Here is a 63,169-nt window from a genome sequence, read left to right as displayed (position 1 = left end):
GCATCATTAGAGTGAAAATTGTTACATTTAGATAATCCTAAAACAGGACATTCAAAGCAATATGTAGCCATGAACAGGATGGGTATATAATTATCTGAATGATTGACGTGAGCGCGAAGAGCGAGCTGATTTTCTTAATTGAGAAATATTTTAGTTTACGACCTGAAAAGTGGACACTCTAAAGCACCTTTCGTAATCATGCACATTATTTTTATTTACTTGGCAGCCCTGTAGATCCACTACTGGGATTCCATACTGTAGCTATTTCACGTTCGACAGCTAGCATGTAAAACGTCTTCATTTTATAAAATAGTTGGAATTCAATTACCATTTCAAATAAATAATATTTATATTTCTTTACCATCATTTGGGATAGAGGTATCAAATTAAAGAGCACATGTTGAATATTTTAGACATGTGATTATTCTTTTTTGAAATTTGCACACTGCCTGCCCAATTTTTGGCTACCTTTCTTACAATTACTTTCACTCACTCATGCGTGAATGAAACAAAAGCTTTACAAAAATAGTTAATTTGTTATGACAAATCATTGAAAAATCTCACTTTTGTTGCATGTGAACCTCACCATGCTCACTGTATATTGTTATCAAGTTGGAAAATCATCTTTCAACTCTTCTCGCAGTATTATGCACATTTCATGAAGATTGTTTGCCTGCCATATGCCCTTTCAGGGACCTGGGAACGATTTTTTCAGTGGGGGTGCTGAAATCTCTCCTCAAAGGTGGGGGGGAGGAGGAGACACAATTGAATTTTCCATAATTACACACACACCTCTAAGGGCACCACACACACCCTCACACACACATATATATATACAGACATATACATGACAGTCACTTCTTTCTTCTTATAAAAGAACATAGATATATAATTAGATAACTCGAGCGCGAAGCGCGAGCTATTTTTTTTTTTTTTTTTTGGGGGGGGGGAAATTTCATGTATTTTGTTCTGAAAAATTGAACATTTTGAGCGATGTTTGTGGTCCTGAACAAGATGTATATGTAACAAATAATAACTGCGAATGTGACCAGTGCGAGCAGATATTTTTGTATACGCTCTGGTCTGATCGAAAGGGAAGTGTTACAAGGACTGTTTGCAGTTACCCATTAAGACGATACATATATCAACAATCAAATAATGCGAGCGCGAAGCGCGAGCTGAAAAATTTGACATTCCGACCTAAATACTGGACATTCTAAGCACTTTTCGCAATCATGAACAGGATAGGTATATAACTATACAATTGATGCGAGAAACAAAATTGAGATTTCAGACCAAAAAACGAGACATTCTAAGCACTTTTCTAATAATGAAGAGGATAGGTACATAACTATACAATTGATGCGAGCGCGAAGCGCGAGCGGAAATAGAAATGAGATTTCAGACCAAAAAACGAGACATTCTAAGCACTTTTCTAATAATGAAGAGGATAGGTACATAACTATACAATTGATGCGAGCGCGAAGCGCGAGCGGAAATAGAAATGAGATTTCAAACCTAAAAACGGGACATATTAAGCACTTTTGTAATCATGAACAGGATAGGTATATAACTATATACAATTGATGCTAGCGCAAAGCGCGAGCGGAAATAAAAATGAGATTTCAGACCTAAAAACAGGACATCTTAAGCACTTTTCTAATCATGACTAACAGGATAGGTATATACAATCGATGCGAGCGCAAAGCGCGAGCGGAAACAAAATTGAGATTTCAGACCTATAATTGTATTGGGACATTCTATTCATGTTTTGTAAATCAAGAAAATGATGGGTAATTTAATATATTATTACATTAATAATGTGAACGCGAAGCGCGAGCAGAAAATTTTTGATATTCTGATCTGAAACTCCACACTGAAGGTAATATGGTTTGAACAGATAAAGATAAATCAGACGAACATGAGAATAAAGATTTGATCAAAATCCTACAAGGAATATCAAAGTTATTGTATTTTAAAGATTAGCATTATTCCGGTGAAACAGTTTTAAGCATGTCTTCATTAATATTCAATGAGCAAACTGATGATGTCATATCCCCACTTGTTCTTTTGTATTTTATTATATAAAATTAGGTTTATTTAATATTTTCCCTTCAAGAACCAAAAACAGTTGAATTGACAACTGATTTAGTCTATTAGATATTCTTTGCTGCAACTTATTTCATTATAAGGGAGACATATCATTCACACTGGTATGAAAAAATGAAACAATTTTGATTCCATGTAATAACACAAGAAACAGGATAGTGGGGATGTGACATCTTCAACCCACATGGGCGGAAATCCCTGAGGGGACAGGGGTACGTGTCCCCCTACCAAAAATAGTAGGGGGACACAATATAAAATGTCCCCCTACTATTTTTGGTCTTTCATTGTGAAAAATACATCACTTCACAATCGAAATAATACCTTTTGGACTAAATGACCTTATACATTTTGGGTGAAAATTTTTTTTCTTCTTTTTTTTTGCTTGTCAAATTTTCCAGGCACTGGTCCCCCTACCTTTGGGGACAGATTTCCACACAAGTCAACCCACCTATTAAATATTCATGACGACATGCATATCACAATTTTCATAAAATATTGCTAAACTTTAGAATTAAATAACTTAACTATATGTTATCAGACTTTCATAAAATTGTATTTGATATAAATATTTCCAGCCTGGAGTAGCCCCAAAACAAGCTGCGTATCTGAATAAACATGCGTGCGCGTGTTTAAAGTTAGACCTAGTATCCAATCTGGGCATTGTTAATACATTTTGTTATTATAAAAATCAATAATGCGAGCGCGAAGCGCGAGCAGAAAATATTTGATCTAAAAATATTCCGATCTGAAAAAGGGTTAATTTAAACACTATTTTAAGTACTGTGTCGGAAAATTCTGAAGGGGGGGGGGGTCTTAAAACGTCGTTCTTTTTCATTACATTTCTGTCATTTATCAACTTACCACTAGATTTCCAGGAGGTGCTGCCTATGGAAAATAACACATGCAGCACCCCCAAATTTTGGTGGTGCTTCACCCCCAGCACCCCCGCTTCCCAGGGCCATGGGGCAGGGCGAAAAAGACTGTGAAATTTGATTTCTATTGTCTGACTTGTAATTGTTAATACAAAACACGGGCGGTCGGGCGCGCGCACACTTGATTCGACATAAAACCTGGAAGTATCTAGTCCAACCCATAGAGATATACATCTTTATACAACACATGGATAGATCCTTGACAGCTGATTGGATGAAAGCGTGTCACGTGACATTCAGAGGAATCAGCTATAGCACGCTAAGATATGCTAGCCGTGCTATAGTCGACTATTGCACGCTCGTGCTATAGTCGACTATAGCACGCTGAATTAAATGAGCCAGCACTGCAAGAACCCTGGGCACACTGAACCCATGGTCATGCCCCGTACACGTTAAGTGAATACGCGCATACGTAATCACGTTTTCGTATCTCTGACCGATGTACGTAGCACTGCGCATACACGTTGCTAAGCTGAACACAATGCGCGTACGTACGTTGCTAAGCAAATTATTCCCAGGGTAAGGCTGCGTACCTTCTGGATTTCCTTCTGGGTTTTATGGAATTCGTTCACAAATTGGACTTCATGGATCTATGACTTTATGGATCTATGTTGAAAATTCTTGACTCTCCTGGGATTACTGGAGTAAATCTACTGACGCTCAAAAGACAACATTGTAAGCAAAATAAGACCTTACGCGCGTGAGTCATAGACTAGACCTATAGATCTAGCCTATCTAGATCTAGTCTAAAGTAGCTATCGGTGTTGTATAAAACAAATATTCAATGTTGTATTCGTGCGACGTTCCGAATATTACATTCGTTGCAAGTTGAAACAGTTTATTCAACTCCGCTTCGCGTCGTTGAATAGACTGTTTCAACTTGCACACTCATGCAATATTCGGAACGATCGCACTCATCAACATTGAATATTTGTATACTACAGTATATGGTCCAACCACACCCATGTCCCTCCCTGCTATCGAGTAGTGTGTAATCACGTATCGCGCGCGACCACGTCTGTATCGGAGTGCCGAGCTTCATTGAGTCGCGTTATAGGAGGGATGTTACTGGAATATGTGAAAGACTATGTAAATGATTTGTGATTGTCGGATGTGAGAATTATGTACATTATAACTTATATAAACAAATACAAAGGGAACCTGATTTCGTGGGGGTGCTGCCTATGGAAAATAATACACGCAGCACCCCTAGGAAAATTTATGGGCAAAATTTCTGAAGCACCCCCAGCACCCCCGCTTCCCAGGTCCCTGTGCCCTTTCATTCTTATGTTTGCATTTTCCCCGAATTAATTCCCCATGCACATGGGGCGGGGCCATTGGAGTAGGGGAGGGGTGATCCCCTCCCCTACTTTGATTTTTCAAGCAGTAGAAAAATGGGATAAAAAAAGGAGAAAGGGGGGGAAAAGAAAATAGAATATATAAAGAGATAGTCTTGTCCATGTAACTTTTGTGAAAAAATATATCGTCACCTTGTGATAGGTCGTGTCCTGCCCCACCCCCTTCCCATCAACATAGGCCGATCCTCGTGCAGCCCCTGCATCAATACATAAAAAACACACACTTCCACAAAACTTACACTTTTAACCACATCCGCACGCTCTCTCTCCCATAAATCGCCCAATCATTACCCATACCCACACACAACATCAATACATATCACACACCCACATCTACGCTCTCCAACAAAACGTTCACCCATTGATCCATATACAACATCAACGTATGTTATTACACGCCTGCGCGCACACAATCATTACCCACAGACCATCGCAAATCAATACATTAAGCACACCCTCACACACTTCCACAATTCTTGCACAGCTATCCACACCCGCACCTACGCTCTCCAATAAAACATACGCCCGTAGATCGCCATCAACCTAACATGTACGTATTTATATTCTTCATGGCAAATGTATGAATTTGCATGAATTCGTGTTTACGAAAAGTGTAGAAATTTGTGAAATTGGAAGAAGCTCAATGTTTTTTTTATTGAAATGAATTTAGCTTGAACTCGCTTAACACACACGCACATAAAGCCCATCCGCACAGGCTTCATACATTCACAAATATTACACACCCGAACACACTCGCTCCCACAAAACACATGCGATCAATACCAAACTCATAGACCTTGATTTTCAAAACCCCTTCAAGACAACCACACTCACATTCTACCACAAACACACGCAAATCTACAAAAGAATGTGCACATGACCAATCTTATTCATGTCTTTCCCTTTTAAGTTCCGATACATTACATTTTTATTATAATTTTTTATTGTATTTGGAATTTCCGCTTTTTTCTCCCTCTTAGATTATTACTATTTGGAAAATCCGAATGCAATATTTGTTAGTTTTTGAAAGATATTTTGCTTCGTTTATGCGTTCTAATTATAAATAGCACCTTGAGCAATGGACATTGGTCTGAAAGAGAGCAAAGTCCCACATACATGTATAGAGATGTGCAACGTTTCACATATACCCGGTAGATATGCTCCAAGAAAAGAAAGGGGAGGCTGAACATTAGGGTTCAAAGTGAGTTGAAGTATAACTGCCCACAATGACACAGAATTTAGTCGAGGGGTTTTCCCATTTTCTCATACTGTAGTCTGTTTTTGTTTTGCTCGTTCCTATTAAGGATAAGATAATATTCTGATATTGTGAATTTTGGAATTATGGATTTAATTACAAAAAAATCTTATTTCATATTGGTTTCATGTTTTCTATACAAAGCTTTAATGTCATCATGCTCTTTTACCTCGCACACGTTTAGACTTTCTGTTTTACCCCCAAAGAACTAAGGAAATACGATATTGACAATGAACGAGCGCTCGAACGTCAACATTCGCTTAAGATCACGTTATTTATTCATTCACACGCTGCATACCAGTCACAGTAATGAGATTAACAAACAAAGTACCAATGACGATAATGATATCGATAATATTATTAATATTGATAATAACAAGTGAAATAAAATAATGATAACTACTCTCAAACTATGATGATAAGCAGAAGCATGAAACAACTTTTATTTAAAATAATCTTCCTCCGAGGCGCACAAAAAGGGAAAATATAGTTGGATGAGTGTCACATTGACGATAAATTGCGTTATTGTGTCGGACGATACTTGGGCTCTTTAGAAAAATCAGTGTAAACCAACTTTCTGACTACGTCTAGAATCATATTTTCTTCTTAGGTAAAAGTTCGCCACCACAGTATTAATAGCTACCAAAATGTCAATAAAATACGGGCGTCTAAGATTCCAAGGTCCCACTCGGCCCCGAGGTCTGCCGCTTGCCTTAGCAATAGGATAGTTTCCCTCTGACTTGGCTTTGATACTCTATTCCAAGATAGGAATTTAGAATTGGAACATGAGCTCCCTGGTAGATTATCATTAAAAAACGATTTCTGAAATACAAACATTCACAGTGTCTCATCTTGCAATGCTACAAAATAATACAGTGTAAAGTTTTAGTTTTCAATGAATATTTACTCGTCAAAGAGTGATTTGGTTTTTTTTTAAGAGCGTGAACATGATGTTCTAGTATTCTTCTATCATTCTTTTATTGCTTGGAATAGTGTTCTGTGAAAAAAAAAAGAAATGGATTAGTTCTCTCACTTTTCAAGACTTTGTTTACTCGTGAAAGAGTGATTATGCGATCATTTTATTCCCTTTAGATTGGGATTCCATTCCTGTAACTATAAATTCTATCTACTTGTATTCTTCCACCATGTGTTTACAGAGTGCCAGGACTCCTTCAAGTGTCTCCTCTCCGGTTGGGATGATCTGATCAGAGGGAAGGAGAAACCCGTATGATCCCATATCTCTCAGCTCTACCACATACGAGTACTTGGCTCCCAGTTTGGCGTAACCCCAATCCACACTGCATCCTGAGGCGGCGTCTGCGAGACAATCCAGAAAGAAAATAACGGAGGCGCCAAGGTTTACCTGTTCTGACCGTCGTCAGTGGGTCGTAGATTCAGACCTTGTCTCTGTGATTATTTTCTTCACAAAGAATTTATCCACATTGTGTTACACACAGCCCAGGTGAGGGAAATATATACCGAGCGGGAATGTATTGTATTCCATGAAACGCAGCTATGCACGTAACAACAGGTTCTCTAAATAATTAGAGGTCTCTGGTAGTGTTGAACATAGTAAAAGGACAACCCAGGCTTGAGAAACGGCTATATATTGGAATCATTTAGCAGGGGAGATCATTCATTTATAACTAGTGGTCTTTCATAGGGCTTTAGATCATTTATTTATCTATCTATCTATTAATTTTTTATGCATTTATTTACTTTTTTATACATCCGTCGATAGATTGACTGATATGTTTTATTTGTCATTTATATATCAAATTTTTTACATATTTAAGTACAAGAATGTATATATTGTATATACCAATCATGATAAAAGTGTTAACAATTTGTATACGAAAGATTAATCAAAATGACCAAAAAATATTGCCATATTGGCTAATAGTTGCAATGCACGAAATGCAGGTCGAGATAATGATGATGATTATTTTTTCACTGCCTTAGTTTTCTCCTAGCAATCCAGGATCAGAATAAAAATATTCATATTTCAATAATAATAACTATATGCTAACTTACAGAGGGTCAAGGCGGAGGGTCCATAGAGGTAGTCTGTATTGTACACACTCTCTAAGGCGGTGATAGCCTTCATTCCAGCGTCAAACTAAAAAAGAAAAATAGAAAAATATGATTAAAGATGTTAGTAAAAAGGGTACATGTAGTTTTTATCGATCAAGCCCATAACGTTGCATCCACGGAAATGCATTTTACATTAATTTCGCTATCACTGTATAATGCCCAAATATATATTTTTTATTTCGCACGGTCGTCCTTTCAAAGACCTTATCCGCGTGGTGGTAGGAATAGCTGTATCATTCTCGTTTTGTTATTTAACATCCTCGTCGTCATCGTTATAATTACAATTACTATCTTCAAGATGTTGTGGCATATCTTTATTTTACGTTATCGTTGACTTGCTACAGTCATCCTCATGGCCATGCAGCATCATCACTGTCTCCGTTCACAATCAACATCTCCACCATCTGACCCACCATCATCGTCACCAGTTCGGCCGATCAACAAAGATGAGCATGTATATATATTGTAAACTTGATGCTTCAGCTTGAAAGTAAGTCCCCTCTACTCTCTCTTTCTCTCTCTCTTTCACACACACACACACACACACCATCCCACACTTATCTTTCCCTCACACATACACACGCTCAACCCCCCCCCCGACGCATCTACCATGTCTACACAATATCTCTCGCACGCACACAACCTCTCTATGTTCTCTCCCCTCTCTTTCACACACGCCCTCACACACACACACCCTCAAACCCAGCCTCCCCTGACCAAGGAGCTTCGGAGTTCCTAGCCCTGACATACCTCTCTTTCTCTTTCGCACACACACACATAAAACTCTCGCACACCCTTACATGCACACCCCCAGCACCCTCCCCCTTCTCTCTCTCATGTCTCTCGCTCTCTCTTTCCAATTTTCTCTTTTCCTTACGTGATCCTCCACGTCCTCTGGGAGGCGTGTCCTGGCCGTGTACGACCAGGGAGCAAGCCAGAGCTGAGAGTAACTGTGGAAGTCGATGAAGCAAACGAACTCCTGGTTGGCGTTGAGAAGGAAAGATGTTGTGTCGGCTATCTCGCGTTCAGAGAATGCGTTCGGTCCTGGGTAGGTTTCTGTGCAGGGATTGGGGTTTGCACCCTCACCTATACATGCAGGAAACAAAATAAATAAAGGAACTATGCTACCGCTTAGGAAAATCGAATCAATGGAATATCGGTATACTACCGCTTAAAAGAACATTAAAAAATATATAAGCTTTAATAGTTTATTCTTTGTTCTTTTTGTTGATTGCCCCCCCCCCTACTACTGTTTTGGGGGTTTGTTAGAATACCATATGTGAGCTTTCATGTCAATTATTGATAATACTAAATATGTCAATCAAATAGAATGTAGGCCTATAAATTAGTAAACTGATTTGTACAGAATAGTTCAAATTTTCAATCTAGTGTTATAGTGTTCATATTACAAAAAAATAATTAATTATTATTGCTTCTTATGTGTTTGCAGACACTGTTTTTATCTGAAGATATATACAGAGATGAAATCTATTTCAGTAAAGCCAACAATTACATCTGCATTTGTGATATTATCACAAATACAGTTGTAATTGTTGGGTATTGAGTTCCCCCCACAAGATTAGGAACAGCTACATACCTCCCCATTCATATTCATAGTTCCTGTTAGGATCAACACCTCGGCATCCATTGCCCCTGTTAACCGATCGAGTCTTCCTCCACAATCGGTCCTAGGATATAAAATAGTTATGAATATGTTTCATCACATATCAGTCTTACTAGTTGTGATGAAATTTTGGTATATATCTCATGATTATCCCTCTCCGGAATTTTCCAAAACTATTTTTTCCGTATTTTTTATACAAAATCCATAACCTGGTCTTTGAACGCTAATAAGAATATATGCCCCAAATTGCCCATGAGTTTAGCTCGTTTGCTTCGTATCTCGTATACGTTCCTTAACGTTTTACATAATTCACTACATACGTAATTAAATGAAGTATCATAACCATTACTCCTAAACCTAAACACACATTCTGCCTATCATTCATACACAAACACACAATTTGCTTAATAATATTACAAATGGGCCTATATTTTCTGCAGTAACATGTGATTTTCGCATTTAAATAGTTTGATGGTGAAATTGATGTAACATAATTGAGTTAACTTGATCCACAAAATAATATTACAAAACATATTCATACAAGCTATATATCAGGTGAATTGTGAAGTAATTTGGTTATTCTTTTATACTTGTATTAAAGTTGAAAGAATGGTCTTTCCTTACAGAATTGCAAGAATGATCTATTACTTACAAAGTTCCAAGAATGATAATAGCCATCGACGTTGAGTGAGGGTACAATGTAAAAATCGAAAGTATCTAGGATTTCTGTCACATCGTTATCCACGCCGTACCTCTCCAGAAGCTGTACAGAGTAGACAAAATGTTTCATTATCAAAGTTATATTCTTATAATTTTATTAATAGCTTATAATAATGACTAATATTCACCTGGAATTCTATTATAAATTACACGTAATATTTGCAACTAATCTCAGAAGAATAATTTAAAATAAAAACAATGTTTTTGTAAATGTATACGATTACAAATCAGTATTGGAACCCCTGCCCCTAATTTCCACGTCCCTCTGACAGAGTGTAGAGCGTCGGTTGCCCCGGGCCCTTTTTTTTACAAGCATTCTACAGCCATAGTGTGCTCATGTGGGCCTTCATTACCAAGATATTAACTTTACCACTGGGAATGCAATGTAAAACAATGTTGAGTATAGAAAATCACCTTTTATTAAGTAAAAGTTGACTGAACTTGCGTGTATATAGTCGGGTACAGATGTACGCGCAAGTTTTCCCCTTTTCCCAACAATTTGGTAAACCTTTTAAAGTGTATGAGAGTTTTAGAAGATATAGCATCGTAAGTTGTATAATAGGAGGATTCTTACAGACTTGGTTATAAACATGACTGTAGCTGGTGAGATCCACTCACGTGCGTGGATGCCTCCTTGCCAGTAGACTGCTTTCTTTGTACCACCGCCTCCTGTACTGATCTAGAAAAATAAGGATAGGTGAGAAAGTGAAATATAAGAAGACACCACTGGAATGATCGAAGAAGAATAGAATGGATGCATGGGGAAAGAGAAAGAGACACGGGAGACGGAGACAGTCATAAGGGAAACAAAAAAACCAACTTAGAGTGGGAGAAAGCGACCGAGATGGAGTGAGTTGGGTAGATAAGAGAAGTGGTATAACATGCATAATTTAGAATGAAATAATGGGGCAGACGGGAGATAGAAGATTAAACATAGATTAGGTTCTGATGACGTACAAATTGAAGAAACAGAGAAGAAAACAAATGGGCGGAAAATTTCGATTGACTCTGGACGCAAATAGTATTCTTGTAAAGAGAATAAGAAAGAGAGGGAAGCTTAAAAAGGGTATATGTATAAGAAAGAACTATACAAAAGAAGTACTAAAAGTAAAAATACAAATGATGGAATATTCCCACAAGTACGTATGGCTAATGGGTTTTGTAACTCCTGAAATACACTTTCAATCTCCAATGACCCCAATGGTTCACTGTCCAAGGTTTGTAACGATTAGTTATTGAGTCATAATAATCATAGTTCTTTAAATCTTTAAACTAAACGAAATATATATAATTCAGAGAGAGCTTGGGGACGATTTCAAACCTTCAGAGCGTTGATAGCACGACCATGGTAAGATGTTGCGATCTGGAATTGCTGAGCAATAGAGCTGTATTCATCTGCAATATCAAAAACCCAAGCTTGGATCTATGTAATGAGTGAAAGAAAATAATAAATAATATTTCATTATTTTGTGGTTTAGGATTTAACAACACGCTAAAAAAAAACAATATAAGCATGACATCCGTAAAATGGTTGTCTCTATACATCATAACACTATGAAATCATGAACTAAAATAAATGACACGTCAAATATACCAATGTTCAAATTATTCCACAAAGCATCGTATCATACATTAATCACCTCTGATCACGCAGCCTTCTCTGTTAAGGGTAACTCGACACATTTTTTTTAGTTGCTCTCTGAAATAACTGCGTGAATATATTTAAGAACTTTAAGTAAATTTGGGCGGACACTGGGGTTAACACAAATTTCAATTCACTCTTTTTTTCTGCTTATAATATATATAATTTATGTGGATATCTATCTTTCGCTCGATTTACCAAGCCTCACCTCGGCATATGTGTGATAGAGGCTGTAGATGAAATCCGCACTGATCTCGACTTCATCTTCAGAGCGGAACTGTGAGTCGATGACGGACTGGACATCGTCGATCATGACAGAATATTTGATTTGTTTAGCATCCAACAATTCCTTGATGTCATCTTGGAAGCGAGGTTGGACAAGGATGTCGGTTGGCCGCTTGATGGTTCGGGGTTGAGACCAGAATGATATCTAAGGGAAGATGGGGGAAATGAATTTACCACCGCACCATAACTACTACTTTTTTAAATGAAGGGAAAAGACCCTCCTATAGTAAAAAATATGCAACCTGAACAATAGAGGTCGTTTTTGTAGTTCTCGTGGTCAGGTAATTTCGTTTCATATTTTCACTCTGTTAATCATGGTCACGCATAAGAAATGTAACATAAGCCGTTTAATAGCGCTTAATACATCTACAATCAATTTACATTATTCTATTATTGTAGTCGAATTCACAGCAGTGTTCATATTCATCTTAATGGCATGTAACCTTCATTTATAATTGGAAATTAAAAATTAATAAATGAAATTTTAAAAAAAGTTTTGAAAAGTCAGGCAGTAGACTGTGTGTATATACTATGAAAATAATTGTATCCATGGAATGTGTACAGTATTCAACAGACGGTACACAGTGTCCCCACATGGTATTCCACAGTGAAATCCTGTTCCTAATTCTTCTTACCCTTCCTTCAAGTTCATTTTTCAGGTTGTTAAGAAAGTCAAGCTGTAGTTCATCCCTTGGCTCCACACGAAGTGCCTGATATCTGGGAAAGTGAAGGACACAAAAATGATGAAAATGAAATGATTTTTTTTTTCATATTTCAATAGTTTTCTAAAAAGATTTCACGTTTGTGACTGGACCTCAAAGCCTCAACACAAAACTAAGTCAATGGGTGAGATGTGAGACCATTTGTTCATTCATCATGTTTATATTTTCAGTAATTTGGCAAAATAGACAATTTGACTATGTTGTAAATCTTTCCTTGGGACCTGCTGTATATACGAGGTATATAGTCGCCCGTCCGTTCTACTTTGATTGTTTACCAGTTACACCTATAGATCTTCCAGTATAAGCATTCGGAATATTAGTTTATAGTTACTTGTTCTAACAAAATAATCATAATAATAAAGCATTATCATCATCATCACCATCATCATCATTTTTAATCGTTTTTTACTATCAATGATGCACATAATTATGCATTGTTTTAAATGGTATTTTCAAACATTTTATTTACCGACATGGTCTTCTTTACCCCCGTAATCTTCATCATCAATAATACCATCACAATCGTCATCATGATTTTTTTTTTCTTATTATTGATGTTTTTATGTTTAATGTCTTTAAATTATTGGTTTTATTGTTTTATTTGGGATAGTTTTTGTTTCTGCTTATCATTTCCACCCTCACCGTCAATAATCCACTACCATCCCTATAATATTCGTCATCATCCTCACCATCAGAATTATCACCATCATCGTCATCTTTATTTTCATTTGTTTTCTTCTTACTGATGTATTCATGATTCATTGTCTTTGAATTATTACATTTCATTCATTTATTTTTACTGCAAAAAGCTGTACCTTCATGAACGTGATGAATATGAAAGAAAACAAAAATCCCTTCTCAATCAAAATAAAAACCAAAGTAATAAATTACTCACCCATCATATCGCACGGCTGCAGCAGCAGTAGCCAGAGCAAGAAGAATAAAAATCTTCATCTTTTAGAATCTATCGCCCCGATTCACAAAACCTAAAGAATCTTGTAACGTCCCTTTTCATTCTTTTTATACCTTCCCGTTCATCAAATTCCCACCATACACTAGATTAATTATCAAAAGAGGATTTAATCATGATACTTGTTTTCAATATAACCTCATAAGATGATCAGCAAATATCTCCTAGGGCCCAGTAATTCTCCAAGAATTCTATAATTAATAGAGAGGCATCGAATTGTTTGTTTCTATCTCGATTACAGAAACGAAAGATTTTTAATAGTCATTAAAATGGTATATATTCAGAGATGAAGCAACATTTCATTGTTAAAGCTTCATTGCATTTGAAATGCTTTAGATGGTTATTATAATGAAATATTGGTCCCCCTATAATTTGACTTCATTGATTTGATAAACTTAGTATACATGTATATTCCTTGAAGCATGCATGGGGTGGGCCTTTGTTCATGGTATTTGTATGAAGTACCCCCTCTTCCCCAAGTTTGCCAGATAGAACATCCCCCCTAATTCACGCCAGTTTATGTTTAGGTTGTTTATGATCAAAGTTATAATCATATTCAAAATTCGTTCATAAATAACTTATTATTATAATCATACTCTAGTCAAGCAACGCGGATGTAGTCTTTACAATAAGACAGAACGCATAAATCTGCCATTGCCAAGTACACCTCAACAAAAAGTTGATTTGAATAAAAAGAGAAAAATTAAAAAAGAATAACACTGAAAATCTCATCAAAATCGGGTGCGAAACAAAAAAGTTATGACATTTTAAAATTTCGCTTAATTTCACAAAACAGTTATATCACTTCCTGGTCGGTATGCAAATGAGGCAACTGATGACATCATCCACTTATTTCTATTTTATTAAATGTTATATGAAACATTCTAATTTTCTCCTTATTGTCATGTGAAGAGAGTTTTATTCCTCTTTGAATATGTGGAATTACCATTGTTTAAACATTTTGTGGTTCAGTCAAGTTGGTCCTTACGGTCAAATTTGTAAAAATTCTAACAATAAAAAAACAAAAGAAATAGTGAGTGAGGGACATCATCAACTATCTCATTTGCATGTCACTGAGTGGTGCATATAACTATTCTGTGAAAAAAAAATTAGCGAAATTTCAAAATGTCATAACTTTCTTATTTTACATCCGATTTTGATTAAATTTTCAGAAGAAATGGGAAAGTCACCGTCTTTGGTAAATACCGGTAGTTTGAAGTCACTTTGGCAATTAAATTATAATCACATAAATCATCGAAAGTTGTATTGATACATTGTAGCGTTCAAAAGATAATTACATAGAAAGTCCTACAGTACATACAGGGGCCGCGGAAGCAAGCTAAGGGGGGCTGAAGCCCCCCCCCCCCACACTTTTTTTTTCAAAACTATGTACCAAAACGTAAAAATGACCATACGATTGTGATTTTTTGCATGGTCAGCCCCCCCCCCCCCCACTTTGAAAACCGTTCCGCGGCCCCTTACATATAGCCAGATCTCTGCTAATTTTTCTGATAAATCATGTTATAAATGGAATTATTTTGAATTGGCTCAATTTTTATAAAATGAGTTCATTGTTTAAAGTCGATTTTATTTAGATAAATTTTGACCGGAATCATAGCATTTAGTGACCTTAATCATAATAATAGTCAGTTCTTGTATAGCGCATAACGTCTCTATGTGCTTCCAAAGGACATTGGATATTATTACACCGGCTGTAGCTCGAAGTAGTACCCTAGACTGATTTCAAAACACATCTTCGTTTTTGTAGATTTATGGGATCTCTTTTCAGTAGGCGTAATTTAAGATTTCAGTGCAAATTGATAACTAGTGTGTGATCAGAAGAGAGAGAAAGAAAAAAAATGCTTTACGCAGAAATTGTCGGGGGGTGCAAGACACATAGAAATTATCAAAGATACTCGAAAGCGAGTTAGCAAAGAGACCAAGCTAAAACATGGGGCGCTTTTGCATTTTCCCAAGTGAAATTGAAGGATTTTGTGCACAATTTTGTCAAAATTTTCAATAAAAATTGTAAGTTTTCCAAATTAATGGGGGCAACTCCCCCTCCCCCGATGCCTACGATCATGAAAGGTAAGGCAGCATTTATGCGCGTGTGTGGAAATGATTACATTTTGCCATCAAAATATATATCTCTTTCTTATTTGCACATCCCCCCTCAAACACACACATTTCTTTTTTCTTCTCTTTCTTTCCCTAAATCCTTTTAATCTATCTTTTAAGATCGTGTCTAAAGATCTGTGTCAGTTTACAATTTCCATAGGCTCCGCCCATGGAGGAGGAACTAGTATATAATTCATCCAAGCTCCACCTTCCCAGGGAACGTGCCCATCTTGAGTGTCTGCAATCCTTGGTGCTATCGACCAAGGGCGGAGGAATCAAGGGCTTTGTGGGAGTGGGAACACATAAAATTGATTACAAGATTTTGCAGACACGCAGAAAAAAAAGAGATACAAGTTTACCACTCCACAAAGAGAAACTGCATCCAAATATATCCAGAAAGAAACCCAGAAATATTCTTACTTTCCAAAGAAGCCCCCCCCCCCAATAGAAATAAATAAGAATACATAAATAATAAAAGAGGATAACCTCTAATAAAGGAGAGGCACAATGCAAAATTTTATGAACAAAGTGGGTGCAGATTGATATGAACCCTGACCCCCCCCCCCCTCCCTGGCCCATGCTTGATAATCAACTGCAACAAGAAAAGTTACCCTCATGTCTTGATTTGCTGCTTGGATTATATAAATTCCAATGAAATACTTAAATTAACATGTGACCAATTGGAGTGTTCCTGCACCCTCCCCTATTCTATAACACACTAAAATTTCAAAAACATCTTTAATTTCAAAAGGTGAGTAAATTGCTAACAGTTACCAACAAGACTTTGATCATTTCATGTACTTTCCTAACCTTTACGTTGGGAAAGTCTTAAAATAAATAAAAATCACAACTATAACTAATCAATATCATAAAACAATTTAGTTTTCATTAAGCTTTAAATAAGATACTCTCTTATATCAACATTCTCATACACAAATATACACCCATGTGGATCAACCCAGACAAAGAAACATTATAGTGAAATGGGGGGTGGTAAGAGACCACTCCATCTGCAAACACCCTTTTCTAAGTATATCTACCCCCGACAACTTGAGTTTGAAGGCAAATCAGAGAAATACATTGAAAGCCCCAAATGTGTGTTTTTAAGCCATTCATTTGCATTCAAAACAATTTTTATGCAGCAACTCCAAACACATACAGATCTTACCCCCAAGAAAAAAGATACTGAATAAAATATTAAAATATATATATATATATATATGTATTAATGTGTGAACATCAAAAGTACACAAACAATTGTCTAAGAAATTAGAATCATAGCCAAATGCTCAGATATACAAGCTTTTTTTATTGCAACTTTAGAATAATAACTAAGAAAATTAACTGAACAAATAAATAAAACTTTAATAACAACTTACATGTACACTATATAAGCACCAATACTATTTGCGTATAAGCTGCCATCGTATACAATTTATGCTGCAAACTACTAAGGAATATAATCCATGATTAGTACTGTGAAAATCGACATATGGTTAAGCAAGAATTATATTTACATTTCTTATTATTGAGACAAGAGGAACGTCCATGTATATCTTTGTTTAGTTTCCACACCACAATTCTCTTTTCCAAATTCAATGACTTATAGAATAACAATTTACATACATGTCATTGTAATTGCTCAAAGATTAATTTGCATGAATAGCTACTGATCATTAAGCTATCAAAAAACACCAACGATTAAGGAATTGATTTCCCATGAAGTTATCGGAACCGAAACCAGGTTACTTTACACATGAAAACTAAAATCATGTACTAATAGGCCTGTATCAGCAGACAACAGCTACAAATGTACAAAGTTGGGTGAGCAATGAACAATCTTTGATTTTGAGAAAAAATAAACCCACAATAATAAACACCAAAAATCTTGGCATTTATTATCACCCTGAGGGGTGTCTCTTTCCAATCATAATACATGCTACCTCATGATCCATGTGATTGCAAGTATTGAGAACAGAGATACACTACAAGTTGTGTAATACACTACAGGAGAAACCAAACCTCTATGGGTTAAAACAAAAAATAAACATCTCTAAAGGAAACAATTTAAACTCTTCTTTAGTTATGAAATCCTTTAACCAACCTTCATTGTCCACTATATGATTAATTAACATGTAATTATAAGTAGCAAAATATAAAAAAATAAATGAGTTTCTTGAGTAAACATTCACATCGTATAAAAAGAGTATATTTTTAGAAAAGAAATATTTACATAATGACCATTCATGATACATCGGAAGAATACAATGTAAAAAAGATGTACACAGAAAGTTGACATTTATATAATACATGTTTTATATTTGCATTCAATATACCAGAGCCTGCAATCACTAAAGTATTGTTAACTGTTTGCAAAATATTTTAGCAAGTATGCTTTAAAGACAATAGAACTGTACAATACAGATTTAAGTGCATGTAGAAGTAATCAAACATGATCTACAATTTTAATGAGATTGTATAAAAAGTTGAGATAACTTGATGACATCGTATCACCTAACTTTGATATTCCTCTGAATGATTATCACATCAATATTATAGATATGATTTTATGTGCAGAAGTGCATGCTTTAAGCAGATCAATGGTCAATAACAAAACAAAATAATTTTGTGGAAGAAGGAAACTACCAGACCAGACTGCGAATGCAGTTTTAGCTAAGCTTCTGTTAAAAAATATTGAAAATATTCCAACAGGAGTTAATATCACATACCAATGGCATTCACATTATAGTATATGAACAAAGTTACAATATGGTTTAAATGTAGTAAAAACCATTTGCAAATTCTGAAAAAAATCTGTAAAACTTGCACTTTTCTAAGAATACACGATAGAGTACTGAAGAGATGGCGTCACTCTTAGAGTATTCCGGTCAGGGCTTCCGGTTTTTGGTGCTATGTCTAGGTGGAGCATGCAAAAAATTTACAGCCACAATTTGGTGAGGGTGGGGTTGCATGAATACCTTATCAGCCCAATTGAAATCAGTATAAACTGGCTTGGTTTCAAACAGTTATGAACCGTAACATCATCAGCCCAGCCATTAAATATTTGTAACACCATTCATATAACTGTTTTCACAAAGTATTGCTAAATTTTACGATTCAATACCTTTTGATATTTATTATCAGATCTTGATTAAATTTCCAGTGTTTTGCTCTGTGAATTTTACTTCATTTATTTACATATCATTATATTCAGCCTGGACTTCCCATTAGTTTGAATTATGTCTGCCACTCTGCCAAGCAAGACAAGCACACAGTGCTTGGCCTGTAATAGGTTCCTATGCTGAAGTGCTAGTCTTTATTCATACAGTACAAGTTGCATTCTTTGACTCAATTCAACCCTATCTAGACCAGGCTTTTTTGGGTGTTATGTGACCAGGGGGGTTGAATCCCCCCCCCCTCCTTGAGATCTCGGCTGCCGATCGCCGTGAAAATTGGCATGATAAGAGTGTGGATGTAATCCGCAAAGCTGTATGGTTAATTTTTCCGAAATCATCAGCATAACTTTTAGCCTAATTATGCTTCAAAGAGGCTCGGCAATAAATTTGGTTAAGAAAAAGAAAAGAAAAACAAAGAAATACATATTAAAGCAATTCATAAAACAATAAAAAACATACGTAATTCATTTTCAAAACAGGATTTTTTATTTTATTTGTAATTGTTTGCAATGGTATAAAGAATATTTACACCAGAGCTTTTTATAGTGAATTAGAGCAAAAAGTATGATTTATGCATAAATTAGCATAATTAATTCATATTTTTTTTAATCTGATTTTGGAAAAAATTAACAATACAGCTTTGTAGATAACATCCCACATGCCAATTTTCACGGCGATCGGCGCCCGAGATCTCAAGGGGGGGGTGATCCCCCCCCCTTCCCCAGGCAGTTTTAGGGTTAAAAGCACAAAATAGGCTCTATGAACCTAATCTATAGTTTTAGACCTTTTGAGTGTATATGTGAGTCAGATTGCCCGCTGGTACCCCATTTCCTATAACCAAAATATATCTAGTTGCAATCAAATGTCCTCAAATCAAATATGCACAGTAGTCAGTACAAGAAAGACTTCTCAGTACTTCAGCATGGGCATATCTACCTGTTTCTACGAAGTGCAGAAATACACTAGAAAATTACAAATGATTCTGATCTTTCAATTGTAAAGTCATCTGAAATGATGGAGGAGTGGAAGATCAGCCTCACAATCTTACACCTGGCAGTGTGAATGGTGGCACATCACGACTGCTAGGTGTGGAAAACCTGCTTTATTGTCACAAAATATTATTCAATTTGAAGTCATCTTAATGGTGGATGGATTGAGGTTTAGCCTCAGAATCTAATACCTGGCAAAGTGAATGGCTATGTATCACTACTGCTAGGTGAGGCAAGCCTGATGTGTAGTCACAAAACATTCATTTCAAGACATCTTAATGGTGAATTGGGTAAAGTTTAGCCTAAAAAATCTAATACCTGGCAGTGTGAATGGTGGCACATCACTACTGCTAGGTGAGGAAAGCTTGCTGTATAGTCACAAAATATTATTCATTTTAAAGTTGTCTTAATGGTGGATGGGTCGAGGTTTAGCCTCAGAATCTAATACCTAGCAATGTGAATGGCTATGTATCACTACTGCTAAGTGAGGCAAGCCTGATGTGTAGTCACAAAACATCATTCATTTGAAGTCGTCTTAATGGTGGATGGGTTGAGATATAGCCTCGTGAATCTAATACCCGGCAGTGTGAATCGGGACGTATCACTACTGCTAGGTAAGGCAAGTCTGCTGTGTAGTTACAAAACCTCATTCATTTTAAAGTTGTCTTAATGGTGGATGGGTTGAGATATAGCCTCGTGAATCTAATACCTGGCAGTGTGAATCAAGACGTATCACTAACGCTAGGTAAGGCAAGCCTGCTGTGAAGTTACAAAACATTATTCATTTTAAAGTTGTCTTGATGTTTAGTCTCAGAATCTAATACCTGGTGGTGTGAAAGGTGATGTATCACTAAAGCTAGGTGAGGCTTGCCTGCTCCAAGGTGACGGAGGAGTAGTCACACTCTACAAACAATAAAAGGAAAAATCAAAGCATATTAATCATCCCAAGCTTTGAGAAAGTTGCAGTTCATGAAAAATTATAATTATATAATGGTGGGCCCCAAGTCTGCGCACCTAACAATTTGAGTTAAGATTTAACATGAATTTCTTCTTATTTCACAAAATCTTTCAGTTAATAATGTTCCTTATATTATCATGAGTAAGTGTACCAAATTTCTCATTAAAAAATGAAAGAAAATATAGGATTATCTTGAAAAAACCTCGGGTAGTCGTTTTCAGATTGAAAAAAAAATGGTATCCCATGTCTGCGCACTCATTCACTTTGCACACGATTCAGGGATTTTGATGAGAAAGGCTGTATTTTGAGGCCGTCACATGAAATGCCCTAAATTCATTATTTTTCCACCATTTTGAGTCGGATATTTTCATGAATACCTGTCTATGTATTGCATGTGTAAAGTTCGTGCTCGTTGCGTATTTTCTTTTACTAGAATCGCGCAGAAACGCGTATGCGCAGACAAGGGGGACTGCGCAGACTTGGAGGAACTTGCCATACTGTGTTATCTATGATGATGATAAAATAATATTACAGAAAAATTGTAACATTACTAGGGGATTTCATGAATACTTTCAAGTGCTTTATAAGTGATTTCTCACCACCAAGCATGATAAGCTACTGAAATCCTTGCATCTGATTGGTTCAGATGCTTCATGACATGCAATCCTGATTTCTTTGTACAAGAAAGTTTTCCCAATATTGTACCTTAGACCATACAGACTTCTACTATATATTGTGCAAAAATGACCCCCTCACAGAATTTAAAAAGAATCCATTGAGTAATGTGTCCAAAAGCACACACACACACACACGCATAGGCCATCCACAAAAAATAAAACCTCTGAACCTATGAAACATGGCAAAATGGGGGAAGCATCACCGAATTGAAATGTTAAAGGTTTAGAGACTATACCAAATTACACTTACATACCAAATTTCAAAGGAATATGATACAACAGTGGCAGCAGCATAAATGTTGCATATTCAAAAGTATAATCCCTGTATTCTGCTCAGAGGGAGATACAAGAAAGACTGATATCTTAATGAATATTAAGCCCCAGCGCACACTATGTGATTCATTGCGATCTAAATGTCAAAGAAATTGTAATAACATTTGATATGAACATCCCAACCAATAAAATCTAAGTGATCAGAGTTAAGAATTGTGGTAGGACTATCGAAATCCAAATTCAGTCTAGTTTGAGCCTAACTGTAGGAATAAAACCAAATTCAAAGCCAAATCATAATGATGTCATCATCGGCTGCGACCTGAAGCTGATTTGGGCTTTACTTTGACCACAGGGCTCGCCGCAAAGCAAAATTATGATTTTATTATTTCTAACACTAAGCCAAACTTAAAATGAAATAATTTTACTTCTTGGAACTTTCAAATTTAATGCAAAACACGATTTACTAAACAATCGTGTCGTATCGGATCACATAGTATGCGCTGGGCTTTATAAAGAAGAGCATCGGCTGTCGAAAGTAACTCACCCTGAATTTTCTCTTGAGAGCCCTGGTCATTATAGGAGTAAGCCCTACCCCACTCTCAGTCGGTTTCATGCGGAATGGAGTGCCGCCTGGACTTCTAGGCAAACCAACTCTCTTCAAGGACATCCTGAAGTCCACTGCCTCTAATGATAACCTGTTATGACACAAGATACAATAATAAGAGCTTTCACAGTGTACGTCATCAATACAATGTGTCACTGATGTGGCAGTGATACCTCACTAGAATATCCTCTATCCCTCATATGAACATTCATGAATATAAAAATGATTTGTTAATGAATTCTCACATCATAATTCAATATGAAAAACAGTCATATATCCCACCTTTTCCTTCCAGTTATAAAATGCAAAAAGTTGATTTGAAATGAACTATAATGATAACATTAACAGTAATGATTAATAATATTGTAATGAATAAAATGAACTATGATAACATCAACAATAATGACCTACAACACTATAATGTACTTTTTAAGAATAATGAAAATATACAATATGTTATGATGGTAAAAAGCAGCAAAGTCAACATAACACATACAGGACAACAATTGAAGAGAAAGTGTAAGCCATACAGTGTACATGTATTTGCCAAATCTCCACATCTTCCTTCTAATGTGCACCTTTGTCTTGTTTTATTTTCCCCTTTTACCTTTGTGCCTCATATTCTTCCATCTTTTCCTCTTCTGGGCATGTTGTCTTTTATCTATCCTTTGGGTTATTTACTTGTAATGACAACTTCAGTTGTAATCAAAATGTTTTTCAAGGAACAACAGTCTTTTTTTCAGCAGGTTTTGTATGTGCTCTGTAAAATTTGTTCTCTGTTCAGCAGTGAAGTTGTCAATGGAATAAACTTTGTTGCAATCAATAAGAAAACTCACCTTTTCCTCAGATTCATGGGAGATGTGATTTGGGGGGACTGAGTTGAAGACTTGAAAGATTTTTTGAGTTGCACAGCTTGAAGATCAGATAACGTTACAAGAGGACCACTGCCAGATGAGGATTTAGACCTCTGTCGAGGAGAAAAATATCAGGGCCTAAGTTCAGAGAAGTTGTTTTCTATTACAAGTTACAAATCTGTTATAAGTTCCTAAATTATTGCATCCAATTAGTGTTAGTGGATTCAGTAATTTTCAGTTAATGCTTTGAAAGCTCTCTTGAGTTGCACAGCATGACAATAGAAGAGGACCATGGCTAGATATTAAGGATTCAAAAGTCTGCCATAGCAAACAAAGTCAGAGGCTTGTTTTATTTCAAAATTGTGATCGGTGATAAATTGAATCTAGTGTTAAAAGCCACTGAATTTTGAAGGATTTTCTTCCAGTTGTACAGCTTGAAGATCTGACATTGTTACAAGACCACCACCAGATGTTGGGGATTCAGAATTCTGTCAAAAAAAATAAATCTTAATCATGTTTCAAAAGGCTTTGTTACCCTGATAAGACACTAATACTAAAACCTAAGCCTACACTACAGACACTGTGAAATTTAACTTGGTCAATATATTTTTGAAAACGTGAATATACATGTATTATCTGACAAGGTATTAAAAGACCATCAAACTTAGCTGTCAAGCACTCAGAATTTGTTCTGACAAGGAAGATGGGAACCTGTATTCAGAAGTTTGCTGTTTAAGATCTATTTCAAATCAAAACTACTATTCATCCAATATTATATTGGTTATGTACAACCAATATACTGAAAAGAACAATCCACATCCATTGATTCAAATACATTTTAGCAATGTGTAATAACCTTCCCTCACTGAGATTTATAGTGAAGGGACCTCTTCCTCTACCAAAATTAGAGCAGCAGCTAAGTAGTTTGACAACCCCCACCCCCTTCTCCTTTGCAACTTTGAAAGACACAGGCTCAATCAAAACTTGGGTAAAAAATTATCCCTTTTCAATGGACACTTAATGTAAATTTTTCATTCAATAATAATAATAATAATATAGGGTATTTATATTGCGCACATATCCACCTTGTTAGGTGCTCAAGGCGCTCCTATATTACCCGGCTAAGCTAGGCGTTCATAGCGCACACAGCTTCTTGAGGAATAACTTCCTACCGTAGGGACAGTGATTTTCCGTTTCAAAAAATTGCCTTTTCCGTTTCAGAAAATCTCAAATTCCGTTTCAGCATGTCAGAAAACGGAAATTCCGTTTCCCCATAGACTTTGTACACACGGAAAATTGACAATTCCGTTTACACATTGAATAGCAAAATCACAACACGCACACTCGACTCGCACTGATCAAAATTTGTATCTGCTACTGTACCAACAACACAATAGAATCCGTTCTAATCGGATCTATGCGGGTGCATAAAATATTTTTACACACCCATTTTGCATGCATACATCCTCACCTTTCATATTATTAGCATTATTTCACGGTGAAATGATATTTCATCGATAATTTTGGGGGGTTTTGGACATCGTTGTCATCAATCAACGGCTCTTGCCAATCCGCCATCTTGGATTTTAAGACCACGATATCGTGCTGTTACATCTTCAAACGTAGAGGGCAGCAACACACGACCGTGTAAGGAGTTGAACGATATGTGTGCACGTGAAGCCCAACACCCGGCCGGCCGGGTACGAGTACGGTGTGGGGTACAATCGAGTGTGCTGATGTCAAGTGCAGTCACGATGTGTGAATTGTCATGATAGTAGCAAAGTGAGATCGTGTTTTCTGGGTTTTGGGGGCCATTTAATATTCTCATTTTGTTGTGATTTTGGAGTAATTTCTGTTGCTATTCTGTGTATTTTGAGGGAAAATACGTTTTCCGTGATTTTCCGTTTGAAATGCCACTTTCCGTTTCAAAAGGCCCTTTCCGTGAATTCCGTCCGTTTTCCGCGATCGCGGAAAATCACTGTCCCTACTACCGGTACCCATTTACCTCACCTGGGTTGAGTGCAGCACATTGTGGATCAGATTCAAGTGATTTTTTTTTTTACAGCAAATCACCAGTTCTTAGGTACAGTATAAGCATCCTTTCACAATCATTTTAAGACAGTTTCCTGCATTTTTTTCATATTCACAAGCAATACCAAACTTGAATATTCTCTCACCTTAATTGTCCTATCCACTTTTTTTAGTTTCACTCCTTTGATGTCATCCAAGGAAATAGCAGGATTTGTATTCGCTTCCTGTGATGGGAAAACAAGAATGTAACACGGTTAGCAGGCAATATCAGTAAGTATCAAAAATAAATAATACTGTGCTGTGCAATATCATTACAAGACTCTTACACTGGCTCATTAAGAGATGGCACAGAAAAGCTGTACAACAAAACTTGGCATTTTGGTGCAAACTAAAAACATAATAACATCATCATCAAACATGAGTTTATCAATGCAACTTTGGGCCATCTATAAAGACTTGAAGTGTTTAATGCATTTTTATCTTTATAGTAAGGCAATTCTATCTATCCATTTAGGAACACTATAAAAAAAATTCTGAGAATTGTCATATCATATCTAAGATAGGCTTCCTCTTCTTTATAAGCATATCGTATCTAAAATAAGTTCCATATTATGCTCCGGCGACAATTGCTCTGCTCTAAATTAATTAATTTACCAACTTCAACCTTGGGTTAAACACTATAGCCTACCCTAAACCTAACATAAAACCCTACATCTTAGACGAAATTAAGCCCAGAGCAATTGTCGGAGAAAATGTTGTGTCATCCTAAAAAAGGCCTCCTCTTCTATATGTTGTGGAGTATCAAATTACCTTATTTTCATTGCTGGTGCTTTTCTTTCTCTTGGGTAGGTCCTTTCTCCAGTCTTTAGGAGGAACTACTGCTGGTGGAGGGGGAGGGGGAGGAGGGGGAGGGGGAGGTGGGGGCATAAGTGTTGCTAGTGGTGGTGGCAGTGGTAGTGGCGGCGGTACACTTGGTAGAGTTGAAGAGCCTGGTGGCAGTGTGCTAGTAGAAGGTTGGTGTACTGCCCCTCGGATAAGGTTGGTTGCTGTAGGGCTGTGCAGCGGACAGCAACAATGGGAGCAACTTGAAGCTGCAGAGGTATTATCCGCTGATTTCTGAAAGATATATGTTATTAATATTAAAGCAAATAATCACTAATTGCTATGAGAAAAACAGGTCTCTATGCATCAAGGGCACCACACACCTTACGATTAGTCTGCAACCCAATTTTGGAATGAAATGTAGTAGAACTTGATGCTAATATGGAGACATGGAATATCTTACTAATACTGTGTAATGTTCTAAATCATCGTATGAAACTTGAATACCTGTTTAAATTTGTGGCTATGCTATCATCCTTATTAGAATAAAAGTGAATTTGACATATAGAAGTAGTGACATCATAGCAATCGTACGATTGGCTACGATTTGAAACTAATTTGGCCTTTACTCTGAAATAAAGGCATCGAAAATTCCTATATTGGTATACTTTCAGTTAATCGGAACCTCAAACAAAAAGTTACTGTTCATTCACATTTTCAGAAAATGAGCAAATTGCGATTTGTTCCAAAATCGGATCGTAGACCAGTCGTAAGGTGTGCGGTGGCTTTTAAACTTGTAATAATTGCAATAATATACGATATGATCAAAAGGAGAAATAAACAAAATTAATCAAAATTCAAAAACTTCCTTGCAGACAAAATTTATACTCACTCCAAGACAATAGTTTAAATCTTTAAAAAAAAATGTAAATGAAATATTTCATACTGGCTTCTATTTTGGTTAAATGCCCTTACCTTTGATTCCATCTCTTCTCTGATTCTCTGAAGTTGTTCTTGAAGGAGAACGATCTGTTCTTGGGTGGCATAAAGCTCCCTACGGTAGACACGAGATGGAAACACTACATCTTTGGCAAACTCCAGGCTCTACGGAAGAATTTGAAGAGATGGTATACAGTTGTGAGAACGAAAGATTGTGAGCTCTCAGCCTCTCACGTTCTTCCACAATATTTAAATGAAGGAACAAAAATAATAAATTTCAATGACACACATTGTTCTTCAAATACCATTGAAATCATATTTCAAAATACAGCTGAAGTGGTTAGGCTAACCATTTGTGTGCAGAAGCGTGCATGTTTCAGTGTCTAGTGGACATGACCCCCACCCCCCATATACACACAATAAAAACTTATTTAGTTAAAGCCCAATGAAAATAGGGATTTTCGTTCTCATAATATACTGTATACCTGGTATCTCAATCTAATTCATCAAATAACACAGCATTACAAAGCTCATACCTTTTTACTTTAAAAATGTTTTTAAGAGGAAACTATAATACACTCAAAAGGCCATCAAGAAAATTACCAAGAGGAATGTTTCCTCTGAAATGATATTGCTATGGAAATTAAACGCCAGGGCACACTATGCAACATGACTGCACCACGATCCGATTGCAACGAAATAAGAGTGTGCCCCAACCTACAATGCGCTTTGTTGCAGTAGGATTGCAAAACAAATCTTGGACATTTGACATACTGTCAAATCTTTCTACGATTTGCTAATTTCAGTGAATCAGATTTGTCCTAAACGATGACATCATGGCCAATTTGCTGAGCTGCTGCAGGGCAGACAACATACACTCAAAAGAAGAGGTGCCATGAGATGCAGTGCGCTGCAAAGCTGTTGCAAACGTGTGCGCTGACCTGCAATGTGATTGGACTGATATATGCGTTTGGCAACTTTGTAACCAATCGGATCCTAGTGCAATCGCATCACAATGTGTGCACTGGGCTTTATATGGCAATTGGGAAAAGAAAAAAAAGTATACATATCTCTCTTAGTCCCACATGAGTGTTTGCCATTAAAATAACTGTACCGTACCTCATTAACTTTGGTTTTCCACCAATTACAGACATGATAGAGAGTAGATGGCAGCTTGGTTAGACTCATTTCTCCAGCCACTGCCAGCCAAGAACTTGTATCCATGAATGGAATCATACTGCCTGAAGATGATGATGAGCGATCTAACTCCTGGATGTGATCACCAAGACTATAATCAAGTAACCTGTGTAAGAGATAAAGTAGTGATTAGTCCATGTTTTCCCTCTAAATGTATAGTTAAAGGTCAAGTCCACCCCAGGAAAATGTTTATTAGAATAAATAGAGAAAAATCAAACCAGCATAGTGCTGAAAATTTCATCAAAATCGGATGTAAAATAAGAAAGTTATGACATTTTAAAGTTTCGCTTATTTTTCACAAAACAGTGATATGCACACCCCAGTGACATGCAAATGAGTTAGTCGATGATGTCCATCACTCACTATTTCCTTTGTTTTTTATTGTTTGAATTATACAATATTTTGATTTTACAGATTTGACAATATGGACCAACTTGACTGAACCATATGTAGTATTAAACAATGCTAATTCCACATGTTCAGGGAGGAATTAATCCTTATTTCACTTGACAATGAGAAAATTAAAATATTTCATATAATAAAATACAAAAGAAATAGTGAGTGGATGACGTCATCAGTCTCCTCATTTGCATACCAGCCAGGATGTGCATATAACTGTTTTGTGAAATTAAGCGAAACTTAAAAATGTCATAACTTTCTTATTTTACATCCGATTTTGATGAAATTTTCAGTGTTATTCTTGTTGTATTTTTCTCTTTTTATTCAAATCAACCTTTTGTTGGGATGGACTTGCCCTTTAACAAGTGTCAAAATAATCACCAATGTTTGGTAAAGATCTGAAATTACAAAAGAAGTTTCCACCCCCCCCCCCCCCGGTTACACATTGAATATGATCCAATTGTATATGGAAAGGTCAATTGCACCGAGAAATTATCTCAGAGGTTGTGATTTATCTCTTTTAAAAGCATTTCGTTGATTCTCTATTGCCGTAAAAAATCAGATTCAATGTAAGGTTTGTCTGAACTTTGCGTGTGCACACACTGGCATTCAGGGCTAGCACTTGCTACATACAGTTCTTAAATGGCTTGTTGGTTAAGCATGGAGTAACGTGAGAATTATCAAGACCTGTACTTTTGAAATGATTTATAGAAGATATTCAAGATAACATTTCTAATAAATCATGCGAATGGTGAATGTTGTTCAACTTTACTGGCCGAAAAGTGTAAATGGTACATGTTATTGTACCTCGACAGAAACCACCTTTTTAAAATGAACAATGCATACACTGTACATCTAGTCAATAATCAGTCTGAGTCATTATTGTGAAATGGTATCATGGTTGTGGATCTTTGTCGATTATGGATTGTAAAATATGGTGTGTCACTTTTTCTGACTAGGAATGCATCATGGTATAAAATTGTATGACGCGCCTCAGCACAATGACGCATCATTCAGGGGTCAAGAGGTGCGTCTAACAAAAGGCAGCTGCATAAACATCAAATTAGTGAGGGTTCCCTCACTATTTCAATAATGAAACTCAGAATTATTCTTACATTTGAGAGACATCGAGTTCCATTCTTGAGGCATCAGTCTGCTCATGAAGTCCTGGAAGAGTCACTGTTGATGTTGACAGACTTTTGGAGGGTTCCCTCACTTTCCTCCGATTGCCTCTTCTCTTACGATGTGAAGAATATGACAAGAAATTCACTTTATTGCTGCGGTGCTTCATCTGAACGGAAAGGAGTAATTATAAAGCAGGTAGAGAGAAAGAGGGGGGAGGGGTAAGACGGCAGGTGAAAGTCAATGTAAAATGGTATAAAAGCAGGGTTGTAATAAAAAAAAACTAGGGTTTTTTAATTTTTGTCATGATTTTTTTTTTAAATCAAGAAAAATGTATTTTCTTCTGAATCATTTAAACTTATAATGTTGTACAATTAGGCCCTTGATTACACTACTGGGTGTACATTGATGAAGACTACAAAGTAATCGCTGAATTTCCAACAAAAAGTCAAATCAAAAAAAAAATTGCCACATTATGTTAAACAGGGGAGGGGGGGCACTCACATAAATTGGTGGTACGAGGATGTGCCGCTTTTAATAATGACCCCCTGGATCTGGATGTATACCATGCAGGGCCCTCCTGGGCATAAACCCATCCTGAATTTTGCCGGGACCGGCAAATGCAATACGACGGGTGAACACCCTACTCTTTGAAAAGTGTATTGGTTTTAACTTGCATACATAGGTTGTGACTCTCCTACACACGGGACCAACATTTGCGTCCTTTCTGATGGACCGAGTGTTTTTCCAACTGCATTCACACATGCACTGAATGCATTGGTGAGGCACACTAACACACAACACCATAGCATTAGACTTTTTTGTAAGCCGCGTCTACCCTCATGTTGAGATCTACAATTTTATCCGAAACATGCGCTCTAACCAACTGAGCTACGCCTACGCTGCCTCCCCCTTTTTCAGCCTTCAGGCTGCTCACAAAACACCATTACGAAACATCTCAGTTCCCAAGCCTTGCCTATATATTGTCCAACGCAAGCACAGCGCTAGACAGCTGGCAGCCGGCTGTTTCGAGGAGTAAATTTAACATTTTAATTTTTTTAATTCCTCCTCGTACACAGACGGCTTGCTATCGTGCAGCCACCATTAGGGGGTTAACAATACAAAATCCCCCGACAGGGCTCATTGATTTTTGTCTTTATTTCATGAAAATATGTAAAAACATGAAAAAAGAACTGTACCAAAATAAAGATTATTATTTCGTTTTGACTTTTGCCTTTTTTGGCCTGAAAATGAAATGCACCAAAACGAAAAAAAAAAACTTTAAACTAAGTAAAAGGGGGAAAACAGTGACTTAATTACTTCGACTGTCACGCAACTTCCACTTCCCTGGTTGATCTGAACTTAATACATAAACATATGGCCATTGAGACAATGATTGAGTCCCAGTACAGATCGGTGAGTGGAGCCAACGGAGTTCAGCGAAACAACCAACTACAGAGACCGAAGCTTTTGGTCTAGAGTAGAGTAACCCAGGGAGCTCCCGCCCGCGCAGCGGGCGGGAGCTCCCTGGGTTAGGTCTAGAGCAGCAGAGGCAGTCATCTGGACTGGAGAGCATCACAGCGTTGTCTTGACTCCGAAGTCTTGAGCCTCGAGCTATGTAGTTGAGGTAGTACAAATTCAGTTCAGGCGGCTAATCATTGATACGACAGCACACAAAAACTGTGAGAAATGTCCCTGAATATATACTTTGGCATGCCTATACTTTTAGATGCAATATCATAAAAAATATTTATCTTATGTAAAAACTGTCATGTGAGAAAATTACTTACCGTCAATCATCAAGCGTTCATCGTCTGTGTTTATAATGACCGCTCCCAGCTGATCAAAAATGACGTCAAATGCAGTTAACCAATGAAAATCTTTATACTTGCGAAACAGCGGACTTTAAAAATCAGTAAACCACACCCACAGAGATATCAGCGAGATGAAATAGTGGCATGCCCTTTTTAGGGAATTACCAGAAATAAAGAGAGGCTTTGATTAAAATTGCACTTGTAGGCAAGGCGATATGTAGAAGTAGCAGAAAAGGCTTTCAACTTTACCTGTAAATATAGGACTAATAGGGGCCTATATGCCCTGCGCGTAAAATAATGGTCAATTAAATTCCCCATGCAGCGCCTATATAGGACTAATGTTAGATCATTATGCTTATAATGATTATATAATACAATACTAGTAAATGAAATGGTCACAACTTCAATTAAAGAGCATAGAGAGAAAGAGAAAGCGGGGGACAACGATCATGACGGGCGTAAATCCCGAGTGCCGGGGGGGGGGGGGCTCGATCGCCACTGAGGGGTGGCATACCCGGGGGGGGGGGCAGTCAAATGTAGGGTTCCAAATGTAGGCCTATTGTTGTACACACGCGTGGTCAAATTATTTCCAAACACCCCCTAAACGAGTTTTTCTCTGTGTGCATAATACTGACCCCCTAAACAAGTTTTTCGCAGGCTTTAATTTATTTACACATTTTGGCCCCTAAACAAGTTGTCGCCAGAATATGACCCCGGGGAAAAAGCTTAGGGGAAAAACATACACTAAACACGTTTGGCTAGTCTTTAAAAAAAGCTTTGGAAAAAACATACCCTAAATAAGTTTGACCCACACCCAGGGGCGGAAATCTCTCCCAAAAGGTAGGGGGGACACAGGGGCGGATCCAGCCTTCGCCAATAGGGGGGGGGGCGGAAATTTGTTTCAGCCATATTTTCCCCGATCGGCAGGTCGAAGATGATTTGTGTTTGTTTCTTTGATGGGGTAGTCCTCATTAGTAAGTTTTTAGCTTTATTCTTATAAATTCATATATAATATCATAATCCTTATTTATATGATGCGAGCGCGAAGCGCGAGCTAATTTTTGGAAATTTTATGTATTTTTTCCTAAAATTTGAACATTCTGGGCAATGTTTGATATCCTGAAAAAAATATGTATGCAACTTAATAATTACTACAAATGCAAAGCGCGAGCAGAAATGAACTGATGGAAAAGATACCTGTTAAAGACTGCGTGCAGTAAGCATTTACCAATCAAATAATGCGAGCGCGAAGCGCGAGCTGTTTTTTGTGGACATTTTTACCTAAAGAATGGAAATTCTAAGCACTTTTGTATAACTCAAGCAGAATAGGTATATAAGTAGACAATTGATGTGAGCGCGAAGCGCGAGCGGAAAATTTCGAGATTTAGTCCTATAATATTTACTGAACGAGACACTCTATTCATGTTTTGTAAATCATGAAAAAGATGAGTATTAATCATGCGAGCGCATAGCGCAAGCAGAATTTTTTTATATACGTACCTGTTGAAAAGGTACCTGTTAAGGACTGCTTGCACTTAGCCATGAAGGCGTTACATATTTCAATAATCAAAAAATGCGAGCGCGAAGCGCGAGCTGAAAATTTTTGAAAATTTCTAAAGAAAGAATGGAAAATTTTAATCAATTTTTGTAATCGTGAACAAGATAGATATATAATTCAACAATTGATGCGAGCGCGAAGCACGAGCAGAAAAAAAAATCGAGATTTAGACCTAAAAATGGGCCACTCTGTTCATGTTTTGTAAACAGCCATAGGCTGATCAAGGGCTTTTTACCGTGTTTAAATAAAATAAATCAATTGAAATTAATGTTTTGTAAATCATGAAAAGGATGAGTAATAGGGGGTCTTCCTACATTAATAATGCGAGCACAAAGCGCGAGCAGAAAAAAAATCGATATTGTGATCTGAAACTGGATAATGATTTAAATAGAGAACAAGTTGAGTATTTGAATAAACATGCGCGCGCGTGTTTCATATTTAGACCTAGAATCTAGGCATTCTAAATACATCTTTAATCATGAAAATCATGAAACTTTGATATTCCGATCTGAAAAAAGAGTCAATTACCGCTTTATATTTCAAGCACTTTGTAGGAAAATTGTAAGGTGGATATGGATTGCACTTTAAAAAAAGAGCTAAAATTGTCATTATTATTACTTTGAGTTTTGACATAGGACCGGGACATCCTTACAACATGTCATGAAAATGATGACTATCTTCCTATTCCTCTTGCTAAGCGCGAGATTAAACAAAAGGGACAATTTAATTATTAAATTAATATCATATTTATTAATGCCTAAATAGGGCGCGAAATCTGATGATATTATGGCATAAAAACTGGAAATTTCACTTTTGTAATTATGAATAGGATGCATCAGTTAATATAATTTATTTTTGACCATTAACGCGAGCGCAAATCGCGAGCTAAAATTTTTGATAAACCGTCATGAAAAGAGGATTTTAAGTAATTTGTTGTATAATCAATATTGAAACATACATAACTCGCCAATCAAAATGCCAGCGTGCAGCGCTAGCTGATACGTCTTGACAATCAGACCTGAAAAGGGATATTTTGAAAACTTTATGGAATACACGAAAATAATAGGTACCTGATAAATCAAAATTTGCGAGCGCGCAGCGCAAGCAGCAAATGTTGATAACATTATTCAGACCATAAAACTGACATTTTTACAGAGCACTTTTTAAAAATCAATTTGTAAATCACACAAAATAATGAAAGTTCGATCTCCGAGGTGAAATATGTTTTGTATATTGACTTCTAAACTTGATATTTGAGCTCCATATTGAACAAGATATGTAAATCACCTAACAGGCAATGCGAGCGCGAAGCGCGAGCGAAAATTTTATATAGTAGCACGAAAGATTCTTTTTATTTTCCAAGTCTTCCCTTCATCTTATTTTATGCACTCGTCGCCTTCTTTTCTTTTTCTCCTCTCTTTTCCCTCCTTTTTTCCTTTTTCCTTCTTTCTTTCCCTTTTTTTCTCTTTTTGCTCCGCCAATATGGGGGGGGGGGGGCCCTCGGTCTCCTGGATCCGCCTATGGGGACAAGGGGCGGGGAAATTTGACAAGCAAAAAAAAGGTTATCATCCCAAAAGTACGGTCATCTCGTCCCAACTCGTCCCAAAATACATGGTTTATTTCGATTTATAATGATGTATTTCTTACCATCATAAAAGACAAAAAATAGTAGGGGGGACATTTGATATTGCTATATGCTGATATTACTATTTTGAGTAGGGGGGACACGTCCCCCCTGGGATTTCCGCCCATGCCCACACCTCGCGCAAATTGCCATGTATTGTTGACTGTTAAGAGGCAAAAAGTACATCCTCTATATATAGTCTTTATCTTCTATATCTTCGCAAATTTGACCCTAAACACGTAGCTTTCCTAGCAAAATAGATACATTTTTTAAATATTATTTTATGTAGTGTTTTTGACACCCTTATTACGTTACGTGCCCTTTCTTGAAAAAGACATCATACATGAATTTTGTCTCGCATGGTATCCACTCGTCAATGTAAGTGCCCCCCCCCCCGGCCCCCCCCCCCCCCCCCGGGGTTATCTTATCGCATGACATATGATTTCAAAAAAAATTGTACCGAATTTTGAATGCTGCATATCATCTCTTGATATATAGGGCCTAATCTTAACGATTATTAAAAATCTTTCCTTAATTTCTGCAATCTTTTCCTTTTCATTTCGGCATCGTTGTGCCATCGGAAATTTATATTGTGATCTGTGGCTTATACAATTCATTTCATAAGGCACATTTATTGCTTACAATCATTATCTCATACTTTTTCCTTCTCATCTCACCTCTAAACAGATTGATGACTTTTTGATAAAAATATATCAACTGTTTAATCCTCATTTGCTCGTTCTGTTACAACTTTATATTTCCTTTTTTTTCAGCGGAGGCAGAGCGAAGTGGAAAATGGGGAGGCACAGGGGAAAAGGGCACATTTTCCTTCCGAAAAGGGCACTAACTTAAAACAAAGAAAAAAGTGACTTACTATCTACCCCACTCACATGACTCCTGAAACTTAAGGCACGTGAGATTATTATTACAAGATTTCTCCTTAATTCATGATTATAAATAACATAAAAATGATAATATTGTTTTTTTGTTTCTTACCAATGAGGCTGTCAATTATAATGTGAAATTCGTCAATTTAAAAATGTGTTTTTCCAGAATCATGTAATAGGAAAAGGGACGCCATCAGAACATTAACATTTTGAACAAACTAGAAAAGAAAAGGGGCATTTATCAAAAGTAAATAAATGCAAAAAAATCGGGGGTTTAATTCGAGGTTAAAAGGGATGCATTTTATTCATATTATCAAAAGAAAAAGAAATAGCGAAAGCAGGGGCAAATCATATTTTGAAATGGAGTTATGCGATTGAAGGGTGCACTCGCAGAACGAAGCAGAACACTATTAAAAAAGTGTATTTCATATGAAGAACATGCACATAATTTATATGAGAAGGCAAAGCTAGGACACTTGCAAGCGGCATAAAACAGATCCTTCTCAGGTATCAAAGGGGCACAGAACACGTTCGTGAGGGGCACTTTTTCTTGGGAAAAAAGGGGCACTGATTCGAGAAAGGGCACTTACAAGAATGCAAGGGGCACTTGCTCACACATAAAACAGGTCCTTCTCAGGTATGAAAGGGGCACAGAACACATTCGCAATTGGCACGTTATCGGATAAAAAGGGGCAATGATTCGAGAAAGGGCTCTTATGAGAAGGCAAGGGGCACTGGTTAACACATAAAACGGGCCCTTAAGTTGAAAGGGGCACAGAACACGTTCGAGATGGGTACTTTTCTTTGGTAAAAGGGATTCGAGAAAGGGCACTTTATACAAGAAGGCAAGGGCCGGGGTACTTGCTCACACTAATACGGGTCCTTCTCAGGTGAAAGGGGCACAGTACACGTTCATGGGGGGGCGGGGGCATCATTTTCCTTGCATAAATAAAAGGGCACTTTTTCATTGTTTCAAAAAGTGGGGGTACGGTCCCCCCCCCCCCAGATTGCCGCCCCTGTCAGGGGTGGCGGAGCGTAGTTGAAAGTGGGGGGGGGGGCACCGGGGAAAAGGGCACTTTCTCTTCTGAAAATGGCATCTTAAAACAAAGGGAAAAAATCACTTATCTACCCCGGCTCAAAAGTAATGCAAACGCTGGCTCTTCCTGTCCACATATTTTTTGGGGCAATTATCTATATCTTATTTGAAATTCAATTTAAAATATGTTTTCAGAGTCATATAATATAGGAACAGTCTTGTTTCAAAGGAAAAGGGACGCATGGACCTGGCCGGTAAGCGGGGGTGCTGGGGGGCTCACCGCTGGGGGTGCTGCGTGTATTATTCTCCATAGGCAACCCCCAGGAATTCTGGACGGTGTAACAATATGGCGAAATTTAACAAAAATTATTTCTTTTTTACAACCCCCCCCCCCCCTCTCCCACCCTTTTTTGTGCTTGTCAAATTTCTCGGGACGAATTATGATAATTGGAGTGAAACTTTTTTCTTTCTTTCTTTTTTGCTTTTACAGGGCACGAACATTTTAAGGACAACTTATCTGATATGAAGAACAAGTTCCAGTATGAGAAGGCAAGGGGCTAGCACTCGTTATTACAGAAAACGGGCCTTCTCAGGTGAAAGGGGCACTGAGGGGCATGAGAGTCGAGAAAGGGCATGCACTTACAAGGGGCACATGCTCACACTTAAAACAGGTCCTTCTCAGGTGAAGGGGCACATGCAAATGTTCGTGAGGGTGCATTTTGGGGGTAAATTTTTTTTCACTTATATGAGAAAGGGCACTTTGGAAGACCTGAAACGGGTCCTCAGTCCTCATGCAGGTGAAAGGGGCACAGTCCCACAGTATGTACGTTCGAAGGCCAAGGGGCCGGCGGTTTTCTTGCGTTAAAAAATGTACTTTTCAGTGCTTCAAAAAGTCGAGGCCCCGAGGGCACTGTGCCCCCTGACCCCAGGATCACCGCCCCTATACCTTTAATTGTTTTTTGATACATCTTCTTTTTGTGTAATCATGTGTTTTTATGGCGATTGAAATAAATAAAATATAAACTTGAAACTATAATTAAAGTTAGTATGGGCGCGGCGCCCGCACGCCATTGTTTCATTTCTGTTCATTTTCAAAGATACCATATTGAACTCATCGAATCGGTATACCCATCAAATCCGGCGGTACCTGGCGGGAAGTTGAGTGAATTTACACTTTTATAGCAACAGAACATGGCAGAAAAGACAGGAGATCAAACACAAGAGATGGAGAGGATGGTGGACAAGCTTGAAGCTATGGTATTTGATTATTAGTATTTGTTTAAGCTGTTGTTGAGCTATATTCCGTACTGTGGGTCAGTAACTGTCGGCGGCCAGTTCAGTTCGCACAAGTTGGGACTCGGTCCCGCGCCCGCCTAGCGGCGCGCTAGCTACGGCCCGGGGTTCGATCGGGGCGCGGGCCGCGGAATTTAAAGGCCAGGCAGCAATTACCTAGCAGTTTTTCTACCTTTGAGTTCTCAACACCAAGTGTCTACCGAGGAGACTACTAGGGCGTGAAACAGGCCCAAAACGAACAACAACAACAAGGCCAGGCAGGAAGGTAGCAGAATTAATTGCGTCTGTTTGGAGCTTTGGAAGTTTGGTGCTAAGTCAAGTAATCAAGCCTGTACTGTAGTCTGTAGACACGAATAACCGTCGTTTCTGGGGATTTCCTTAACAATTTCTGACATTTCACTAAGTATTGGTGAGTGGAGCCAACGTAGGTCGTAGCGCACTCACACGTATTGCGAGGTTAGTATTAGTATACTAACCTCGCACCACGAACCGCGTTTGGCAGTGGATTTCTAACTAGTGGGTCGCGCGTGCTGGGATCTCACTTCTTGGGTCCACATGTACATGCACACGACTTCAATGGCTTGATTTTTCTGTGCGCGGCGGCATGTAATGTCTATTGAACCCTTGGGTGGTCGTAGCGTAGTTCAGCGGAACAACCAAAATACAGTCACAGAGATTGAAGCTTTTTGGTCTATAAAGTATCAGTATCAAGCCTGGTGCTAAAATTAACTGCTATATTGAGTTTCGCACCGGCAGAATTCAGGAATCAGGCAAATTTCCCCACCAGTATTTGTTGCAAATGTCACCCACTTTTGATTCAATTTTTCAAGGGAGAGGCGCACGGCCTCGTCTTGAGGACTCCATGATGATGTCTTTTTTAAATACTTTGACATATACTTCATCATTCATGTCATTGCCATTGCATTGGACTCTTTGGAGTATTGAACCGCCCTTCATATACATGTGTATAAGAGACACATGTAAACAAAGATGGATTTCCCTAGGAAATCCATCTTTTAATATAAAAATCATGTAAATTGCTGTGATTTTATTAATCTCTACACCTTCCTACGCCTAATGCGTAGGAAGGTTAAAGTTGAATTAAGAAGACGATTCCAAATATTGAGATATTTACATTAATAGCAACCTTACAACCCCCCAAACACTAAGAGGTGATTCAACCCCCCATTTTCTTTTTTCAAAATAGTGAATTTGAACGATTTATCCCTACCCATTTTCCCTGAGTTCGCTCCTGCAATGCCTACCGAGACGGGTGTTCTTTGAGTGTGACGTCACCGGGGGGTATTCGGTCTCGGTGTAGTAAACAAGGCAGTGCCGCTTTGTGTACTATGCACGTACGCCTTCATATGGAATAACTGCAGTTGAAGTTGTATCTGCGAGCCATAGAACTTGCAAAGAGGAAATGATTAAAATATTTGTGGCCGTACTATTATTCCAAATATGTAAATTCCCTCAGAATGATACCATAGACCCTAAAGGAATAATTTCAAGGTGAATAATATGAAATTTGATCGAGATCTTCTCACCAGTCGATAACGTAGCAGACGTGTTATTATGACATATTTATCCGCGTGTGACGCGGCTCTTGCAAAAAAACACAGTTGGTTGCGGAATTGCTTTGTGCCGACCGGCCGCCCGCTCCGGCGCAGCTAGCTGTCGAGCTACCATACCGCATACCTTTCTTGTTGTCTTCAACCATAGATATGTATACTAATTACTAAAATATCCCTCTGTCTTCAACTCACTTGCGAATTGCGTTTGTATGTGTGACGGTGACCCCTAGCGTAATTAAATATAGAAAACAACTCAGAAGGCCGAGAAAGAATAATACGTTTGGTTCAAGATTGTTCTGTGGAATGAGCTATGAGTGGAAATGATCCAGAGGATATAAAAGTGGAGTCAAAGACAAAAGAAAAGAAGAAAAAACGCCAGGGGATCGCTGCACGGCCATGAACTAAGTCGACGTACCAGACCATAACAGTACACTCAATGCCTGGGTGTTGTGTCTACTAGTATTATGCGTTCAGCGCGCGCTGAGCGAGAGCTGAGCTAGCCGCCGGAATTACTTTCCAGCTATTCACTTGATTGAACATCGTGATAAAATAAATGAGAAATAGTGAAAATATCATTCAATAACTCACTGTTTGCTATCTTACATCATGATTGAAGAGTTCATGATGGTTATTCATACTGTTTTTTATACAGGGAAAGTAAAGATTTGTACATATCAGTCCTATTTGTTTGATTTGAGTTGCTTTGAAAAAAAATTGTAAAATATCTTTCTCTCTCTGCATAGCATTTCTGTATGACATTCAGGCACCTCTTATACTAAATTCCCCCCGGTGACGTCACACTCCGAGTGGCTATTACACTCGTCTCTCGGGCTCTGACAGGTGGCTAATTTCATAGACTTTCAAAGCAAAATATCGAGAAGGCAGAGGATTTTTGTGACATGCTATCTGTTTGAACAACTTATATATACTATATATTGTGTGTAGAACCTATATTTATGGAAACTCACCCCCTTCTTAATTCAACTTTAAAAAAATGGTCAATTAAAATGTTAAAAAATGAAGGTTTCTTACCAGACCGATGTCTTGTAGATCCCTCGATCCAAATGTACAGTACCAGTCACAATTCTTTGACTCACTGTTACCTGTTTCGGCCAGAGAACAATAGAATCAGTGGACCAAATCTATTGTTCTCTGGTTGAAACAGGGATTAGTGATTCAAAGAATGGTGACTGGTACTGTACACAACGCAAATACAATAGGGTTGACCTTTGAACCGCTTATGTATGACGTACATCCGGTTAGCGATGCCGTTTTGAAGAAAAATTTATAGATAAAAATTGTTATTTCACAAATAGAAAAATTTATTATGTGATTATAAATAATTAGTATAAATTTATAATAGGGTCATTCCATCTGGATTCACCCAGTGGTTGCACCCGACCTTCTCAGAATTCGTTGTAATTTGGTACACATAAAATTCACCATGGCCCACGTACAAAACAAAAAAAATGAGTCCAATTGGTCCGTCGGTTCACTACGGCCCGCCCTTTTCTCCTTGTTTTGACAAAAATGGGCGTGACCTTCAACTTTCAATGGCCACTGCGTCGTAACGTGTTGACCAATTTTCATGAAACTGGTACCATTTATTAGGAAATTCAGAGAGGAATCCAAAACATGCATCAAATAATGTATTGGAGCGATTTATAAGGTCGTGACCTTTGACCTTTACTTTGACCTTGAATTTGACACCCGGACAAATAATTTTTTAACTTGATTTTCGTGTATGTTAATTATTTGTATGATATTGACAAAATATGTTAAAACCAATGATGATATTTTATTTCTTCACCTTTAAAAACTCTTCCAAAGATACCATGAAATTTCACTCTAGTCCCACATACTAATATTCATGTTAGTAAAAGTGTTTACCAGTTACATGATTTCTTCCAATCTTAAGTTACAGTATGCAAACACATGAAAAGAAATTAAGCGTATCAGTTCACAAATGAAACATTAAACATTTATGCTCATGAATAGGTATCTGTTTAGGCATTTTGATGATCAGCAATATATATCATATATATATATTCTTGTTAGTAAAGTGTTTACTTTTATCATCAAATTGTTGAGTATATGCCTATTTACTAACAAGAAGATATATATATATATATATATATATATATATATATGATATATATTGCTGAACATCAAAATGCCTAAACAGATACCTATGCATGAGCATAAATGTTTAATGTTTCATTTGTGAACTGATGAGCTTAATTTCTTTTCATGTGCATACATACTGTAACTTAAGATTGGAAGAAATCATGTAACTGGTAAACACTTTACTAACATGAATATCAGTATGTAGGACTAGAGTGAAATTTCATGGTATCTTTGGAAGAGTTTTAAAAGGTGAAGAAATAAAATATCATCATTGGTTTTAACATATTTTGTCAATATCATACAAATAATTAACATACACGAAAATCAAGTTAAAAAATTATTTGTCCGGGTGTCAAATTCAAGGTCAAAGTAAAGGTCAAAGGTCACGACCTTATAAATCGCTCCAATACATTATTTGATGCATGTTTTGGATTCCTCTCTGAGTTGGGGTGCTATTGCAACCCCATTCAACCCCATTTTGGAGAGTATCCTCTGCCTAATATTACACGGACGAGTCCTGGGCTCCCTGGGTTAGGCCAATATGGGAGGTAATCTCCCATATAGAGACTTGATTTGCAAAAGAATAAAAGAAACAACACCAACAAAAGTGTAATTTTCCACCCAAAATTTTGTCTCACTGAGGTCAGAAGCCCATTTGTTTTGTATGTGGATGACAACAAAAATCCTATCAAAACAAAAGTAGACGGTGAAATTTTAAAGTAGACAGTGAAGGGGTAATTTTTCATAAGGAATCTGCTTAATCTGCAAAAGGTAATCCTTTTGAAGCAAATGTAAACAAAGGAAATCGGTCTCCCAAACTGGAGATGGAGACTGTCTCTGAAATTGGATACCCATGTTCTTTACAAAGGTCTCTGATATTGGAGATAATCTCTCTCATGGAAAACAGTCTCCCATATTTACCGTGCACCTCTACTGCTCAGTCATAGCGTTAGCAAGTGCCAAGTCTCGGCTACTCATTCAGGGCAGTAACCACTGTAGGTACATATAGCATCAAGACTCCTGGAGAGTAAAAATCAGTCTACTATACGTAGGCTTACTCTCCATGGAGCCTGGGACGGGATGCCATTGCTCTACACACACCGATGCTCTAAAATGCTAGTTTTCTTTAAGGTTTTGAGCCCAAAAGGATTTTCTCAGAAAAACACTAAGTTATTGTCACGTATAGCAACTCTTCTTCAAAACATTATGCTTAATGATTTGAACAAGACACCAAATCGAATAATAATAATAATAATATGCATGTATATAGCGCAATAACTATTTCTATAGGGAAGTTAAAGGATAAAAAAACAATTTAGGCTGCATATTTATGGTTGATTTTATCATTTACTCATTTTTAGTTTCAGAAGACAGAGTCTGATGTGGAGTACATGTCCAGAAAGCTTGAGAATGAGTTTCAAGAAGGAGCCCAAGAAAAGAATCAGGTATCAATAGTAGATGCTTAAATTTGTATAAGTTTTGTACAGTGATCATCCAGTACATGTACAAGTAGGCAGAAAATTTGAAAAATCTTATGAACTCTTGATGGCAAAGTCAAATCAATCACATGTAATAAATTGCATTAATGGAGAAAACTGAATTTGCAAACCATGAAGATATCCCAAATTATCTTAACAAAAGAAAGGGAGGCTGTCTTTTCTTTCTTGCAAACCACTGACCATGACATCATTTTTTTTATACCATTCCTAAACACAAATCAACAGGGCTAGGTGAACTTCCCACTGTTACCTTTTGTTAAACTGCTATGTAAAATAATAATCTTATAGCTTGCTGAGGGTAAGATTCCAGATGACTGGAAGTCAGTCTGGGTGTCTCAGATCTTTATGGGTAGATATCGGCTAAACTTTACACCGATCTCTATTCTCAATGTTCTATTAAAAATTCTTGAAATACAGGTATTCATACATTTTCAAGATAACGATTTATTTACAGATATATGCAGTTTGGTTGTCATACTAGGTTCTCTTATATGGATTATTTGAAGGAGAGTAATAGGAATTATTTCTATTCAGAATATTGATGAAATATGTGAAGTGCTTTAGGGTGAAAATTGAATCAAATTACTTGTTTTTCACTTTTCCTTTTTGAAATGGTAATAAATGTACAGTAGATATGTACATTGAAAGTATATTTAACCTTTTTATTTGTAATTTGATTTGTTGTTCATCCTCAGACTTCACCGCTTGAGCTTAGCCAGCGATTAGAACAGGTCAAACATGATTATAAAAGCATCATGGAGGAAACAGAAGGTATCAAGAAAGCGCAAGAGGAGATGATCTCTAGCATCAAACAACAGCTCATGGCAGCTTCGCATGCAATACAGAAGCTTCATCAAACAACAGGGACAGAGGTTAGTTATCAATTGAACAGAGACCCATTTCATAAAGCACCCAAGACTGTGGTAACTACCATGGTAATATGGCTCAGCAGCCATTTAAAAGCAAGACTTCCATGTTATTTACTGTAGCTGCAACTTGCAAGGGCCCCAAATTGGAGAAAACGTGTAAGAAATCAAGTACATGCTGCCGAACTTTAACAACATAAGGCAGAAGAGAGCAGCAAGACATGCCTAAGTACCTCTATTCCAAGAATCTGTCCACTGACTACCAGTCCTTCCGAAGCTCCAGTAAAGTTGGCCTAAGGATTCATGCTAAGAAACATATTCAAACTAGACTTGAACCCACACACATGGATCATCTTGGTCATCATCAAAACAGATGGACAGCCATCAAAAGAGGAAAAAACAACATTCTTTCAAACTTGATTTCATTTAAATTTTGTAATAAATTCCACCATGGTTTGACATTAGTGGTGGTCTGGGGTCACAATTATGGAAAAATATGAATTTTTGATGGCCCAATTCTACCATCCAAAAGTCTTTGAGAGTGTGCACAATTTTATTTTCTTGTTTTTGCATGCATTATTTCAATTTTTGTGACTAAAATTGAAAGCCAGTTTCTTCCCACTTTTTCTTTCATCTACACACAAAGTCTCAAACACACACAAAGTCATCATACTCTTCAGTAAACGACATATCTTTGGCCGAACTACGGCGCTGGTATATGCAGACATGCCAACCGTTCCCTTTTTGTCTCACCTGCATAGCAGAGTGAGACTATAGGCGTCGCTTTTCCGACGGCGGCGGCGGAGACGGCGTCAACACCAAATCTTAATCGAAGGTTAAGTTTTTGAAATGACAGCATAACTTAAGTATATGGACCTAGTTTATGAAACTTGGCCATAAGGTTAATCAAGTATTACTGAACATTCTGCCTGAGTTTCAGGTCACGTGACCAAGGTCAAAGGTCATTTATGGTCAGTGAACTTAGACCATGTTGGGGGAATCAACATCAAAATCTTAACCTAAGGTTAAGTTTTCGAAATGTCATCATTACTTAGAAAATATATGAACCTAGTTCATGAAACTTGGACATAAGGTTAATCAAGTATTACTGAACATCCTGCTTGAGTTTCACGTCACACGACCAAGGTCAAAGGTCATTTAGGGTCAATGAACTTTGGCCAAATGGGGGTATCTGTTGAATTACCGTCATAACTTTGATAGTTTATGGATCTGATTCATGAAACTTGGACATAAGAGTAATCAAGTATCGCTGAACATCCTGTGTAAGTTTCAGGTCACATGATTAAGGTCAAAGGTCTTTTAGGGTCAATGAACTTTGGCCATGTGGGGGATATTTGTTGAATTACCATCATAACTTTGAAAGTTTATTGGTCTAGTTCATAAAACTTGGACATAAGAGTAATCAAGTATCACTGAACATCCTGTGTGCATTTCAGGTCACATGATCGAGGTCAAAGGTCTATGAACTTTGGCCTTAACGGGGTATCTGTTGAATTACCATCATAACTTTGAAAGTTTATGGATCTGATTCATGAAACTTGGACATGAGAGTCATCAAGTATCACTGAACATCTCATGCAAGTTTCAGGTCACATGACAAAGGTCATTTAAGGTCATTGAACTTTGGCCATTTTAGAGGTAATTATTAGATTTCTGTCATAACTTTCATAATTTATAAATATAGTGTTTAAAATGTGGAAATAGGGGTAATCAAGTATCAATGACAAGTTTTAGGTCACATGATCAAGGTCAAATGTCAATGAACGTAGTATTGTATCATTATATGAATGGTGTTTTTTTGTGAATAATTATTTTATAGTACCGGTAGTTTTCAAAGTCAGCACTGCTGCTATATTGAATCACGTGATGCAGGTGAGACCGCCAGAGGCATTCCACTTGTTAGAGTATTTGTTTCTCTTTTTTGCTATAAATACATTAATACTTTTTTGTATGATTTGTTACTTAAAAAAAAAAAATTCTGATCATGGAGTATGTATTATACACAGCGCGTGACACTAGCGCCGGTCCAACTGTCCCAGACCGGTAAAAATCACTTTCGGGCCAGTAACTTGTTGCATGAAAAGAACAAGTAAATTCTTGCCTACGAGCACATGTTTAAAAGGGTGAATTATCAAGTTTTCAAGTAGAGTAATTTCGCATGTTTTTTCACTGATCTCACTACTACAGACTGGCGATTGTTATGTTGAGACTAATTTTAAAAAATACGGTTTTTTGTCATTATAAGAATACTTTTTGGGGTTGTAGAAGGTTGGCAGGTCTGTATATGCATGCATCAGTTGCAACTTCTTGGCTCTCCAACATTCTAACAAATCTTTACCTGATTACTTCTGTGAAATTGTGAACAAAACAATGTACAAACAAACATATTGTTTTTGGTATTAGGGTTTATTTGTAATGTTTTTTTTTGCATACTTTAGATTACAATACATGTACATTATAAAATGGTCATGGAAATTAACATTTTCTGCTCTCACCAAAATCACAAAAAGTCAGGAAATTGTGAAAGTGCATGAGGTTATGAACCTTGTGGCATCATGGCAATGAATCAGAAAATTTTTCCAGAGCTAGTAATTTCCTCAGTTGTTGCCAAATGCTCATGAAACTTATAGTAATGGTTTATTGGCAATATATACATGCTTGGCAGCCAGTGGCTGAAACATACATGTTTACAAAATATGAGAACATACAAAGATATTTTACAAAGAGTACATAATTAAAAAAAAAAAATCATTCAATAAATAGTGGATTAAATTACACAAAGATTATCATAATGACGGATCTAATTACATAAAGGAGTTCTAAGTGTAAGTGAAATAATTAATCGCATTGAATCAAATATTGCATTGAATCAAATATTGCATAAATAGACAGAAGAATGCAAAATGAAATCAAATGGTAAAACAAAACAATAAAAGCAAAAATCTAATTATAGATCAAGTATTGGAAGATTCATTGAACTTGGCAAATGTACATGTATTAGATTATAGTTAAGATGTGCAAGATGCATTATTTTTTTGTGTCAGACTCTTATTTTGGTAATAGAAAAGTGTGATGGTGCTTTATATGACTGCTGTGATAGTGTGAAGTGTCAATCACCTATATATGCCTTCATTGATATTTCTAGTTTATCCATCCTTCATCTCCTTCCAAATAATGAAAGCTAACTTGTATTGTTCATTTGTTTTATCGTTAGCTCCCCGATGTGTCTGAGCAGGAAGCTCTAGTACAGTCATTACTTGGAATCTCATTATCATCTTCAGCACCCGTTCCTGTATCTCAAGGTTCAGTGCCAAGCCAACCGCAAACAGAGCAGAGCAGTGTACCTGTAAGTCAAATTTCATTTCCTTGTTAATTGTCTTTCAGTCAAGCCCATCTCACACTGTGCAAACCCATTGCAATGCAAGTTTGAAAATAAATTACTGTAGATCTACTGTATGTGTTTGCTAAGGTTATGAAAAGTCATACAGAGATAGCAAATAGAAGTTGCAGGGCTATGAATACTCTTGTTTGAGAAAATACTGAATTGCATCTGAATAATAGCATTGTCGCACAGTCTAGTGAATGATTGCAATTCAAAACTGATTTACCCCTTTTTTATGGCAAACCACATTGGGTGATTTCAAGTTTGGTATTGTGTAATGTTTGCATGGTACAACTTTTTTTAGTCAGTGATAAAGAGGTTAGAGCTGAAGCTGGCTACAATAACTAACATTGAAATGAAATATCTACCAGCACTCCTTCTTTCCATCATTAATTCCTGATATAGACTTGTAATCTTGCATCACAGTTTCTAAGTTGAAAACCACGGCTGGATATTTCAGTCATCTTCAACATCATCTTTATATGTTTTTTTTTCTGATATGTGTTAAGACCCCCATGAAAGGTAGTCTACAACATTCTACATGTACATGCTCATAATTGTTCTATTATTTTGTATTCCAAAATAGATCAATATTGTGTTTGTCACTGCAAGAATCTTTATCTTCTGATTAAATATCCTTTGTCTCAATTACCAATGTAGTCTCTACAGCTTGACGAGGAGTTACACAATGCTGAAGAAGAGGAAAATCTTTCACCCATCGATACAACATTTGATATAAGTAAGATTTTAAGTATTTAACATTCATTTCAAAAGAGCATTTGATATTACTTCTTCCTGAATTATACATAGTTTTGTATCTCTCCAGATGATAAAGCAAAGATATAAGAAAATGTCATTTCCATTCATATGTACACTAAATCTGAGATTTTGATATATATTATGGTACATGTTTTTAAATAGTGAAAAAATATTTGAAAATAAGGTTAATGTAGTGAAATACTTTGTCATAAATATAATACATGTTTCACTTTCCTGTTGAAAATAATAGTGATTTGCTTCTTAGAGAAAGTATACAGATATATCAGGCTTTGAGAAAGTATAGTGAGAAATATTTATCCGAGTTTGGTCTGGCAATTACTATTTTTCCAGAGGGGCGAAGCCCCGAGGGAAAAATAGTTATATTGCCAGTCCAACTGAGGATTAATATTTCCCACTATGCTTTCGAAGGAAACGCCTAATTTTGTTTTATATCCCTTCTTTAATTGAAATATTGTGTAACCAATCTGGACCACAGAGTTAGATCGTCCTTGCTAAAAAACAGTTGGGACGGTCTAGACCTAGCGCCTGAGCAAATGCTAACCCCCTTCTGGGTAGGCTGCGCTACGCTTGTGCTGCAGCTTCACTCAAGTCAAATTGCAATGCTTAGGCCAGCTAACGTTAGTTATATTGGATCTTAATTCTCTTACCTTGTTATGCTTATTCACTATTGATGATAACTATTAAAGCTGATGATATCTTTGAAAGGTCCCTCTCCGGCAGAGCTTCGAGCCGGGTCTAGTGAGATGGTCCCTGTCACAGAAGAGGAGTTTACATCAGTCTCAGATCTCATTAGAGGAAGAGCAAAACTAGAAGATGTGAACAGGGTAAGAACAGAAGTTCAAAGTCAGCTCCAGCCTCTTTATTATACCAGGGGCCTGTAACACAAAGCTGAGCAATGATTTTTCTACGATTGATTCCATTGACTACAATGTACAATCAATCGTGAAAATTGAGTGTACGATTAATCGCTAACTTTTGTGTTATGGGACCCTGGTGAAAAAAAATAAACACATATCTGTTAACACTATATTTGAAATCACCCAAAATGGGTGTAAAAATGCTGCAAATCACATTACTCGCAGCTCAATACTTAGTGACTTCGTAGTCAGTGCTAGCCTCTTTAATATCACTGTTGTAAAAATTGTTCCAACACCTATTATGTCTGTTAACACAAAATCACATTTATGTGGGTCTAAAAATCATGTGGGTCTAAAACATAAATAAATTGAAGACTGAATGAGTTTTTAAATCACTCACAAGGCTGCTGCTTTGATCATTCAATCATCGGAGCCAGTTCAGTGCTTTCTCAGACAAAATGGTCCAAATTTTTGTATTACTATCTCTGTACACAGTTCATAAGCTGAGCTAACATTAAAGGTACCGGTATATCTGTTGTAAATTATTTCCAATATCACATCACGATGGATCACATTATATGTGAGGTGGTATTTTTTTTTTTTTTAAAGTAAAATGAGGAAGATGAAAAAGGAAGAAGAGTATAAAAAAGGATAGGTCATGTTTCTATCTATGATTCAATTGAGAAAAATAATGTTGATTTCAGCCCCCCCCCCCTCCCTCCCCTACCAAAAAACCCTGGTGCCATCTCTTGTTGTAGACAGTAGCCTATATCTACACTAGTTCAATTCTATAAAATGATCAACCTTTTGTACCTCCGACCCCCATATTTCTCAAGTATTACGTCACTTCATAAACTGACCAAGTCATGGTCCCTTGAGAACATTACAGACTGTCAAAAGAACAAGAAATCACAGACAGAAAATTTCATGAAGATCCCACATAGAGGGGGTCAGACGTACATATTTTATGGAATTGCCCATTAGGTAATTTGAAGAAACAATGTTATGATGCCGTGTTTAGTGTTATGATATATTCTTTCAGTATTATTCCATTCTCTGTTGGTTACATTCTTGAAGGTATACAGTAGGCTGTATGATCACTTCAAAACCGAAAGAAACACTGCTCCATTGAGTGTACCTGAAATGAGTAAAATGGGTATGAAGATTACAGGGGCGACAGGAGAAGCCAAGCTCAAGGTAAGTGTTTAGAGATTGAGACTAAGATTAAATTTTTATCAAGAGATTAAACTGTGGAAGAACCTGTCTCAAAATGATTGTCTATCATCATGCACCCAATCATTAGCTTATGCTGAAGATTTTGTTATCACTTGAAATATGATCAGATATCTCTATTTGCTGATAAAATCTAATGGCCTGAATTCACAATGGTGGTTTTGAAAACCATCGGTTGAAGCCATGGCTTATGCAGATTTCATGTATACATTCCGCGTATTTACCGTGCATATTGAAAAATGTCCAATGCTGATGAGAGCTTTTGCCACAATGTGCCAAATTTACGCCTGTTGGCATGGTTGGTCAAGCTATTTAATTCATGAGTTCACTGTTTCGAATTAATGAGTCCACTCTTCAAAACAGTGGACTCGTGGATAAAATAGTGTACTTAACCATGGCAACAGGCATGAATTTGGCAGACTATTACAAACATGTGCATCGCTATTGGACACTTTTCATTATATGCGGTAAATAAAGCGTAATTCAAACAGAAAATCTGCATTAACCATGGGTGCAACTGACGGTTTTCAAAACTACCTTTGTGAATTCGGGCCAATGTAACTAACTTGGCCCTTAAAAACATGTTCCATTCATGCGCAGTGGATATGAGTGTATTTACTATTCTCTAAATATCATGAAAATAACTTTTTGGTGTTTTCATCTTCCCAACAACTGGAGATCCATTTTAAAAACCCACCATATGTTATGCAAATCCCCTATTGAAGCATTTCATCAAATGGTTTGTCAGTTTTCACTGTTACCTGTTACTTTTTGCCCTTGTGACTGATTACCCGATGTACATTTTTTGCTATTTTTTAAAATCATTTGCAGACACTGCGATCACTGAAGATAATCAATATAACAAGAACTGGAGCCGTCAAATTATCATGATAGATAAATGTCTGGTGATTGAGCTAGGCCTTTACTTGCCATTCTAGGTTGCAGAAATCAGCCCAAGAATATTAAAGGGGAAATTCACCTCGACATTGAGTTGGTAGGGAGAATGGTATAGGGAGGAACTTCAATTCGGTGGATTCACGATACGGCGCGCCATCGGTTGCAGCGAACAGGCCAAATTTCTAACTTTGTGGTAGACATCGCATGCAGGCAGCGCACAGTGCTAGTGCTTCAAAAATGAAAACAATGTGGCAAAAAATCACCCAAAACATCTAAATTTTGCACAGAAATATGCAGGCAAATTTCTCTCCTACCTCCTGGACCCTAGTAAAGAGCATATCCGGTCGAGCTGCGTCGGCCAGTGCTGAATAATCGCATGCTTGCATTCACTTTAGTACTAGCACATGCAACAGATGTCGACTTTTTCCCATGATGCATTGCAAATTTTGGCCTGTCCGCTGCAACCGATAGATGGCACACTGTATTGTTAATCCACCGAATTTACAAGTCTGTCTTTCAACTAATAGACGAGTACGGATAATTCTTTTGTTTGTCATGATTATTACAAATTATCTTTATATTCCCATTCATGAAAGACTAATTGTTATTATGGTAATGTTAGCATGTTGTTTAATGTATTCTTTTACAGGAAATATAACAATAGCAGTATCAAAATAATGGCACTCTAGGTATTGTTATCGTTTTAGGTGACGGATGCTTTATAACAACTACTTCATCTGTGCCGCCACTTATTACCGTGTTTATCCTGTGAATAAATTGTTTCGTTTTGTAGGATGAAGAAGTACTCGCATTGACATATTGAAAAGTATCATTTGACCTAAACTCTATGGTCACATTGGTCATCTTTTGCTATTGTATTATCAACATTACCTTAGAGTTTTAGAAGAAAGGAAAATTATCTATAGGAGCAACAAATAATATAGGTTTTGCTGCACATGTCTGTCCCTCAGAGTGTCCAGAATACAATATGTTGAGGGTCGAGGCATTAGGCTTATACACAAGGAGAGCGATGCTTACTGGAAGAATGGTGTGTGGTATGCTATTGAGACATGAATTTTTTATCATACGGTACATATTTTTATAGATATGACTAAATAGTCTGTTGGGTGATTCTTGTTTGACCTCAAGGTTTGCTATTAAGAATACAACAGTACCTTGAAAGGAGATTTTGATTTTGAATCCTTCAAAAAAGTTATTAAACTGCCAATAATGCATCCTGATTTGGGGATTTGTAGTGACACAGGAAATGCCTGTAATTAAGCTGTATATTTGGGATTCGGCAATGATTATGTCCCAGCAAAAGACATTCCCCAGCCTTCTTGGGCATTCTCTGGCCAAAGAGATATAACGTCTTTTAACCATAATGCACGTTTGTCATAAAACTTGATTCCACCCCGAGTGGTTGCCAACACCTGTTACTTGGTATACTTCCTCATGGTATCAGAGTCCCCATAAGAGCTTACACTTTACAGTCCATGGTGTTTACAGTGATAATCAAATACCAACATAGACAATGCCTTGCAGCACTAATGTAACTTGTTGAACAATGTCCAAGAGTGTTCTGAAGTCTGAATGGTTTCACTGGGTCACACGATTCATTGGATTGCACTGTATTATCCAGATGTACTACTACCATGCTGCACTTAATACCAGGGTAAAGGTATAGTGCATTTGAAGTCATCTGCACTCAGAATGATGTCGACCTCTACTTTGCATAGCATGTATGTATGTTTAGGTGAATGGCTCATGATGCTCGAACGGAATAGGATAGCGACTTGCCACAAGGATTTACACACTGCACTCAGTCCTGCGGACCGCGATGCGGTTAATACATGTTGTTTCTTGCACGTTGTTTATTATTTGGCACTGAATTCATGCACTCATGTTCATTATTTGTATACTGTCTTCATACTTTGCTTCAGTCAACCCTTGTTAGAATGCTTTTGTGAGAAATCATGTCATAAACCAACCATTTTGTTCATTATTTGTATACTGTCTTCATACTTTGCTTCAGTCAACCCTTGTTAGAATGCTTTTGTGAGAAATCATGTCATAAACCAACCATTTTGAAAGCATCCCACTTTATTTGTGAAAGGTCAGGTAGACCATTAAATGTATCCCTTAAATATACATAAAGTGGGAATGGATAATTTGACATTATGTTAATGTCATGAGGCAAATATATACAAACTGTTGGGCTGACCCTCATGCAACCAAACCTTTTGTGAAATTGGCCCGTTATTTGTGAAATGGTAGGCACAGCGTTTCTTGTATTCAGAGGGCTCTTTTCATGTAAGGTTTGGGCATTAACCAAATGGTTAGAAAAATCTTTACTTTTTGAAGAGTCGGTGTAGGGGGTGAAATAAAGGAATCCTTTAAATCTGTCAAATCTGCTTTTGTCTTCCAAGATCCAGTATTTTATTTCTCACTCTCTAAAATTGAAAGGGATTTGAAGGAAAGATTAAATTTACATCTTGCTCTCAAATCCATCTTTTATTTAGTCTGATCACCCTAACAAAAGTTTATATGAATAAAAAGAGAAAAATCCAACAAGCATAATAGAGATGTAAATTAAGGAAGAACATTTTTAAAGTTTGCTTAATTTCACAGAACTGTTATTTGCACATCCTGGTTTGTATGCCAATGAGGGGACTCGTGATGTCACTTACTATTTCTTTTGTATTTTATTTTATGAAATGTTCTAAATTTTCCCTAATTGTTCTGAGAAACAAAGTGTTGTTTTTTTCCTCCCTGAACGTGTGGAATTACCATTGTTTTAACGTGGTATGGTTCAGTCAAGTTGGACTTTATGATCAAATCTGTAAAACTTTGAATATTTTATTTTCAAATAAAAACAAACGAAAAAGTGATTGAGGGACATCATTTACTCTTTCATATGCATTTCACTGAGTTGTGCATATAATGTTTTGTGGAAAATAAGCAAAATCTTAAAATGTCATAATTTTCATATTTTACTTCCAAGTTCCAATATACTAGTAATATATTGATAAAATTTTCACTTATTCTTGCTATGTTTTTCTATATTGATTCAAATCAACATTTTTCTGAGGTGGACTCGACCTTTAAATAATTCAGTTTCTGTCACGGTAGGAATACCCTGTATCTTTTTTGTTTGCTTATACAGACTGTTTTCATATCAGTTACCATGTGTGTGTATATATTCAAGATCAAACATATGTAATATGTAAATATTTTGTAAAATAAATGAATAATGTATATTCCAAAAATAATAACAGGCATTTTCATGTTGTATTGTATTGAATTTGGTTATTTTAAAAGCTTTATGAGAATCATTTTTAAAAAAATTACGCAGTAGCATAGGCAATGTAAGAAATGGCAATCCGAAATAATAATATAATACTGTCTTGAATATTGTTTATTTAGTTTTTTTCTTACATGAACAGTGATCAGTTTTACTTGGTCAATATGCAACCTGAGACATGGCTATTTTTCTAACGTTCAGTAATACCTGATATGGATGATGATTAAACCAGATTACAGTCTTGGATATTAATTTTTGAAATAATTTCAGATTTATGGAAATAAATTGGCCATATTTGTCTCACATGGGTAAAAACAAAACAAGGAAAAATATATCAGTAAAGATATTGGGTCTTCAGATTTTCTTTATTGTTCGAATGTTTCATTTTCTTGATTTTAGGGCTATGTGTATTAAAACCCTTAATTTAATCGCTACCTTCAACTTATGTGTGTGATTTATGCCACTCTAAACATAAACTATGTATATTTTTGTAAATATAATCAAAATTTGTATATCTGGCTTTTTAAAGTATTTAAATGTCTGTGCAAATGAATAATAGTTTTGAGTTGCAACTTAAACTTTTTTCTTTCTTGTTTAAAGGAGGCCAAAACTTAAATTGGGTATTAAAAAAATGGCATTCAAATAAGAATGATAAATGTAACGTGTCAGAAATGTGCCAAATCCACTCTATATAGAGTGCTCAAGATGCAAAGAGAGTCTTAAAGTGAATAAAAAAGGTGAAGAGGTAAGGATTTTTAGTACAAATACTGTGAATGCATGTGGGAATTTGAATATGATGAATAGATTTGGGGGGGCATCAAGCATCATTTTTTATTAGTGTTTATAAAGGTGTATGTAGTAAGATGAGAATAATTAGTCATTTTTTTTTAGTTTGGTGGGTAGAGGTGTTATATTTCCGGGCTGTGTGCCTGTCTGTCCATCCTTTTTCTTCTTCTTTAGAGTATTATTGGGTGGTTTTAGGAAGAAAAAAAAAAAGAATTTTGAGATGATGGTTAGGTATAACAAAATAGACCTTACTGCTGACAAGGAAAGAAAGTGAAAAATGTCCAGACATAATAAAATATGAAATTTGTAGAAGAACTAATTAAAGTATATGTTGTTTATTTTTTTGGATTAATCATATTTTGGATAAAGTGCAATGGACTTCAGCATATCACAAACATTGTTTTAGTTTCCATTATGAATTAATGATGATAGCTCTATCCCAATGATATATTTCATATTTAGTCTGGTAAGGTGTTACATCAGATTTGCCCCCCTTCCAATCCAAGGTGGGCAAAATGTTATAAAAATGTTCAAGAATATATAGAAACAATGGGGCAAGGTGATTGGGCTGATAACAGGTTGCTTGTTGCAGTTTTATTGAAAATCAATTATTTGTTGCAATATTTTGGTGAAAATCTGTGAAACACATTTTAAACCCACTATTCTACATCCACTTTGAACAGCGCCACCAGAAGATCTAAACTTTCTCATGTTTTTATGTATATATATATATATATATATATATTGGGTTTTTTTTTTTTTTTGGGGGGGGGTATACAAAGGATAAGCGAACGATCGATATATTAAGAAGCTAGAATAAGTCTTTCTTCATAAAATGAATTATAGTGCATCACAGCCCACATGATATCACAATATGTATTTATCATGCTTCCAGGTATCCATTTTTCTTTTTTTCATTAGAGAAGAATTGACTCGTAAAAAAAAAATTAAAAATCACAATATATCTTATTCTTGATGAAGGATACAAAATAATATCTATAACATACATATACCTATACATCAGGAGATTCACTGTGCCCCCTCCCCCGCTGATCGGTCATTGCAAATTTCAAAAAAAAAATCTGGGGGGGGGGGTAATGTACACAAAATAAAAAAAGGTAAGCCTCAATATTTTTCCCCTATAGAACAATTCAAAGAGAGGATGAATCATTATGCCATGAAAGCGTCCTCACATCTGGTACACTTTCGCTCGGAGCTTCAGTGAGTTCTGCTGGCGGCGAGTCGAAAACAGCCGTTTTCATTTGTATACAAATGTAACTGGTACAAAAAAATGTTAAATCGGTTGTTCTCGTCTTGCCATACGGCCACCGTAGGGGAAATGTGACTGCGCCATTAATGTGTCACCTCGGGTGTCGCCCAGGCCAGTAAAACTGCGCCCTGCTAAAACCGAGACTAAAACATGACACCAGGGGAGGATTAGTGGCATTTAAAGTTTGCAGTTCGCTTCTTTTGTGGTTTTGCTCTTCATTTCTAAAAAAAAAAAAGATCCTCCCTTTTCTTCTCCCCCAGTCTTCTTCCTCCATATCAGTACTTTTCCTTTTTGAATTGTACCCCTGAACAAGGCTGAAATTGTCACCCGAGGCATTGTCCTAGATGCGACTACATAGGCTCGCGGTCTATAAGTGGCCCATATCTTTCTTTTTTTCCTTTTCACTAACTGCCGGGTAACGTACTAGATAGACATTTCCTCAATTTCTATAGGCCCCACCACCATAGGCGGCTCCAGCGGCCCCCCGCCTATTGGTGGAGCAAAAGGAAAAAAAAGGGAAAGAAATAAAGAAGGGAAGAGAGAGAGAGAGCAGAAAAAAGGGGGAAACATAAGATAAGGAAGACGAGTGAATAAAATATAAGGGGAAGCAGAGTAGCTTAAAAAATCAATTAAACAAATCTTTCATCTCATTATATAAAATTTTCGCTCGCGCTCGCATTGCCTTTTAAGTGATTTATACATCTTTGAGCGGCTTAATATGTTACATGTAGCTAATACCTTGGTCACATTTGCTCTACGGCGCCGTACGGCGAGTCGAAAACAGCCGTTTTATTAATTTTAAGTCAAACCACTTATATATAGTTGGACAAAAAAATGTTAAAACGGCTGTTCTCGACTCGCCGTACGGCCGCCGTAGAACAAATGTGACCAAGGTATTACTAAGCTACATATGAAATATTAAATTGTGAAGTCAGACCATAAAACATAATTTTTTTCAGCTCGGAAATCGAACTTTCATTATTTTTTTTGATTTACAATTTGATTTTTAAAAAGTGGTTTGTAAAAAAAATCTTGTTTTATGGTCTGAATACTAATATTCGATTTTTCAGGTACCTAACATTTTCCTTTATTCTATAAAGTTCTCAAAATATCCCTGTTCAGGTCTGATTGTCAAAACGTATCAGCTAGCGCTGCACGCTCGCATTTTGATGGTGAGTTATGTATAACTCAATATTATTTTTATAACAAACTACTTAAAATCCCCATTTCATGACAGTTTATCAAACATTTTGGCTCCCAATTTGCGCTCGCATTGATTGTTGAAAATGTATTAACTGATGTATCTCATTCATAATTACAAAAGTGCTTAGAATGCCCAGTTTTCAGGCCATAATATTAACAAATTTCGCGCTCTCATTGGGTTTATTAGATGATGAATAAAATATTAATTTACATAATCAAATTGTCCTTTTTTTAGAATGGAATATCGAAAAGTTTCATCTCGCGCTTAGGAAGAGGAATAGGAAGATACTCATCACTTTCATATGATGACATAACGTTCTTAGAACATCCCGGTCCTATGTCAAAACTCAAAGTAATAATAATGATACATATCAGCATATTTTTTTAAACTGTGATCCATATATCCAGGCTCACAATTTTCAGACAAAGTGCTTGAAATAAAGAGCTTAAATGTTTTTAAGATCAGAATATCAAATATTTTAAGCTCGCACTTCGCGCTCGCTATTGATTTTCATAATAAAATAAGGTACCGGTATATAGAATGCCCAGATTCAAAAATCTGAAAACACGCGCGCGCATGTTTATTCAGATACGCTTTATAACTTGCTGTCTATCGCTTTGACCTTGCATTATTAATGTAGGAGAATTTCCAATTACTCATCCTGTTCATGGCTTACAGAATAGAGTGTCCCATTTTTAGGTGTAAATCTCCAATATTTCCACTCGCGCTTCGCGCTCGCATCAATTGTTTAGTTATGTACTTATATTTAAGTTCAATCATCATAATTTCCATTCTTTAGGTAGAAATGTCATAAACTTCAGCTCGCGCTCGCATTATTTGATTGTTGAAGTATTTAACGTCTTCATGGCAACTGCAAGCAGGGCTCCGTTAACAGATCCCTTTTTGATCAGATAAAAACGTATATTAAAAATTTCTAATCGCGCTTCGCGCTCGCAGTAATTATTTAGTACGATACACAACATCTCGTTTAGGATCACAAACATTGCCCAATGATGTTTCAAGTTTTGGACAAAATACATGAACTAAAAAAATAGCTTGCGATCGCAATATTTAAATAAGGCTTCTGAGATTATTATACATTTATGTTGATTTATAAGAATAAAACTTAGAAGTGACCAGGATGGAAGTGACAGGACCACCCCTTCAAAGAATCAAACAAAAAGCAACTTCAAGCGGCCGATCCGGGAAAATGTGGCTGAAAAAAATCATATGGAAAAGTAGTCGCATTTGCTCCCGAGCAGCGACCGAACGCGCGTACGTGTACAGAAGCTATGGCACTCTAGATACGAAATTATGTTGTAATGGGGCCGAAATGTGAATTGACTCAAAAGTAAAATTCCTACGAAGCTCGGTTGAGTGGAAATCTATTTTCTACACCTTTTTTTATGATAATACCAAATTTTAAAGAAATTAGAGACTCAGGCTCCACGGAATTGCTGTTTATAAAACACATGTTTGAGCTTCTCCCACACCAGATTTGCGTATTATTACACGTAAATTTCCCTGTTTGCACACGCTGTGCCGAGGTGGGACGGTCTGTCAAAGACTGTATCTCATGAACCAAACATCGTACGAAAGCCGGTTTCCCGCCAATCTGTGCAGAATATATTTCTCTGCAATACATGTAAGAATGATGCTGATTGGTTAAAAATTGTCTACGGAAATAAAGAAAAACTAAGACCCCTTCATTTGTTCAACCAATCAGCCGTCAGTGCGATATCTGCCCTCATTAGCATACCGGGTCATGACGTATCAAGACGTCTGAGTTTCATCATGGTGGATTTTACAAGTCGCGCGGCCTGACATTCTCGGAAAATCAGACAACATTTGAGGTCTACTTCGGGTATTTAGCTAAATTGGATTTTGATCTAGTGACATAAGACTGCAAAGAGTCTGAAACTTTCATTTATATGTATTGTTAAGAACAGAACGAGGAGAATTGTGCTTTTTTCTACAATGTCGGCTCAGGATCGCCCATTCTCATAACTGTACAAAGAGAGGTTGGATCGCACCATTTGTGTCTACGGGGGGATTCCAGCTTGAATGACAGGACGTTCATTGCCGACACGTACACCGCAACACTCTGTATTCAAAATACATGTAAGTTGTAACTCAGTGTCAGTCATAGATCAAGTCTGTTGCCTTTTTTGGAAAGACTTTGACCTTTGTGACTTTAAATTAAAGTTAAAGTAACTTAATTAAAAAATTTAAACACGTTAAATTAATGCATGACAATTTTAAGTTTAAATCAACATGGTCAAGTGCACATAGGCCTACATTACAAATCAGTGCCAGTGGCAGTGCAGTGGATGGTTATCTAAAAGTTAGTAGGATGGGGGGTCGGGTGTCCGGACACTTTATATTTTTGAAGCCTTCTTTTTTGTCTTAAGATTACACTATAAATATGAATTCAATAGTTGTAATCATCCTCTATTTTGTTCTCTATAATATTTTCTAACATTTTGTACTAAAAATTGATGTAACTTCGCTTGTAATTTTTTCCAAATGACTTTCTAAAATTGATCGTCCGGACACACAACCTGTCCGGACACACAACAACTGGGTATACTAGTAGGCCTAGTACTTAGTAGAATTCAAAAACTAAGGCACTATACTCTATTTTTATCATGCATGTTCAGAGAGTCTAGATTCTAGTGTTCACTACAAAGCGAGAGCAAGAGCGTTATTTGACAAGAAGTCCAAATAAAAAATAAGTAGATCTAACATGTTTTTTAACATATTTATCACATTTTTACATGTTGTTTCACAACCACAGGTATGGCAAATTTGAGACGTAAGCCACGCGTAAATTACCTGGAACTTTCACGCGGGCCATCATTACCAAGCAGTCGTACAAAGTCTGAACGTTGGTCATCTAAGAAGCTCTACCCTCTGACAGTAATCGACACCAAAGTGGAAAATGGCAGTTTGAAAGTATTAGTGCATTATGTCGGATGGGGAAACAAGTACAATGAATGGCGTGATGCTGCTGAAATTGTAGACATACCCTTGGAATATCTGCAATCAGATGATTCGTCAAAGAAATTGTTTTATATGAATTTGGCTACTGCCATCAAAGAGGCACTGCACGGGCAACGTAAAGTCAACAGTGTAGTTGAACTTCGGATCCCCATCGTAAAAGATATTTTTGAAGATCTTCGACGTAGATGTAAATGTAATTACCATTCATCTGCACCAGCAGCGCTTATTTTGAGAAATTTGAAAGCTCTAAATGAATGTGTGGGGGACAGATGGTACTACAGAGTATTCAACAAGGCAGGGGACTTTGCATACATCAGAGATGGGACATTCTCGTGTCGACTAGTAGAACGCGTACCCCTGGTGGAATTTTCTGGCGAAGGAATGCCCGAATTTACCCACCGTGGATTTGTTATTGTTGTCAAATTTCAACGCATGCTTGGCAACAAGATGGATTTTGCCTTGTATGAAGCTGCAAACAATTGAATAATACATTGTGTACTTCTGTGCAGATGTTTGTATTATTAAACATGTTTACATTAACATGTAATTTGACCTTACATACATTGCAGTAGAATGTTCAACAGTGCAAAATATTCATGACATGTTTTTAAACAGCTAGAAGTGGCTTTATTGATTCACCACCCTGGGTATTCGAAACAACATAATACTTTTAAAAAAATTCCAAAGAATAGTATTCATGTATGTTTTATTTTAAATTAAATGTATGTATATGTTTAGCAATTTGTATTAGGTATATTGTACTTGTATTCAGGATTCATTTGATGCCTTGAACCAATGTACTTTGTATACATGTAGTTATAGCCATGGCTAATGTAAGTAGCATGTGTGTTCTGATATCTTTTGCACTATCTTGTGCTGTGTTGTTGGCAAATGGTATGCCACAGCCCACCGAAGAGTATCCATATATTGTTGAGCTTGATGTGAATAACTTGCTCTTGTACAATATTGCCTCTAAAATTAGCAGTGGCCCAGAATTGAGTGATGATGAGGTTCGTTCAGTTTTGACCAAGGTACTAAACACCCATCACATCACTCTTGAAGGAATAGATCTGTCTTCTGTTTTCAAAACCCTTAAACAGAAAGTAAAGAGTTTGTTTCAAAAATCAAAAAAATGTGTCAAGGCTGGAGGCAAATCAGTGGAGATGCAATTAAGGAAATGGAAAGAAACGGAGTATTCATTAAAACTACCTCATAAATCAGGCAGCCCCACGAAGCGTAAACTACAGGAAGATGTTCAGGAAGAAAAAAGTAAACGGATTAAGTTAGAAAGTGAATTAACTGTGTTAACAAATAAACTGGAACAAACAGAAGGCAAAAACCTAGAACTAGAACGTAGAGTTCAACGCCTGAAAAATCCAATGAAAAAACAAAAAGGTGGGCGAGGAAAAAACAAAAATAAACTCAAATATACGCCATCCCAAAAATACAGACACCAAGCTAATGCACTGAAAGAATTTAAAAGTACAGTACAAGAAGGGGCAAAAAATGCTGGTTTTACCCCCATTAAAATTGAAATTCAAAATGACAAGGCCAAGACAATCAATCTCATCTTTGAGGAGAGAGAAGGACCTATTACTGAAACTGACATTGATGAGATGCTGTTTATTTTGGACTCCTTTAATATCCCACAAAAGGGATATCATGAATTAGCACAACGCTTTGCAGCTCTGCCACGATTGTTTTCAATCAATGAAAGAAAACAATCTATAAACTCTGAATGCCGGGTCAAAGAAATTGATGTAGTACATGGAAAAATAAGAATCACTGGAGTTTACCGTTCCTTAGAAGACTGTCTAACATCAGTACTCTCTGATCAAAAAAGGTCTCACTTAATTGTAAATAATAAAGTGAAAATAAAAATCAGTGGTGATGGTACAAGAGCCGGTAAAAAAACACATCTAGTCAATGTCACAATTACAATTATAGGAGAAGAAAGCTGTAAATCTGAACAAGGTAATTACCTACTTGCGATTTTAAAATGCCCTGAAACTCATTCTTGTCTGAAAGTAGCTTTGTCAGATCTGATAGAGGAGTTTGATGGGTTGAGTGAAATAACTATTGATGGTAAAATTGTGAGTGTGGAAAAATACCTGGGTGGCGATTTAAAATTTTTAAATCAAGTTACAGGAATTGCTAGCTTCGCAAGCAAGTACTCTTGTTTGTGGTGCAAGTGCCCAAAGGAATCTCGATATGACATGACAAAAACATGGTCCATGACAGATGAAATGAAAGGTGCTCGTTCTGTGAAGGAAATTTTAAACTG

General features: G+C 36.8%; 3 protein-coding genes and 1 long non-coding RNA gene across 6 annotated transcripts in view; 2 read left to right on the top strand and 2 right to left on the bottom strand.

The window, feature by feature from the left end:
• Nucleotides 1-5,988: 5,988 nt before the first annotated feature.
• Nucleotides 5,989-15,164, bottom strand: LOC129283317 (carboxypeptidase B-like). Its single transcript, XM_064112699.1, has 10 exons — nucleotides 13,637-15,164; nucleotides 12,655-12,736; nucleotides 11,943-12,164; nucleotides 11,414-11,515; nucleotides 10,667-10,771; nucleotides 10,025-10,135; nucleotides 9,346-9,436; nucleotides 8,626-8,834; nucleotides 7,689-7,773; nucleotides 5,989-6,971 (listed from the first exon to the last, which is right to left on the bottom strand). The coding sequence occupies exons 1-10, from the start codon at nucleotides 13,693-13,695 to the stop codon at nucleotides 6,781-6,783; spliced, it is 1,257 nt and encodes a 418-aa protein (XP_063968769.1). The 5' UTR covers nucleotides 13,696-15,164; the 3' UTR covers nucleotides 5,989-6,780.
• Nucleotides 15,165-17,118: 1,954 nt separating this feature from the next.
• Nucleotides 17,119-31,770, bottom strand: LOC129273785 (proline-rich protein 11-like). Of its 2 annotated transcripts, XR_010296369.1 has the most exons (10): nucleotides 31,661-31,749; nucleotides 29,864-30,039; nucleotides 28,272-28,455; nucleotides 27,189-27,317; nucleotides 26,202-26,507; nucleotides 25,538-25,615; nucleotides 23,343-23,473; nucleotides 22,447-22,597; nucleotides 19,690-20,897; nucleotides 17,119-19,262 (listed from the first exon to the last, which is right to left on the bottom strand). XR_010296369.1 is itself a non-coding variant. In XM_064112690.1 (9 exons), the coding sequence occupies exons 2-9, from the start codon at nucleotides 30,037-30,039 to the stop codon at nucleotides 20,805-20,807; spliced, it is 1,248 nt and encodes a 415-aa protein (XP_063968760.1). In that variant the 5' UTR covers nucleotides 31,661-31,770; the 3' UTR covers nucleotides 17,119-20,804. The 2 variants fall into 2 exon arrangements, 1 of the variants encoding a protein (XP_063968760.1); XM_064112690.1 differs by having other exon boundaries at nucleotides 17,119-20,897; nucleotides 31,661-31,770.
• On the top strand, nucleotides 25,051-54,593 carry LOC129254585 (spindle and kinetochore-associated protein 2-like). Of its 2 annotated transcripts, XM_064112698.1 has the most exons (13): nucleotides 25,051-25,142; nucleotides 25,293-25,443; nucleotides 25,565-25,661; nucleotides 28,303-28,459; nucleotides 37,280-37,338; nucleotides 37,887-38,046; nucleotides 43,145-43,228; nucleotides 43,978-44,154; nucleotides 47,384-47,515; nucleotides 48,212-48,290; nucleotides 49,037-49,155; nucleotides 50,266-50,385; nucleotides 51,253-54,593. In XM_064112698.1, exons 6-13 carry the CDS (start codon nucleotides 37,981-37,983, stop codon nucleotides 51,310-51,312), a joined length of 837 nt encoding a protein of 278 aa, XP_063968768.1. In that variant the 5' UTR covers nucleotides 25,051-25,142; nucleotides 25,293-25,443; nucleotides 25,565-25,661; nucleotides 28,303-28,459; nucleotides 37,280-37,338; nucleotides 37,887-37,980; the 3' UTR covers nucleotides 51,313-54,593. The 2 variants fall into 2 exon arrangements, with proteins under 2 accessions (XP_063968768.1, XP_063968767.1); XM_064112697.1 differs by lacking the exon at nucleotides 25,293-25,443 and having other exon boundaries at nucleotides 25,065-25,142.
• Nucleotides 54,594-59,652: 5,059 nt separating this feature from the next.
• The window catches only part of LOC129256207 (uncharacterized), a 6,255-nt gene continuing 2,738 nt past the window's right edge, over nucleotides 59,653-63,169 (top strand). Inside the window, exons 1-2 of the long non-coding RNA XR_010296367.1 lie at nucleotides 59,653-60,003; nucleotides 60,680-63,169. The exon at nucleotides 60,680-63,169 is cut by the window's right edge and continues 2,738 nt beyond it. This is a non-coding gene — a long non-coding RNA (uncharacterized LOC129256207). The remainder of the gene's footprint in view (nucleotides 60,004-60,679) is intronic.

This window comes from Lytechinus pictus, chromosome 2, assembly GCF_037042905.1.
Source record: "Lytechinus pictus isolate F3 Inbred chromosome 2, Lp3.0, whole genome shotgun sequence".
NCBI lineage: Eukaryota > Metazoa > Echinodermata > Echinoidea > Temnopleuroida > Toxopneustidae > Lytechinus > Lytechinus pictus.
Note: the sequence above shows the minus strand (reverse complement) of the source record. Positions and strands in the feature narration are given on the sequence as shown.

Bases quoted from the DNA above. Each gene is read 5' to 3' on its own strand.
- LOC129254585 (XM_064112698.1), top strand. From the start codon at position 37,981: ATGGCAGAAAAGACAGGAGATCAAACACAAGAGATGGAGAGGATGGTG. The intron at 38,047-43,144 runs GTATTTGATTAT...ACTCATTTTTAG, and splicing joins TGGACAAGCTTGAAGCTATG to TTTCAGAAGACAGAGTCTGA. The intron at 50,386-51,252 runs GTAAGTGTTTAG...AATCATTTGCAG, and splicing joins CAGGAGAAGCCAAGCTCAAG to ACACTGCGATCACTGAAGAT.
- LOC129283317 (XM_064112699.1), bottom strand. From the start codon at position 13,695: ATGAAGATTTTTATTCTTCTTGCTCTGGCTACTGCTGCTGCAGCCGTG. The intron at 11,516-11,942 runs GTGAGGCTTGGT...CTCATTACATAG, and splicing joins TCTATCACACATATGCCGAG to ATCCAAGCTTGGGTTTTTGA. The intron at 6,972-7,688 runs GTAAGTTAGCAT...ATTGTCTCGCAG, and splicing joins ACCCTCCGCCTTGACCCTCT to ACGCCGCCTCAGGATGCAGT.
- LOC129273785 (XM_064112690.1), bottom strand. From the start codon at position 30,039: ATGAAGCACCGCAGCAATAAAGTGAATTTCTTGTCATATTCTTCACAT. The intron at 26,508-27,188 runs GTAAGGGCATTT...TATATCTTTCAG, and splicing joins GAGAAGAGATGGAATCAAAG to AAATCAGCGGATAATACCTC. The intron at 22,598-23,342 runs GTGAGTTTTCTT...GTGTCATAACAG, and splicing joins CCCATGAATCTGAGGAAAAG to GTTATCATTAGAGGCAGTGG.